General features: G+C 47.2%; 1 protein-coding gene and 2 pseudogenes across 1 annotated transcript; 2 read left to right on the top strand and 1 right to left on the bottom strand.

Annotated features, from left to right (window-relative positions):
• The window catches only part of LOC142457237 (tubulin delta chain pseudogene), a 4,533-nt pseudogene extending 1,470 nt beyond the window's left edge, over positions 1–3,063 (top strand).
• Positions 3,064–12,589: 9,526 nt separating this feature from the next.
• Positions 12,590–38,273, bottom strand: LOC142457234 (AP-2 complex subunit beta pseudogene; annotated as a pseudogene).
• On the top strand, positions 38,174–49,478 carry LOC142456741 (arpin-like). The gene is made up of 6 exons (XM_075557975.1): positions 38,174–38,363; positions 39,903–39,978; positions 42,690–42,822; positions 46,498–46,704; positions 47,303–47,466; positions 48,739–49,478. The coding sequence occupies exons 1-6, from the start codon at positions 38,272–38,274 to the stop codon at positions 48,745–48,747; spliced, it is 681 nt and encodes a 226-aa protein (XP_075414090.1). The 5' UTR covers positions 38,174–38,271; the 3' UTR covers positions 48,748–49,478.
• The last annotated feature ends 22,464 nt before the right edge of the window (positions 49,479–71,942 follow it).

Here is a 71,942-nt window from a genome sequence, read left to right as displayed (position 1 = left end):
TATTGCCTGGGGTTTCAGGTCATTCACGTGAAACAACTGTTGCCCAGGAGAAAACATACAGAGCAAGAGGGTCCTGTGAGCCCTGGGCCAGTCTTGGGAAGTCTTCATTGACTAACTAGGTAGCAGGGTCTACATTTTAATCACTCATAGTCTGGTAACTAAGAGAAAACTCCCAGTATTATGGACCCTTTTACTTGGCCATCCACGTGCAACCTGCCTACTTCTGAGCAATGTAGCAAGTTACAAAAGTTTCATAGAGACCCTAAGGAAGCGCCCTTAGGCTAACTGTATTTTATAAAGGAGGATTTTTGTTACAACGGGAATAAAAGGAAAGGTGTCTGTGAGAGGTTTTGAGAAGGTGAGGGGTTACGTTATGCTCAGCAGGTACTGAGAAGAAGTTACAGAGGCTGGCATCAAGACCCCTTCACTCAATAAACCTTAAATTCCTGCCTTTTAATAATATGGAATATGGGCAAAGCTCTTTGTCTTCTGTAATTTCTTCCTGCTGGATGCTTGGTGAAGATATGTATACTTTTCTGCAAGAAAAAAAAGGAAAACAATGAAACAAAATATACATACATATTAAAATGAGGCATCCTAGGAGCAGCAGGACCCATGGATCAATTAAGTCTTTTTTAATCCAGAAATTCCAAATGTATTTGATCAGACAATGTGTCCAGGGGTACATATTTTGAGAAAGTTTATTTTACACTTCACATTTTAAAATTTCACATGGTGGAATTAGATCAATGTGTTTCATTTTAGGCTGATTCCTCCCCACCCCCCACCCCCCGCCCCTTCTCTTCTATCTCAATAGAAGGAAATGTTTTCCAACATGGACCAGGCAGGAATTCTTTTTTCAGGATTTGTCACTTTCTCCCAGCCAGCTTGTTCTTGCACCCAGTCTCAGTAACTGCTATCTGGTCAACTCTGACTCGCCGCGACCCTGTAAGACAAGACTCTTTACGGGCATAGAAGGCTTCCTCTGTCTCCCTCGCAGTGACTGGCGATTTCAAACCTTTCTTCCTTTCTTTTTAAAAATCATTTTATTAGGGGTTCATACAACTCTTATCATAATCCATCTATATATCAGTTGTGTCAAGCACATCTGTACGTTCATTACCCTCATCATTCTCAAAACATTTGCTAAGCCCCTGGCATCAGCTCATTTTCCCCTCCCTGCCCATCCCCCCTCCCCCATGAACCCTTGATAATTTATAAATTATTATTTTGTCATGTCTTACACTGTCTGATGTCTCCCTTCACCCACTTTTCTGTTGTCCGTTCCCCAGGGAGAAGGTTATGTATACATCCGATAACAAGAGATATTCGGTCACCCAATTAGAGTTTTGTTGAAAGGATGTCATGCTGGGTGCTCTACAGGCCAGGAAGGTGTTCATCAAGCTTTACTGTTTCCTGTTCGTTTATAGGAATTAACATGCAGGTACACCCCTGTCCATCGTGTTCCTGTTCTTAGATGCTGTCCAGATGATTCTGACCCCTAGTGGCCCCTTGGGACAGAGTTGCCCCCTAGGGTTTTCTTGGCTCAAATCTTTATGGAAGCTGATTGCCGCTGGGTGGGCTCCAGCCAGCCCCCTTTTGGTTGGTAGCCAAACGCTTCACTACAGAGCCCCTCTTCTGGTAGAGAATTAAATTGTCATAGCGATTAGATCAGGGCCCCTCAGACAATTGGCACCTCCAGCTCCCTCTGCCTGCCTCTGATGGCTACCGACGGCGGTGGTTCATCCTATATCAGATCCCCTGGTCCAGCAAGAGCCCTGATGGCTGGTCCCCTTCCCCTCCCCCACTTCACCTGTTCCCGAGATGACAGCTGGCCTGGGATATTCCCTAGTGCTGCGATGTCCACACCCCCAAAGCCCCCAGGGAATTCTTGTGCTGTCACCTTGGTGCTTGCTACTCAGTGTGTCCACCCGGGAGTCCGTGAGGGTGCAGACCAAGTTCAGCTCTCCACTTACACAAGTCTCCCAGGTGACCTGCCCGGTCACCTGCTGTGAGATTGTCCTACCCCAGCTGGCCGAGGCATCAGTTCTTGAGCCACACCTGGTGGCCAGGGACAGTCTGGAGGCGAGGTGAGCCGCTGCTGCCACTGTGTGGAGAGGCGCCTGGCCAGCAAATGTTTGTGGTGGCTAAGCCAGGATCAGAGAGGGACTCCTCTTTGCGCTGGTTGGCTTTGAACTTGCTGCTCTGTAAACTGTGCCTCATCTGACTGTGTGGGTGTTCTGACCCTGCCAACGACTTCCTTGGTTGATTGGGTCCCTCAGAGGGCTGTCCCTCCTGTGAGTCCCCACCCCCACTCAGCCTGAGTGCAAGCACCCTGGGGGCTGAGGGGGGGGGGAGGGTCGGGTGCCCTTGCCCGCCTTGTCTGTGTGTCCCCGTCCATCAGTGACTGTGCCAAGGCGGTAATAAACATCTGTCAGCCGGAAAAAAAATTGGGAGACTTAATGGAGAATCTTGTTCCCCACCCTGAATTCAAGATGCTGGGTGTGCGGACCATTCCTCAGATGTCTGAGAACCCACTGGCATACAGCACATTTACTTGGGCAGGCCTCCTCAAGCATTTGAGACAGATGCTCATTTCTAATGCAAACGTGGAAGAAGGTATCAACTGGCAAGTACGGCCACCTGTATCAGGACTGCCTCCTCTTGGCAAAACACCTTTCACCAGGGAGCTTCATTTGAACACTTCTATTGCTAACTTGGTCATCCTTCGTGGCAAAGATGTGCAAAGTGCAGATCTGGGGGGATTGAAAGATCCAGCCCTCTATACTTCCTGGTTAGCACCTGTTGATGCTTTTAATGTATGGAAAACTCAACGAGCCTTCAACAAGTATGAGAAGTCTGCCACATTGGTCAGCAACAGCCAGTTCGTAGTCAAGCCACTTGATCTGATTGTCGGCAAAGCGTGGAATGTGTTTGCTTCAAAAGCCTACATCCATCAATACACAAAATTTGGAATTGAAGAAGAGGACTTCTTGGACACTTTCTCTTTGTTAGAGCAGGTCATTTCCAGTCACTGTAACCTCTGATCTTGAACAAGAGTGTTTTGGGACTAAAATAATTATTGTTAATATCATTTCTGTAAGGGTTTCAACGTCTTATTTGTTAAAGTAACAGTGGAATGCTGGTTTCGTTGTGCACACTAGACCCAAAGGAAAGGAGGGACATCTTTATATTACAAAATAATGTTTTCAATGAAAACATCTTCTACTTACTTTTCATTTTTAGGGGAAAAATTGGTTCTTTTACAAAGAATATTAGAAACCCTTGCTGAGCTGTTGAGACTCGTGTCTGGAGTAGCCAAGGAAAAAGAATATTCCACTTGCCCTCATATTCCTAAATCTTCCGTCTTTTCTGAAAAAGAAAATTCATTCAATATAAAGTAAACCTCTGCTGCAAAATGTTAAGCTAAGAAATTCCAGTTGCGTACGTAAATACAAATGTATTTATCTTTGAAGTGCACGCTTTGAGCCAGCAGAGGGAGCTGTTGTCAAAAGCTACAACGAACATTTAAAAGTAAAAAGTCATAAAAATAAGTTTTGTTTTTTTTAAAGTAAGATTTTTTTCCCACTTAAGCAACTATTTAAGAAATGAATGTCAGGATTTTTATAATAAATATACATCATGTATTTCTTAGGGCTGTCCTCTCTGGTGGAAACTGAATTGGGTATCAGGAGGGCTACGTAGATTCCTCTTTTCTTCTCCATCTCACTCGATGCCTTGTTGTGCCTTTTTAACAGCGAAAGAAGCAGGGTCCAAAGTACATAATTATACATATTAAACTAAGAAGTCCCAGAAGTGGTAGGAGCCATGGGGCTCAAGATTTCAAAATAGTTTTTAATGTTCTTTTCTTTTAAAGAAACCAAGGCAAATAACATCCACTTTCCTCAAACCTTCTACAATGTACTGTATACCTTCAAGTTTAGCCTACTGTCCATCCTCTGGTACACCCAGACATCCTAAGACAAGCTCCTCTTTTTGTGTTTTTGTTTTTGTAATCATTTTTATTGAGGGCTCATACAACTCTTATCGGAATCCATCCATCCATTGTGTCAAGCACATTTGTACATTTGTTGCCATCATCATTCTCAAAACATTTCCTTTCTACTTGTGCCCTTGGTATCAGCTCATTTCCCCTCCCTCCCCCACCATCCCTCCTTCAGGAAACCTTGATAATTTAGAAATTACTTTTTTCATGTTTTACACTGTCCAATATCTCCCTTCAGCCACTTTTCTGTAGCCTGTCCCCCCAAAGCTACTTTCTTTAACCTTCTTACATCCTCATTGTTTGCAGGTATTGCAAACCCTGACAAATACAGTTCACCTTTCCTCAATCCTTCTCCAACTTACTGCATACTCTCAAGCTTCGCTTTGCCCTCTTTCATCTTCTGGCACAGACGTAAAATTCACGTTCTTCTTCCTTCTTCAGCTTACCGAATCTTTTCCCCTAGCTGGCATTGGAACTTCACTTCTTGGCATCTATGATTTTTGCAGTTAACATAACTTTTAAACCTGCCCAATTGCGTATTGGGCAGAATAGTGGAGAACAGAGTGTAAGGGTTGGGAACAATGGGATGAATCGGCAAGACAGCAAAGTTGATGATGCTTTAAGATCTTGAACTAGTCTGTAGTTGCTACTGGTTTAATGACTGGCAGAATTGGTAAGTTGTAGGGAGAGTGAGTGGGCCTTAATAGGCCCTCCTTCAGGGGTTTTGACATTATAGGTTTCAGGCTTTTAAGTGTCAAAAGTGATAGGGGACTGAGGCACATTAGGAAATGTCAAGGTGTCATTTAACCTGATGTAAACAGGTTAGTGACGCAAAGTAACAGCATTTAAATGATATACCTCACCCGTGGGTTAACCAGAGCAGGTAGTAAAGGAGGGAATTGACAGGGAGGTACCAGGACACTAGAGCTATTTTGGGAGGAAGTGAAGGCAGGTAGCATTGTAAGAGAAGTAATAGGTTGGGAGGCTGTGAGGCTTCTGTCAATTGTATAGATATTCCTGTTTTGAATTGAGTACGGGGATGGGCAATATGGAATGGGTAGAAGCTTGTGTGAGAACTGCACATTATACCAGTGATATGAAAGTGTTCGTGTAATGAGTGACTCTGATACTACACTTGTGACTGCTGGAATAGTGGCTGGTGCTAAAGAAGTGTGTCCTACGTGTGTAAGTAATGTAGACTATGCAGAGAGGAAAGAAATGGGCTTACCAGAGATGACAGTAGTTACCCTGGGCATGAGGTGGGTGGTCTCCGTGGGCCTCAGACCCTGGACCCAGTTCTTGATTGCTGAGCCTACGAGCCCTGATGGTGAGGCATTTTGAGGAGGTTGCTCCAGAGACATTATGGAAGAGGTGATCCTTCCCACTTTCTGGCAGAAAAGGCAATCAGCATCCTAGAGTCCCCTTTTGATTGTATTCTAGGACAGGTTCTGGCGGAAATCAGGGTCCAAGTGGCTTACCCACTTGTGGTTGAGTGTTAACTGGTTCAGATATACCCATTGTGCTTTGAAGGGTAAAGGCCAGCAAATGTATAAGCTCTTTCCTCACCTTGGGAGATGTGAGATAAGATGTGGATGAGGTAATGTAGTGCCACCTAGTGTTGAAAGAGTAAACCTGGTGAATTTATGAAAAGTCTTTGAGAGGCTATATGACAGTGGTTCTTAACCTGTGGGTCACGACCCCTTTGGGGATCAAACGACCCTTTCAAAGGGGCTGCCTGATTCATAACAGTAGAAAAATTACAGTGATGAAGTAGCAATGAAAATAATTTTATGCAAAAAAAAAAGAAAATAATTTTATGCTTGGGGGGGTCACCACAACATGAGGAACTGTATTAAAGGGTTACGGCATTAAAAAGGTTGAGAACCACTGCTATATAAAAACTGTGCTGAATTTTCTCATGGGTTCTAGATATGAATTTCTATTGCTTCTCTGTAATGCCATATATTAGTTACATAATCTGTTGTCCATTTGAGAGGATTAAGAGCCAGGGGGTGGGGTGTAGCCTGTCAATCAGGTCACAGCTTAATGACCTTATTTGGAGGTGCTAAGGAGATAAATAGCTCACTGGAGGCAGGACATAGTATGACTCCCTGAAAGACATTCCACCTGAGAAGACATATGGAGCTAAACTAATGCCCTGAGCTTGAGGAGCCATGTAGAGACCCCTGCCAGTGCTGAGATGCTTACACACCACTGGATCCATAAGACTTTGCACCCACACTGGCCTGTGATATTTCTGCATTTGGCATCATTGCATGTGTTGTGTGAGTCTGAAGAGGAATTTATACACTGGAATCAGATATATGGCTAATATCGGACTTATGGATTTGATCTGGACTAGACTGGGACATTTTCTCAATATTCAATTACTCTTGCATGTAAAGCTCTTTCTTATTCACATATGAGTCTCCCTGGATTTGTTTTTCTAGTCTACCCAGACAAACCATGCTGCTACCCAGACACTCTTCCTGTCTTTTTTGTTTAATCATTTTACTGGGGGCTCATACAATTCTTTTTTTTTTAACAATTTATTGGGGCTCATACAATTCTTATCACAGTTCATACATATACATACATCAATTGTATAAAGCACATCTGTACAGTCTTTGCCCTAATCATTTTTTTCTCCTCTTTTTTTTTTTACATTTTATTAGGGACTCATACAACTCTTATCACAATCCATACATATACATACATCAATTGTATAAAGCACATCCATACATTCCCTGCCCCAATCATTCTCAAAGCATTTGCTCTCCACTTAAGCCCCTTGCATCAGGTCCTCTTTTTTTTTCCCCTTCCCTCCCCTTTCCCCCCTCCCTCATGTGCCCTTGGTAATTTATACATCGTTATTGTGTCATATCTTGCCCTATCCGGAGTCTCCCTTCCCCCCTTCTCTGCTGTCCCTCTCCCAGGGAAGAGGTCACATGTGGATCCTTGTAATCAGTTCCCCCCTTCCAACCCACTCACCCTCCACTCTCCCAGCATCGTCCCTCACACCCTTGGTCCTGAAGGTATCATCCACCCTGGATTCCCTGTACCTCCAGCCCTCATATGTACCAGTGTACAGCCTCTGTCCTATCCAGCCCTGCAAGCTAGAATTCGGATCATGGTAGTTGGGGGGAGGAAGCATCCAGGATCTGGGGGAAAGCTGTGTTCTTCATCGGTACTACCTCGCACCCTAATTAACCCATCTCCTCTCCTAAACCCCTCTATGAGGGGATCTCCATTGGCCGACACTTGGGCCTTGGGTCTCCACTCTGCACTTCCCCCTTCATTTAATATGGTGTATATATATACATATACATATACACATATATACACACACTTATATCGTTGTTGTTTTTTTTGCATGATGCCTTATACCTGGTCCCTTGGCACCTCGTGATAGCACTGGCCGGTGTGCTTCTTCCATGTGGGCTTTTTTGCTTCTGAGCTAGATGGCCGCTTGTTCACCTTCAAGCCTTTAAGACCCCAGACACTATCTCTTTTGATAGCTGGGCACCATCAGCTTTCTTCACCACATTTGCTTATGCACCCATTTGTCTTCAGCGATCCTATCATGGAGGTGTGCAGTCAATGATATGATTTTTTGTTCTTTGATGCCTGGTAACTGATCCCTTCAGGACCACTCGATCACACAGGCTGGTGTGTTCTTCCATGTGGACTTTGTTGCTTCTGAGCTAGATGGCCGCTTGTTTATCTTCAAGCCTTTAAGACCCCAGTCACTATCTCTTTTGATAGCCGGGCACCATCAGCTTTCTTCACCACATTTACTTGTTCACCCACTTTGCTAGCTTCCAAAAAGAAAAAACCAATAGCCCACTTGAAAGGTGGGCAAAGTACTTGAACAGAAGTTTCACAGGCGCAGAAATCCGAATGGCCAACAAACATATGAGAAAATGTTCCCGATCTTTAGCCATAAGAGAAATGCAAATTAAAACAACAATGAGGTACCACCTGACACCCTCAAAGGTAGCCCAATTCAAAAAATCAGAAAGCAACAAGTGTTGGAGGGGCTGAGGGGAGACAGGAACTCTCATCCACTGCTGGTGGGACTGTAAGTACGTACAGCCACTATGGAAATCAATCTAGCGATACCTAAAACAGATGGAAATAGAGTTACCATATGACCCAGCAATCCCCCTACTGGGCATATACCCAGAAGAGGCAAGAAACAAACCAAGACCAGACATCTGTGCTCCAGTGTTCATTGCGGCACAGTTCAGAATTGCAAGGAGTTGGAAGCAACCCAAATTTCCATCAACTGACGATTGGATTAAAAAACTGTGGTATATACATACAATGGAGTACTAGGCATCACTAAAAAGCAGTGATGAACGTATGAGGCACATAGCGGCATGGGAAGAACTAGAGGAAATCATGCTAAGCGAGGTAAGTCAGGCACAAAAGGACAAGTACAACATGAGCCCGCTGAGGTAAGAATTAAAACATTTTTAAAAAAGCAAAAGTGGCATAGGGAAAAAAACTACTGTATACAAACATTTTTTTCCCGCCATATATACAAACATTTTAGGGGTGAAGACTGTGTAGTATGGAAGAGACCAGACCAAAACCAGGGATGTACATGGTAGACAATGGTGGAGGAAGCGGGGAAAGGAAAACAAAAGGATGAATACAAGGAAGAAAAGGGTAGTGGGGTCATGGGGCATTAATCCACCCAAGGGGAGGGTATTGTTTATATCTCATACAATTCTTATCACAGTCCATACATACATCCATTGTCAAGAACATATGTACATTGGTTGCCATCATCATTCTCAAAACATTTGCCTTCTACTTGAGCCTTAATATCTGCTGCTCATTTTCCCCCTCCCTCCCCACTTCTCCCCTACCTCGTGCACCCTTCATCATTCATATATTACTATTTTGTCATATATTACACTGTCTGACATCTCCCCCTGCCCTCTTCTCTGCTGTCCCTCCCCCAGGGAGGAGGCTATATGTAGATTCCTGTAATCAGTTCCCCCTTTCTACCCCACAGTCTCTCCACCCTCCAGGCATCACTACTCTCATCACTGTTTCTGGAGGAGTCATCTGTCCTGGATTCCCTGTGTTTCCAGTTGCTCTCTGTACCAATGTACACCTTCTGTTCTAGCCAGTTTTGCAAGGTAGAATTGGGATCATGAGAGTGGGGAGGAGGAAGTATTTAAGAACTAGAGGAAATTTATATGTTTCATCATTGCTACCCTGCACCCTGCCTGGTTCATCTCCTCCCCCCAACCCCTCAGCAAGGGGTGTCCAGTTGGCTACCATTGGGCTTTGGGTCTCCACTCTGCACTCACCCACATTTTCAATGAATGGTGTTTTGTTCCTTGATGCTTGATACCTCATCCCTTCGACAGCTCATGGTCACACAGGCTGTTGTGTTCTTCCATGTGGGCTTTGTTGCTTCTGAGCTATATGGCCGCTTGTTTATCTTCGAGCCTTTAAGACACCAGACACTATCTCTTTTGATAGCCTGGCACCATCAGCTTTCTTCACCACATTTGCTTATGCACACGTTTGGCTTCATTGATCATATCAGGGAGCTGGGCACCCACTGATATGGTTTTTAGCTCTTTGATATCTGATAACTGGTCCCTTCTGCACCTTGGGGTCAGACAGGCTGGTTTGCTTCTTCCATGTAGGCTTTGATGGTTCTCAGCTAGGTGGCCGCTTGTTTATCTTCAAGCTTTAGGAGCCAGAGTAGTTATATGAATAATATGAATATCTTTCCAGGTAAGATTATAAGACTGAGTGATATTTTAAACTTTCTGGCATAAATGTCTACGTCAGAGGCAAAAGTTTCCAGACATCTTCCTAGAAAAAAATAAACCATAAATTTGAGAAAAGAATATGCATTTTTACCAGCCCTTCTGCTCCCATGACTTCTCGGAGAGGAAGGAAGGAGGCAGGGTTTGAGGATGGACTCTGGATTCAAAGAAGCTGCTTCTGTGCAGGGAAGAGTTGAACAAAAACTGGTGAGAGGAAGGAATGATGCCAGCAGCAGGGGAGAGATGTCAGATTGCTCAGAAGATGGTGCTGATGGGAGGGCACTCTGACACAGAAGGAGTGAGGGGAGAAACTTGTGGTGTGGGGAGGGAGAAATGACTGCAGAAGTTGTATAGATAACAGGGTAGGGGGTATGGGATTACAGAATGTCAGAAGGTGGTGGAGGAGATGGAGGTGGAGGAGATGGGATTACAGAATGTCAGAAGGTGGTGGAGGAGAAGGTGGTGGAGGTGGGAGTGGGAGGGGTTTAGAACAAAGGAAGAAGACGTTCTTGAGGAGGGGGTGAAACAGCACTAAAGGAAGAGGCTGACTGAGGCTTAACGTGATCTGAAAAACTAGAAGGGCAATTTTACCCTGGGCTTGCAGGAATTGAGGAGGAAGGCAATCCTGATAGAGATGGGGATGAGAGCGGAGACTATAGAATGCTTGCAAGTATGGTTGTTGAAAAAAAGAATTTGATTTGCAGTAATCATTAGAATTTTTAAGTCAGGAGTGCCATCTAGTGGACATTTCAAATTGTGAGGATTAATTTGTAGTCGCTAGATTTTCTATAATCAGTTGGATACCCAGCAGTTCCAGGTTGCATTCACAGTACATCCTATAATCAAAGGCTGAATGAGTGAAAAATTGAGCTCGTGAGAGGAGCCACTGGCTGAGAAGGACATCTGACTGCAGATGACCCTGGAGTGGGGAGCTTTGGATTTTACACTCACAGATCCTTTCGAATTGGAATGTCTCTAACCGCAGACATACAAGACTGCTGTGATGGGTCCGGGAAGAGGCCACCAGAGAATCAGTATTAGAGAGGCTAATGTCTCAACAGTCCTGGCCACAAATACCTCTCTAGAGTTTCAGCACCATTATGTTGGAACGGGAATAAAGGAAAAGCAGAGCCAGATAATAGATTTTAATTAACAGGTTTTAGTAGAGTTAACGAACTGCCAGGGTGTTTAGATTGGAATGAGAGTAAAGAGGGCAGGTTAAAGGAAGTTTGGAAGACAGTAGAGAGAGAATATCTGACAGGAAGAAGGGAGAGCTAGAGAGAGGAAGAGACTGAGGGACTTGCGGCCACAGGAGAAGGTGCAGAAAGTCAGAGAGAGAGAGAACAAAGGAATCCCATGTTAATAATCTTTGGGGGCAGAAATAAATCATTATGTCTAAAAGGAGTCTACTATTCCCCACATTGCCTGTGGCACCAGGGGAATGGTGAAGAGAGGGGGCAAGGTCTCTGTGAGACTATTTTGAGAAGACGAGGTGTCACAGTATGGAGCTACCTCATGGGGGTGGAGAAAGGGTTAGAGACGCTGGCTATGGCTGAGAGCTGCCCCTTCGCTCAGATGGACCTTATAATTTTCTAAAAGCATTCAGTAAAATAACTTGAGGGATTAAAATCAATGAGTAATTTAATCAATGAATTTTTTCAGATGATAAATTTTATTTGGGTCAGTAATGGAAAGGATGAGAGTGTTACCGGATATGTATAGTATATTGTAAGCCTGTCTGATTATGCAGAATCTAAACCATAATGAAACTAAACCAAGAAAATAATCATGAAATAATTATGAAAAGTAATTTGATTATTTCCAAGCTGTATAACAAGGAGTATCTTAAAAGGAAAACACATAAATTCTTTGTAAGACCTCCAAAGTGAAAAATGCTACCATGTAATTTACAAAATTTCCAGTGATATATGCACTCAACCTCACTGCAGATCTATAAAATCTAAGTATCCCATTGTGTTGGACAGCAGAAGGAAACACTGCTTAATCCTACACTGTCCTTTAAACCAAAGGAGGAGGAGAGGGAAGAGGAGAAGAGAGAAGACTGTCATGGAGATAAAGTGACACATGGCTGGGAAAATTGGGCTCCAATATCAGCACTGTGAGGAGGGTACAGGGCCAGGCAGTATTTCCTTCTACTGCATGCAGGCTCTCAAGGAGTCAGGACTGACTCCAAGGCACCTAACACCACCACACTGTCTTAACAATATTTGCTATATTGGAGCCCAGTGTTGCAACAGCCACTGCATCAATCGATCTCCTGAGGACTTCGCAAAGGAAATGTCTTTCCTTTCCATGGTCCTTTCAGTCAGCACAGCCTGTTTTCAGATTAAGAGCCTGCCGTCTGAGGACACTGACACCGATGACCATGCAAGAAACAGAGAAAAGTCGCATCCTGAAAATGTCAGAGACCCACAGCAGAAGGTGGCTGTGCTGGACGGGGGCAGGGACTGGGGCAATTTGTTTGCAGACTTGAATTGACTTGCTGAATACAACTTTGTAAAACAGGAAACTTTCACTTCCTGTTAACTACTTTCAGTTCTGGGCCATTAAACTCATTCCACAAAATGGGAGAGAACATGCTTTCTGACTCCAATCATACAATCATACTCTGTCATTGAGTCTATTCCAACTCACAGGGACTTTATATAGGGTTTTCTGGACTGTAGATCTTTATGGACAGGTAATGTAATAGTTCTCCTTAGAAACTGGAGTTTCGATGGCCAGTGCTCTAATCACAGTGCCACCAGGATTTCTGTATCCTCACTGTATTAAAAAACAGAATAAAAACCAACCAGGTGTTGTTTTAGTTTGTGTAGAGGTGATTCTGGCTCAGAGTAAAACTGCTTCTCTTGTGTTAAAAGAGAAGAGCAGGGCTTATTCATTTGATTCAGCAGGGACCCCATATCGACCGATGAAATAAAACTTAAAGTACAAAATGAAACTTTTTTTTTCAGGAACACTTCCTTACTTTACTTTTCCCTCTTTTCTGCTTTTGAAAGGAGTGGTTGGTTTCAAAATATCAAATGACACTCAAAAGCAGATGTAGACAACACCAATCATTGGCATAGCATGGAGAAGGCCACAAGTAAGGACCAGATAGCAGCAGCAGGTGACAAATGGGAAGCGATTGAAGCAGTGGTTATACAGGTTCACACGAAGCTCAAAATATGCGGCAGGTGATGCCCTACTGTTAGTACAGGTTACATCAGTCACTACTTTAGTGGGTACCCTCAGTGTGTTTGTGTTTAGATTCTGTACATCAAAGCAATTTCCTCCAGTGAAGAGCTCATGGCTTACACGAAACACAGGGTTGCTGGAGGGCACTGGACCCGTCCATTAGTTTCTTAAGATGCTGTCATAAATCTGATAGATGTACTGAGAGACTTCAGAAGCTCTGCACTTCAGTGACAATATATAATTGGGTTTCCTGACTGGATAAAAAGTTTGGCCAAAATCCATTTCCCATGAGCTTCAGCGATTGGTACAGTATGTTCTGCTCTTCCATATTTTGCTTGGCAACAATATAAACATTGCTGTTTTGCAATTTTCCGGAAACAGTGTTGGCATTTAAATGACATTTCTTCATCTGAAACTGAAGTTCATTTTCATTAGGAATATCCTTCCATGTTGCAAAGAAGATCTGGCATTCCATTTTGCCATCTTCTACAAAAAGCATATTGAATGGAATGAGGTAGCTGAAGTAGAAAACATCTGTGTTAGTCTGGGTAGACTAGAGAAACAAATCCATGGACACACATATGGGTATAAGAAAGAGATTTATGTATGAGCAATTGGACATTGAGAAAACATCCCAGCCCAGTCAAGATCAAGTCCATAAGTCCAATATTAGCCCATATGTCCAAAACCAATCTATAAAGTCCTCTTCAGACTCACGAAACACATGCAATGGCACCGAATGTAGAAGATCACAGGCGAGTGGGTAGAAAGTCTTTGGATCCAGTGGCATTGGAAACATCTCAGTGCTGGGAGGTCTCTGCATGGCTTCTCCAGCACCTAGGGCTGCATCAGGGTGGGTCCATGTGTTGTGGCAGCTGCTTGTCTCCCAGGGTGTGAGCAGAGTCTCCCACCTCCAAGGAGGAAATAGTGGAATTCCCAGAATCCTTAGGGGAAGGCTATGCCCACACAGAAGCCTCATTGGTTATGACCTGATTGACAGGCTGGACTCCACCCCTACACGCTTAATCCTTAAATTGACTGTTATATAACTACCACGACATCCATATTATTTTTCACAACCACCTGCAGAAGTTCCATCTTCATGACTGGGTCTAAGGTGTTGAGAAGAAGGGAGATGTCAATGCTCTGGTTTGGCATCAGTGGTGTATAGATGGTCAGAGGTGTGCTGGGCATGGCACCAAAGTTATTCTTGTTTAACTGGATGGCAAAGTCTGTCATGTGCTGCAAACCTGTGTGGGTGAAGTTCATTTCCATATAGATGTCGCCTTGATGGTAAGTGAATGTTCCTGAAATCTCCAAGCCTTTAAACTTTGCTGCAGTCACATATTCTCCTGTTTCTGTGGAAAATTCAAAAAGGTCATTCAGCAGTAGTAGGTGGTCAGCAGTAGTAGGTGGAAGAGCAAATTTTGCAGGCACTGAAGATGGGATGCAGGACTGCCCAGTCAGACTATCTAGTTCCCCTGCCAAGAGATCCACTGCTCCCATTTGCATGGAAGACACCTGTGGCTCATTGACTGGGAGACTAAGATCAAGATTCAAAAGATCTCCTTGAGGAATCAAAAGGTTGCCTGAGTAAAGAAGCTGAGGTTGTTCCAAGTTGGTTGCAGTGATCGTGCCAACAGGGTTGTCACCAGAATCAGTGCTTCCATATTGAATGGGTGTTTGTTATGGATCCTAAGACTTCCTTCTACAAACGCATTGGGAAGCTGATGGTACACAGAGGCTACAGAGTCAGTGTGACAGATTAGTTCATCTAACAAGGTTGGCTCAATAAGGTCTGTTTCCTTGGAGATCAGTGGTTTCTCAGACAAGACTACTTCTTTGGCAGTGACGGAATCTGTTGACAGAAGGTACCAGTGAATGTAGCCCCAGTTGCAAAGTTCAGGGTTACCAGAGTCCTCGGTTGCCGAACTTTCTAGAATTCGTTGATTTCCTTTTCATGCACAGAAAACATCGTTCTAATACTATTTTCTCTTTTTACATGTCCAACACACACCAAACATACATCTTACCTAAACAAATCCACAGGTGTAGTGAAGTAAAAATCTATACATCTATGGAATTGTATGTTCTTGTCCCCTGAAAATGTATCACGATGCTTTTCTCACATTAATAAATGGTCCATGAGATATTAATTTTAAAACTTTACTCTTTCCTGTAATTACAAGGCATTTGAATTACCAATGATATTGGAGGTTTTCAGAATTATAGGGAGAAAAAATCAGAAGCAAAGTTCCAAGTCACATCATATCACTTGGAGACTGGGAGACTGGTGACAAGAAGCAGAAAGTTAGTGGAAGTAGCACTGTGCCATGGATCAGAAATACCCACTGAACTCAGAGACGTGGTGACATGATGATTCGGGGTGGTAGTAACATAATCTGTTGTCAATTTGAGAGAATTAAGAGTGAGGGAGTGGAGTTTAGCCTGTCAAGCATGATGCAGTTTGATGACCACATTTTGGAGGCAGGAAACAGGCCACTCCCAGAGAGACATTCTTGTTGACAAGCCACATGGAGACTGACTGATGGAAGTCAAAGCCTCAGAGGTGAAGGAACAACGTGGAGAACCCTGCCAGCACTGAGATGCCTCCTCCACCACTGGATCCACAAGACTTTCCCCCCACCAGCCTGTGGTCTTCCTACATTCAGCATCATTGCATGTGTTGCGTGAGTCTGAAGAGAAATTTATAGACTGGTACTGGACATATGGGCTAATATCAGACACACGGATTTGGACTGGACTGGGCTGCTTTCTTAATGTAAAATTGCTCTTGTACATAAAGCTCTTTCTGATACACATATAAGTGTCTCTGGATTTGTTTCTCTAGTCCACCTGGACTAACACATTTTGGTACAAAATGAGAAAGAATTAGGAAATTAGCTCTACTACTGTCTGCAACTCAATGGGACAGTTGGAACAAATTAAATCCATGTTGATAGAGGGAAGTGGAAGACTGTCGGCTGTTGATCAACTCTGTAAATGTACCATATTTAATTGAGATTTAGTTTGTTAAAAGGCATTTCCCATTGCCTCATTTGCATGTGAAAGTTGGACACTGAATAAGGAAGACCGAAAGAGAACCACTGCGTTTGAATTGTGGTGCTGGAGAAGGTCATGAAAATACCCTGGCCTAACAGTACAAACCAGTGTGTGTTGGAAGGAGTGAGGCCAGAGTGCTTCTGTGAGGCAAGGATGGCAAGACTTTGTCTTGCACACTCTGGACAGATTGTCAGGAGATAATTCCTGGAGAAGGGCATCGGGCTTGGTAAAGTGCGGGGGCAGCAAAAAAGAGGAAGGCCTCAGAGAGATGTATTGATACGGTGGCTGCAACGATGAGCTTAGACATAGGAACAATTGTGAGGTTGGCGCAGGACAATGTAATGTTTCATTCTGTTGTGCATAGGGTTGCTATGGGCTGGAACCATCTTGATGGCACCTAACAATAAGGATAAACCAGCTCTACAGTAAATTCATTAGTAAATTCTATTGTAAATTGACACCTGTTAATTCTTGAAGATCTGGGCCTGTGAGAAAGTCTGTTCTAGGGGCTCTCCCTTACCCCACCCCTGCCAGTAGCATACTCTGGGGTGCTGTAGGAGTGGGGCCCCACCAGAATCATGCTTCTTGGGGGACCCCTGGCACCCCCCCCACACTGGGAGCATGCTTGGGGGCGGCTGTAGAAGTTGGACACCACCAGAAGTATGATTCTGGGGTCTCCCTCTAGCACCTCCTGAAAAAAGCATGCTCAGCAGGGTGGGGTAGGAGTGGAACCCCACCAGAAACAAGCTCTGGGGAGCTCCCCCTGGCACCCCCATCAAAAGCAGTCTGTAGGGAGGTGTAGGAGTGGTATCCTGACAGAAGCATGTTTCTGAAGGGATACCCCCCTTCTCCCCCTCCCATCCCACCCCCACCCCACCAAGCAGGCTCTGGGGGTATGTAGGAGTGGCACCCAGGCAGAAGCGTGCTTCTGAGAGGGGCTCCTCCTGCCCCCAACCCCTACCAGAAGCAGGCTCTGGGGGGTGGTGGCAGGGGTACACCACCAAAGCATGCTTCTGGGGGGCTCTCCCTGGCAGCCCCTCATGAGAGATATGTCTCTGGTGGGCCATGTGGGAATGGGAACCCATCAGAAGCCTGCTTTTGTGGAGCTTCCCCTGGCACCTTCCCCAGAAACATAGTTGGGGCAGGTATAAGAGTCGGTCCCAGTCAGAAGCAGGCTCTGAAGAAGGTATAAATGGAACCGCACCAGGAGAATGCTTCTGAGGGCTCTCGTTGCCCCACACACACCAGAAACATCCTCTAGGGGGATTGTAGGAGTGGAATCCTGCCAGAAGCATGTATCTGGGGGGCTCCCCCCCAGCACCCACCGCCAGAAGCAGGATCTGGAGAAGGGATGTTGGGGTGGGACCCTGCTAAAAGCCTGCTACTGAGGAGCACCCCTAGGACCCCTCACCAGAAGCATGTTCTGGGGAGGGGGTGTAGGAGTAGGACCCCATCAGGATGCTTTTGTGGGGCTCCCTCTGAATCTGCCTGCAGAAGCATCCTACAGAGAGGGTTGTAGCAGTGGGACCCCAAGAGAAGCATGCTTCTGGAGAAACCCCCTTGCATGCTTGGGGGGCTCCTTGAATCTCTCTCTTAAAGTATTCTCCCCCTTGCACTCCACCAGAAGCATTATGTGGGGGGGCTGAAAGAGTGGGGCCCTGCCAGAAGCATGCTTCTGGAGCTCCCCCTGACCCCCCCTACAAGAATTATGCTGTGGGGTGGGGGAGGGGTATAGGAGTGGGATCCCACTAGAACCATTCCTCTAGGGGGCTCACCCTAGCACCCCTCCTCAGCAGCAGCCTCCCTCCGGGGTTGTATAGGATGGGACCTGAGCCTGCTACAGAGGAGCACTCCCTGGAACCTCCCTCCCCTCCAGAAGCAGGCTTTGGGAAGGGGCGTGGGTGTAGGTGTGGGACTTTACCAGAAGCATACTTCTTGGGGATCCCCCTGCACTCCACACCAGAAGTAAACTCTTGGGGGGGGGAGTGGGAACCTGCCAGAAACGTGCTACCTAGCAGGCTCGGTTTGGGTATAGGAGAGGGACTCCACTAGAAGCATGCTCTGGGGGGGGGGGGTGTAGGTGTGAGACCCCTCCAGAAGCATACTTCTGGTGGGCTCCTCCTGGCACGCCCTGCAAAAAAGTAGGCCCCACTCCCACACTCCGGATGGAGGCATGCTTTTTGCTGGAGCTGGTGGGGAGCAACCCTACAGGAAACAAAGATTTCTCCTGAGTTGCCTCCCTCAAATATATGCCAAACTTAGGTGCTTGCTACGTATGGTAAATGACTACACTTGGAGGCCAAGGAAAGTAGTAGGTCAGGGGTTATTCTCCCTGGGGGTTATCAGCCATCCAGAGCAAGCAGACAACACTGTTTATCCCACAATAAGTAGGGCGGAGAGAAGTTCATCGGTGGGGCTTCAAGCTGAGTGCCCTGTTCCTTGGGAAGGTCTGAGACTAGGACCAGCAATGGCCCTAACAGGGCCTTCCCTGAGCCACGGGGAGGTGAGTGCCCAGAGTAAAGGGCTCAGCACAAGGGCAGACTGGCCAGGATAAGCCGTGGACTCAGCCTGCGGAAGGGACCGGTGGATACCTTCTTAGCTGGAGCTTGGAACACTCACGGCTGGCAAAGTTGAGTTCAATGGCTCCAGTGAGGCACCCTCTCCTGGGGCCACACCCAATTCAGATAACTCTCTCCTGCCCTCTCCTCTTCCATCTCCATGTGGACCACCAAGTGGGGCTGAAGTGAGCATACTACCATGAACTATGTCTGACTCCTTCACTTTACTCTCTCTTCTATCTCTCATGACCTCAATGACTTTACTACAGTAATGTTTACTTATTATCTCTGTACAATTGGGCCTACCAGACCTGCGATGATTCGTTAGGGGCTGGCTATCCTGACACAACTTCGAAGTATGCTTCTGGCAGAGTCCCACTCCTAGACCCACACCCAAACCCACCCCACAGAGGCATGGCTTTCGACAGGATGCCAGGGGGAGTCTCCCAGAAGCATACTGCTGGTGTACACTCCTACACCCCCACACCAGATGCAAACTTCCAGAGTGGGGACTGCCAGGGGGAGCCCCTCAGAAGCATGCTCCTGGTGGGATCCCATTCCTATACCACCACCACCCCAGATGCATGTATCTGGAGGGGTGCTAGCAGGGGAAGCCCCCAGCAGCCTGTTTCTGGCGGGGTCTCACTCTTACACCCACCCCAGAGGCATGCTTCTGGTGGAGGCTGCCAGGGTAGCTCCACATAAGCTTTCTTTTGGCAGGGTCCCAGTCCTATACCCCCCTCCTCAAAGGAATGCTTCTGGTGGGGTCCCAACTCCTATATCGCCCCCAGTGGCTTGTTTCGGGATTGTGGGGCCTCCCAGAGGAGCCCTCCACTAGCAATCTTCTGGCAGGGTCCCTCTCTTCCATGTCCCCTAGCCATGCTTTTGGCAGGTGGTTGCCTGGGAGACACCCTCAAAAGCATGCTTCGCACGGTGCCCTACTCCTTCACCCCCGAGAGGCATGATTCTAGTGAAAGCTGCAAATGGGAGGCCCCCAGAGCATGCTCCTTGCGGGTCCCATTCCTACACCAACAGTGGGAGCCATCAGAAATAGACTTCTGGTGGGGTCCCACTCTTGCACTATTCCCCAGAGGTATGCTTCAAGAGGCTTCTGACAGGGTCCCAGTCTACAAAATCCCAGAGGATGCTTTGGCAGGAGGCAGCTAGGAGGAGCTCCCCAGAAACAGGCTCTTGGCAGCATCCCACTCTTATATGCCCCCAGAAGCATGTTTGGGGAGGGACCAGGGGGAGCTTCCCAGAAGCATGCTTCTGGCTGCAGTCTGACACTAGCCCCTCTCCCCTCTAGGCATGCTCTGGCAAGGGTATTCCAGAGGGTGTGTCCAAGAAGCATGATTTTGCATGCTCCCACTCCTACCTACCCCCACCCAGTGGCATGCTTCTGCTATAACCAACCCAAAAAGCAAGCTTCTGTTGGGGGGCTGCCAGTGGGTGTTCCCAAGATGCATGCTTCTAGCCCTCAAGCCCACCCAACTAGACTTCAAGGCTTCCAACTGGCTCTCAGGCCTCAAACTAATCCTCAAAGCCCCAAACTAGCCCTGAAACCCTCAAGCTAGCCCACAAGCCCTTGAGTGGCTGGTAGACCAGAACCACTGGCCTTCCTGGTCATCAGGGTGTAGCCATTGCCCCACCAAGTTGCCTTCCTTCGTCATTAGGGAGATGTTTGTAAATCACACACATAGGGTGGCTACAATAAAAAGACAATGGAGGTGTTTGAGAGGAAGTGGAGAAATTGGCACCCTTATTCAGTGCAGATGGAAATACAAGATGCTGCAGCCACTTTGGAAAACAACTTGGCAGTTCCTCAAATAGCTAAGTATACTGCTAACATATAGCCAAGCAAGTCCACTCCAAGGTATACAAAGGGGTTAAAAAAACTCAAAGGAAAAAACCCATTATTCATTATTTTTTAATTCCATTGATTCATTTTTTGAAGTCCCCTCTTATAATCAAAACTAAAACCCTGATAGCAACCCTATATGCAACTGGTGAATGGAAAAACAAACTAGTATATCCATACAATGGAATGTTATTCAGCAATGAAAATGATTTATGCTACAACTTGGATGAACCTTGAAATTATTATCCTCAGTGAGATTAAATCATTAAGTAGAAGATAACAGTCACAAAAGTCACCCCATCTGATTCCATTTAAGTGTAATGCCCAGAATAGGGAATTCTAAAAAGAGAGTAAATGAGGGGCTGGCAGACACTGGGGGAGGGGAGATGAAGCATGATCACTTGCTAATGAATATAGCTTTCCTCTGGATTGATGAAAATGATCTAAATTGATAGTGGTGATGCACAACTTTGTAAATATAGTGAAAACCCATTTAATTGTACAGTGCAGTTAGGTGAGTGTGATGTGTGACATCTTACTAAACTTGTTTTTTTAAAACCGAAGAAAAAGCAGTAAACACAGAAAGTAGGAACAATGTTATTACATTGTGGGGATTGCAATTAATGCCACGAATCACAGAGTTTATGAGCTGTTGAACAAAAAAATCACTTTGCTCTGTAAACTTTCACCCAAATCACAAAAAGCTTTTTAAAAACAAGAAAATTCACACAAAGAATACAAGTGGAATGTGAATAGTTATACTCAACACTCATCTACCTTGATGTAATTTATTGGATAAAATGTAACCTACCTAATAAAAATCCCATGAAAAAGGTAAATTGTTTCTTGTCTAGCCGACAAAAGGCTATTAACTCTGTAAGAGGATGAACTGGTCGGGAACTTGGCTGAAACCTGCGTCTTGGTTATCTGTCAGCAGCTCTGAAACCTAATCCCTAAAAAATAAAAACGAAGTGAGTAAGGGCGAGTAACACTATTTGTGGTTGTCTCAGACACACTTTTGGAACATTCAAATACACAGATCATTTGAGTCCTAACGCGGCAGTACTTTTTAAGTTCTCATCTTCCCACTTAGCCTTCAACGCCAACACTGAAGCCAAGTACTAACTTTTCCCGACCCAACCACAGCCAAAGGGTTAAGAATCCGTCTCCTCCTCCAAGCCAAACGGTACAACCAGGTTGACAACCAACGCAATTAGGAGTTCCGAGTGAGACACACCCCCAACTGTCGCTTATACCTGGTATGCCACACAATGACGCCGGGGCTCCAGAAGAGGTGGGCGGGAATGCGGGAATGCGGGAATGCGGGAATGCGGGCCTGGGCCGTGGAACAAAGGGTCTGGTAGCGGCCTCGGTGCAGGAAGGAGGTTAAGGAGAGTGAGAGGAGACTGAGCCGGCCAGAGGTGCCCCGGGCGCCCTGTGGGCCGAGAGCCAGGGAAAGGGCCCCCGGGTCGGCGACGCCAGGCGGCGCTCACAAAACACCGTTAGAAGCGGACCAGCTGCGGCTTTCCGAGGTGAAAACCAGAATGGACCGAATCACCTTCGCGGGGCGTGCCTCTCTCGAAACCAGCATCTGGCCCACAGTAGCTCCAACCTCCCCCACGGGAACTCCCGCCCACCGGGAACTCCCGCCCACCGGGAACTCCCGCCCACCGGGAACTCCCGCCCACCGGGAGCTCCCGCCCACCGGGAGCTCCCGCCCATAGGGAGCTTCCGGTTGGTGCGCGGCAGCAAGTGGGCCCCGGAAACCCGGCTCCGGCGTCTGGGGTCCGGTCCGCCCGAGGGTCCGGCTAGGCGCGGTGCGGGGAAGACTCCCAGTGGGCGATGCGCTTAACCAGGGAGGAAGACCTAGCGATTCAGGGCCCGACTAGGACTCGACCCGGCTCCGAACCCTTCCCGGACCGACCGTTTGCCTCGGAATCCCGAGCACCTTAAGAAGCCGGACACGTCGGAAAAGCAGTCGTTAGCAAGCCTAGGGTTGTATGGAGATGCCAGCTAATTTGTCTGCCCTCTGTGTGGGAGCATCTGATTGTTCTGACTGTTCACTTGTCACCCCTCGTGCTGCAGTGAATTATATGGAGCACCTCCGCGAACAAATGGCCTGATATTTCTCTTTAGAAAATAATAAAGAACGATGGAAGTAAGGGGTCGGTCTTAATGGGATTTTATTAAAGGGTGTGCGCGATCCCAAATTGGTAACGTTTTTTTATTTCTTTTAATGACCTAATGTTGGGTGATAGCAGCGAAATGAGCATGTCCACACAAATAGCCTGAAAAGGAGAATCGCCTATTGAGTTTTGCTCGACGATAAGTATGTACTGTTAAGGACAGAACAAGGAAATTCCTGCATTTGGTGCCTTTTCCAAATAATTGCTTTCCGAGCAGAAAAGGGGGCTAAAACCACAAGAGCAGGGACTCTGAGGTAAGGGGCTGTACCAACTTGGAGCCTCCGGAGTAGGGGTGGCAAATGACTTAGATACCCTTAGATTCACTAGTATTGTAAAAGGCGCATATCCTCTAGCACCATGGCAGTTCAGAGCCCAACCAATTCAAGACAGGAGAGGGGTATAGCAGTTACATATTCTAGTGTCAACTTGAGACTATTAAGAGTGGAGGGGTGGAGTTTAGCCTGTCAATCGGGTCACAGCTTGATGACCTCATTTGGAGGCACTATGGAGACAAAAAGCTTATCAGATGGTAGATGCACTCTCCCCTTGACATCCCTGATGACAAGCCACATGGAGCTATGCTGATGGATCCACAGCCCTGGAGCTAGAGGAGCCACATGGAGACTCACACCAACACTGAGATGCTTCCACCACCACTGAATCCACAAGACTTTCCACCCACTAGCCTGCGATCTTGCTGCATTCAGCATCATTGCATGTGTTGTGTGAGTTTGAAGAGGAATGTATAGACTGGAATCAGACATATGGACTAATATCAGACTTGTGGACTTGATCTGGACGGGCCTGGAATGTTTTCTTAATATACAATTACTCTTTAATATAAAACTCTCTCTTACACACATATGAGTCTCCCTGGATTTGTTTCTCTCACTAGTCTACCCAGAGTAACACAAGGGACAAGGGATGTCACTCAAACTGGGCGGGGGTAGGAGGCTGGGGGAACATTCCTATTCCCAGAAAAACCCTGACTTTCTCCCCTAAGCATATATTTCACATCAAGATATAAAAGCCCTTGCTTTGTATCATAACTGAGTCTTCTCCATTCTGTGGAGAACACCTATCGTTCCTTCTTTAGAATGTACTTTAACTTGTAAGTAAGTGCTTGATGAGTGAGTTTGTGTGGTATTTGATGCCATGGCCAACTCTGATTCCTCCCAGAAAGGGGAGTGGCAAGCCAGGTAAGTCCATCATGGACAGCATCTTTGGTATCAAATTAGACTGCTCGATAAATCTCCCTCCCTACAATTGTGACATACCACAGTCCTATAGGAGTGAAACTAGGAGGAGTCAAGAATTGAGTCCTCCTGTCTCTGGTCAAGACTGTGAAGAACCATGGGAATAACACAAGATCATGCTGAGGTTGATCTGGGCTGCTATGACTCCCAAAAGACAGCTGGAGACACCTGTTCAAGAAAAAAGAAGCCACTCTCAGAAAGCTAAGCCTTCTAGTGTTTTTGTAGAATAAATGCATTCCTTGGGCAGGGATTGTTTTTGCAGTTCCACTTTGCCTAATCCTGGCTGTGACCAGAATTTCTTCATGATGTTTGCTTCCTGTAAGACAGGGGTTCTTATCACAAGCCTCCTTATAAGTTAAAATGAATATTTATTTGGAGTTGTAACTGGTGGCTGCAACTGGTCTTCACTGGAGCAGTGAGAGAGAATAATTATCTCCCCCTCACTAGGACTGTGATTTCGGGTCAAAATCTTGGTGACTGAAAGCTATGCCATCAATCCCCCAAGGAGAGGCTCTCAGCCTCTTCCACCTTTATCCCCACTCGCAAGTCTCTGTAATCCCAAGATTCCTAGGGCAGATCTGTGTCTCAGCACCCAGCAGTAGTAGGAATACAGAACCTCCATTTGGACCCCAAGTAATTTTGCTATACAACAAGTCCACAAGTGGTACTGTTCTTAAATGCCCTCAGCTATTCGAGGACTGGGGGGACAGATCACACCACGTGGTAATCATCCACCCAGGGCTCCTCAAACTTTTTTAACGGGGCCAGTTCACTGTCACTCAGACTGTTGGAGGGCTGGACTATAGTTTTAAAAAAAACTATGTACAAATTCCTATGCACACTGCAGGTGTCAGCTGCTAAGCAGGACAGGCAGCGGTGACAAAAAACACCCAGCAGGCCAGATAAATGTCCTCGGTGGGCCGCCTGTGGCCCATGGGCTGTAGTTTGAGGGCCCCGATCCACACTTTACTATTAACAGTTCCCTGAGGAATTCGTTTGGCAATATACCACATTCACAACCCAAACTCCACAGAACTGCACCATTGGACCCTTCTCTTTAATAAATAGCACCATAAGGACGATGAATGTATATTATTACACTGTCACCCCTTGTGCTTTATCCCCTTTACAACACCTCCAGAGCAGTTCCTGAACTCCAACCAGGTGACGTTCTAGTGTGGAATCAAAATGTAACTCAAGTGGATGGGCCAAGCATAGCCAGGCCCCTTGCATACATTTGTGGAAAAATAACATTTGGGACTAAAACCTGCCATCTGGCTGGGCCTTTACATGTAATTGTTATTCTTCCCAGATGTTTGCATATCACTGCTTTGATGGGCATTGAGCAATACACAAAAATTTAAAATCCGGACTTTAGACCCTTATATCCAGTCTATGTGGGCAGACCAGGCCAGTGGGACCCTCACCAATACTTCCAAAGATGTCAAGGCCAAGGAGGGGATAGCAGCAAGCTGGGGACCAATATAGGTAGGGCCTGAGATATACAGGGGTCCAAGTAACCTGCAAAAATGGGCAGGGCAGATTAACTCTGCCATTATAAACACCCCTCCCTACACATGGTTTGCATGTGGATGGATCAGTGCTTCCAGTGGTGGGGATTCACTTGGTTAGCCCAATCTTCAGTCAAGGGAATGTATTCTCTGGGCTGAGGGACTTCCCCCACAAGTTCTGTGTTCGTCTGGGTTGACTAGAGAAACAAATCCAGAGACACTCATATGTATATAGGAAAGAGCTTTATATACAAGAGCAATTGAATATTGAGAAAACAGACCAGCCCAATCAAGATCAAGTTCCTAAGTCTGATATTACCCCATATGTCAATACTAATAGTAGTCCATCAATTCCTCTTTAGATTCCTGAAGCCATGCAATGATGCTGAATGCAGGAAGGTCACAGGCCAGTAGGTGGATAGCTTTGTGGACCCAGTGATGGTGGAAGCATCCGCGCTGGCAGGGGGCTCCATGTGGCTGCTCCAGCTCAAGGTGCTAGCATAGTTCCATGTGTCTTGCCAGCTGCAATGCCTCCCAGGGAGTGAACAGAGAAAGTGTGTGTCTCCTCCTACAAGGAGGAGTAGCAGAGCTCCCAGAATCCTCAGGAGAAGGCCATGCCCACACAGAGCCTCATTGGCTATGACCTGATTGACAGGCTATACTCCACCCCTTCACTCTTAATCCTTTCAAATTGACAAACACTCATATAACTACCACAGGTTCTATTCATATATCCCAAGATTCCAGTCCTTTCTACCTCCACTCATTCCTCTGTTTCATCCCATGCTACATCCCCGAGAAACTACCTTACCTTACCTCCAAGGAGAGGACGAGGAATAGCTATGGAAGGAGTCACAACTGTAATTTCAGCCCCGGGCTTAGCTGGAAGAGTGGCCTACAAGGCAAACATTATCCAAACCACCTCCTGCATGTGGACAAGACCTGCGAGCCGTCAAATGTCCGTGGACTCTTGGGCTCATCAGACACTAGACTGACAAACCCCCCCGAGGCTGCCTATTAACCACGGTGGAGTCTGTGCTCTTGCCAATGCCGCAGGTTGCTTTCACAGAGGTCAGCCGGTAGTGTTGAGAGCAAGCAACCTATTTCACCAGGCCAAGTGGTGGAGAGAAAACCAGACAGAGTTCACTGAAGATATCTGGAGAAATAGAAAGAGCTTTCTTCCATCTGTAACGTGGTTCCTCTTCTGGGATGTCTTGATATGATCATATTTTGTTTACAGTTTGGACCATATACCATCTGTTAATTTATTAAAGGAATGTGTTTCCTCTTGCTTTCAAGCCATCTATACCCAGGTTCTTTGAGACCCAGATGGACACGCCCTCACAGGGATTGAGTGACTCATTCAAGAGAAATGGATCCATTGTCCAAAAGGACATTTAAAGATGGGTCCTGAAGTATAATGCTGTCTGTGATATTCCTGATTCCAGCAGTATCACCAGAGTAAACAGGTTTCAGTGGAGCTAAGAAGCCTACGAAGAAGGAATCAGCTGTCCACTTCAGAGGAATCGGTCACTGCACACCTGTGAACAGCATTGAAAAATTGTCAGACACCCAAGGCCAAATGGATAGAAGCAAAACTTTGTCAGAAACAGTGCTGGAGGACAGAACTTAGGTCAGAAAGCCCTCAGAATATGACCGTCGATGAGCTGCCTGCTCAAAGGAGGGTCAACCAGAATGACATGAATGGAGTAAAGTCTGTGAGAATAAAACCACTGGGGCCTTCGTTTATTGACGGGGCACAACTCAAAATGAGAAGAAACAGCTGTAAAAATCTAATAATTGGAACTTGGAATATAAGCAATCTGAATCTAGGAAAATTGGAAGTCATCAAAGTGAAATGGAACATGAATATGGATTTCCTAGGTGTTAGGGAGCTGCCATGGACTGGTATTGGCCATTTTTAATCAGAAAATCATATGGTTTACTACGCCGGGAATGACATGGTCAAGAGGAATGGTGTTGGGTCCATCACCAAAAAGGGCATTTCAAGATCTATCTTGAAGTACAATGCTGTCTGTGATAGGATTACATCTGTCCCCACTTCAAGGAAATCCAATCAATATGACTATTATTCAAATGTATGCACCAACCAGCAAAGCTAGTGATGAAAAAAATTGAAGAATTCTGCCATAGTTTTAGTCTGAAATTGATCAAACATGCAATCAAGATGTATTGATAATTACTGGCAATTGGAATGCAAATGTTGGAAACACAGGAAGGAACAGCAGTTGTAAAATAAGGTCTTGGCGATAGAAATAAAGCTGGAGATCTCATGACAGACATTGCAAGACCAGTGACTTATTCGTCACAAATCCCTTTTTCAACAACTATCTACATGGACTTCTTCATATAGAATACACAGAACTCAAATTAACTACATCTGTGACAGGATGTGATGGAGAAGCTCTGTATGAGCAGGTAAAACCAGGCCAAGGGATGACTGTGTGTGGTAGTTACATAATCTTGTGTCAACTTGAGGATATTAAGAGTGAAGGGGTGTAGTCTAGCCTGTCAATTAGCCTGATGATGCTTCCTTGTGGGTGTGGCCTTCTTATGAGGATTCTGGGAACTTCCTCTCTTTCTCCTGGGAGGCCGGCCACATTCTCTCTCTGCTTCACCTTCCTGTTGAAGAGCCAGCACTGAGACACTTTCACTGTCATTGGACCCACAAGACTTTTCACCCACCGGCCTATGATCTTCCTGCATTTGGCATCATTTCATCATGTACTGTGTGAGTCTGAAGAGGAATATATGGACTAGTATCAGACATATGGGCTAATATCAGACTTATGAACTTGATCAGGACTGGGCTGGGATGTTTTCTCAATATCCAATTGCTTTTTCCTATAAAACTCTCTTTTATACACATATGAGTACATCTGGATTTATTTCTCTAGTCAATCCGGTCTAACACATTGTGGAACACACGCCATCCATTGCTTACATGGGAAGTTCAGGATAAAACTAAAGACTGGAGCAAGTCCACCAGAGTCTAAATAAGATCTTGAGTCTATCTCATCTGAATTTTGAGAACATCTAAAAAACATTGACCACTAATGACAGAAGATCTGATGAGCTGTGGAAGCAAAACAAGAATATTTAGTGACCATTAAAAAGACAGGAAAGAGATAAAAGCTCAAACTGATGTCAGACAAAACTCTGAAACTTGAATTTAACGGAAGAGTAGCTCAATCAAATGGAAGAAACCGTGAAGTAAAGAGCTGGATGGGAAATTTCAAAGGGCAGCTTGAGAAGACAGTCAAATATTATCATGAAATGGACAAACCAAAAAGGAAGAACACGTGCATATCTTAAACTAAAAGAACTCAAGGGAGAAAAAAAATCAAGTCTTGAGTTGCAATACTGAAAGATTCCATGGTAAAAGATGAGGCAGGAAGCATCAAAATAAGATGGAAAGCATATTCAAAATCATTGTACCAAAAAGAACTAGTTAACAATCCACCATTTCAAGAGCAAGAACCAATGGGGCTGAAGGAAGAAGTTCAAGCTGCACTGAAAGCATTAACCGAAAATAAGGCTCCAAAAATGGATGGAACGCTCGTTGAAATGTTTCAACAAGCTGACAAAACACGGAAAACACTTACTGGTCTATGCCAGGAAATTTGGATGACAGCTACTTGGTCAACTCATTGGAAGAGGTACGTATTCGCACTCATTCCAATGGAAGGTGACTGAACAGAATGCTCACATTATAGAACAATATTACTGATATCACATGTAAGTAAAATTATTTTGAAGATCATTCAACAATTGTTGCAGCAGTACATTGATAAGGAGCTACTAGTTCAGGCTGGATTCAGAAGAGATCTTGAAACAAGGGGTATATCATTGGGACATATCAGGGGATATGGCAAATGGATCTTGGCTGAAAGGAGAGAAAACCGAAAAGATGTTTACTTGTGTTTTATTGACTGTGCCAAGGCATTCAACTGTGTGGATCATAACAAACTATGGATAGTCTTGAAATAAATGGGAATTCCAGAACATTTCATTTTGCTTATGGAAAATTTATACATGGATTGAGAGGCAGTTGTGTGACTAGAACAAGGGAATACTGTATGGTTTAAAATCGGGAAAGGTGTGCTTCAGGGTTGTATCCTCTCTCCATGCTGATTCAATCTGTATGCTGAGCAAATAATCAGAGAAGGTGGATCATGAAGAAGGATGTGGCATTAGGATTAGGAAAGGCTCACTAACAACCTGAGATATGCAGATGGCACACACTGGCTTGCTGAAATGAGGAGGACTGGAAGCACTTGCTGGTGAAGATCAACGGCTACAGTTCTCAGTGTGGATTACAACTCAATGTAAAGAAAACCAAAATCTCCACAACTGGACCTGTAGGTAACAGCGTGACAAATGAAGGAAAAATGTCAGTTATCGGGGATTTTGTCTTGCTTGGACACACAATCAATACATATGGAAGCAGCAGTCAAGAGATCCAACGACACATTGCATTAGGTAAATTGGCTGCACAAGACCTCTTTCAAGTATTGAAAAGCAAGGATGTTACTTTTTTAAAATTTTTAATTTAAGGATGTTACTTTGAGGACTAAAGTGTTCCTTATCCAAGCCAGGGTGTTTTCAATTGCCTCATACACACTTAATGCAAGTTGTACATTGAATAAGGAAGACCAAAGAAGAATTGATGCATTTGATTTATGGTGCTGGTGAAGAATATTGAAGGTACCATGGACTAGCAGGTGCATAAGCAAATGTGGTGAAGGAAGCTGATGGTGCCCAGCTATCAAAAGATATAGCATCTGGGGTCTTAAAGGCTTGAAGGTAAACAAGCGACCATCTAGCTCAGGTATGGATCAGATATCAGGCATCAAAGAACAAAACATCATATCATTGTGAATGAGGCAGAGTGCAGATTGGGACCCAAGACCCATCTGTAGGCAACTGGACATCCCCTTACAGAAGGGTCTCAGGGAGGAAATGAGCTAGTCAGGGTGCAGTGTAGCAATGATGAAACATACATCTTTCCTCTAGTTCTTTAATGATTACACACACACACACACACACACACACACACACTATCATGATCCCAATTCTACCTTACAAATCCAGCTATTCACTGGTACAGATAAGAACTGGAAACACATGGAATGCAGAACAGATAATCCCTTCAGGACCAGTGGTGAGAGTGGCGATACCAGGAAGGTGGAGGGAGGATGGGGTGGAAAGGGAGAACTGATTACAAGGATCTACATATAACTTCCTCCCTGGGGGATGGACAACAGAAAAGTGGGTGAAGGGAGATGTCAGAGGATGTAAGACATGACAAAATAATAATAATTTACAAGTTATCAAGGGTTCATGAGGGAGGAGGGAGTGGGAAGGGAGTGGGGAGGAAGGAGCTGATACCAAGGGCTCAAGTAGAAAACAAATGTTTTTAGAATAAGGATGGCTAGAGATGTATAAATGTGCTTGACACAATGGATGGATGGATGGATGGATTGTGATGAGTTGTACAAGCCCCCGATAAAATGATTTTTAATTAATTTAAAAAATTAAAACAAAAAAGGTAAAACAAAATAAAACGTACCACAGACTGCCAAAAGAACCAACAAATGTGTCTTGGATGAAGTCAGAATCCTCCTTAGAGGCAAGGATGGTGAGACTTAGGTTCATATACTCTGGACATGTCAGGGGAGGGCAGTCTCTGGAGAAGGGCATCATGCTTGGTAAAGCCAAGGGACAGCAAAAAGGAGGAAGGCTCTGGCCAAGATGGGCTGACCCAGTGGCTGCAACAATGGTCTCAGAGAACAGTTGTGAGGCTGGCCCAGGACTGAGCAGTGTGTCCCGTTGTTGTTCATAGAGTCGCTGTGGGTTGGAACGCACTGGACGCTGCGGCAGAGGCTAGGACAGGATAAGTGGCCAAAGGCTCTAGACACGTGAAGCTGAGAGGCTCTGACGTGGCATTAAGACATGTCTGCTACAAAGGCATAGGATAGATTTTCTTTCAAAACGAGGCTTACTCCCTTTGCATTTATTGATGCAATATGATGGGTGGGTGTAGTCCTCACTCTGGCATCTTGTTTTATGTTATGCTTTCTCTATTGAGTGCCTCCTTTGTTTTGTGGCTCCCTGCTCTCTGGTGCGTGTGTATGTAAGCATGTATCTATATTTTCCTTCCGGCTATTTCCCCACAAGTGAGCATGCGATTTCTCCTGGAACCACCAGGCTTTGTCAGGACAAGATGTGTCAGATATGGTAAGATGTGATCTCATGCATAAAGCCTACGACTCCACACACCAATGCACTCCCTCTTTGTTTCACTGCTACGCACACGTGCACAGCTTTAGTGAGACAATTCCTGAGAGAGCTTCGATTTGATCAGGGTCATTGAGAGCCAAAAGCTGCATGAAGAATTTCTCATGTCTGAGGCCAGGAGGAGTGTTCTGCATACCAGCTCCATGGCCCCCGTGGTCTCAAGCCTGGCTCCTTTCCACTGCCCACATAGCCCAGTGTAAGGGAGGCACTCGCTCTAGGGCATATTTCCAGCTCTAGCTTCACTCCTTTGGGGCACAGCATCAGATGAGTCAGCACAGAGTGTGGCCAAGTATTCCTGGAATTCTTACCACTGTAGCACAGCTGGCAACAAGCTAACCATGTATGGACATGACACAAAAATGCCCTTATATCCCACTAACCCAAATGAAACCTTCTTGTGTCAGCTGCTGCCGGGTTGGTTTTGATGTGTGTCAGAGAAGAACTAAGCTCCATAGGGGGAATAGATGGCCAGGCCTTTCTTCTGAGGGGCTCTAGATGGAGTGAAACCTCCAACCTTTGGCAGTAAAGACCATTAATCATTTGCACCACCCAGGGACTGCATATGACATGTTCCTCTTCTTAATGTCCCTTCACCCAAATCTCACTCTAATGTCACTTGATGTGTTACACAGGGTTCTCTAGAGAAACAAAACCAGATTGCTAGTAATTTTATATATATATTTATAAAGATAGATAGATAACACAAGAAATGAACAGTGAAATTATAAAGCAGTACAAATGGCTCAGTGCAACTCACTCCCGTGAGAGAGTTGTGAGACACTGGCAGTCCTTCAAGTCTTGAGGGCCACCAGTTCGTCCTCTGTAGAGAGAGCTGGGCTATATATCCCCAGGCAACAAACAGCAAGGCAGGTCCCCAACTGTCACTAACCATCAGTCCTCAGCTCCAGAGATGTGCATTCCAATCATGTGGTCTTAAAGGGACCTCAATTTAAAGCGACACAGTCCACCGGCTCATCATCCCACAGGTAGTGTAGCCTGTAAATTGAGACACAGAACAAGCACAGCTGGTCAGATGATCAAAGAGCAAGAGACAATAAAAGCGAGACTCACCAAGCCATTTATCTCTCTGCCCTTCAATTAATCTCACTTGTGTTTATCGGCCAGGCTGGCACAATAAACTAACTATCTCGCTTGACATGAAGCAAAGGAGACCTCTTGGCAAAGAAAAGAGAGTGGTCTCAACTTCAGCAAAACTACTTACCATTGAAAATGTCACAAAGCATACATACTCGTGTGAACACACTGTCAGTTCCCCCATGGCACAGAGGGGTCCAAAGCTTACGTTTTTGTAGCCGAAATTCCATTTGTGCCAACAATAATTTCAAAAACAAAAATAAGTTGCTGTTGTTTTATTATTGGGGGCTCATGCAATGCTTATAACAATCCATACATCCATCCTTTGTGTCAAGCACATTTGTATACCTGTTGCCATCTTCATTCTCAAAACATTTGCTTTCTTAAAAATAAGTCTCAAGGGAAATGTGATGACTCCATATTCAGAACAAGAGGACTCCGTTGTTGAATATGAATGCCGAATGCTACTCTCAGGACATACCTGCATGCTGTGTTTCCAGACAGATGTTACACCTCAGGGCGTTTGGCTTAAAGTTAAATTGTGCCATTGAGCCGATTCCAGTGTAGAGTGGCCCTACAGGACAGAGTGGAACTGCCCCCAGAGGGTTTCCAAGGCTGCCACTTACCAGGAACAGATTGTCCCATCTTCCCTCACAGAGCAGCTGGGGGGTTTGAACCACTGACCTTTCAGTTAGTCATCAAGCGCTTAGTCATGGCTCTGCCAGGTGTCCTACGAGAACATAAACTGCAAAGTTAAATGCAAAAAAAATCTAACAAAGTTCTATTTTAAATGCTTCCTGGTTCATTTAGATTTCTCTGCCTTGGTGGTGCCTGGTCCACCTAGTGAGCTGACGCAGCAAAGTTGCAGAACCTGCGACCCAGAGGAGATTGGTCTTCCCAAGTGTAGTGCTTTCCAGCATTGGTGGCGAGTTGGTCTGCAAACAAGGTCACCCCTTCAAATCCACCCAGCTCTCTGCAGGAGCGAGATGAGGCTTTCTACTCCTGTAAAGTTACCTTCTCAGAAGCCCATCCTGCGCTATGGAGTCACCGTGGGTCAGAATGAACTCGGTGGCAGTGAGTTTTTGGTTTGTCCTACAGAACTTCCTGCAGTGATGGGCAGCTTCTGAATCTGCACTGTCCAATACGGTAACGACTGGCTGTTTGTTGGTACGTACTGAGCCTTCCAAACGTGGCCAGTAAGACTGAAGGATGGAATTTAAGTCTTCTTTCAGTTTAATTAAACAGTCTTAACTGGCTGCTTAAATTTGGAGCCACGGTGTAGGGGAAGATGACACAGAAGGAAGGTAGGAGGAGGGCAAGATAGCCAGGGAATCAGCCTGGGAGTGTTTGGGGGCAGGAGGGCCCAGGAAGGACTAGCTGTGCCCTGAGGGCTCCTGCAGGACTCTTCTGTTTCCTCCTTCTCTGCCTTTTACTGAGAAGGCAGAGAGGTCAGCCAGGGGTTGGGCTAACTTACCCAGGAGGTACAGTAGCTGGGTCTCCCTTGAGAAAGAAAAACCCGAGAACAAATGGTTGCATTCGAAGATGGTGTTGGCAGAGAATAGTGACCACACCAGGAACTGCCAGAAGGACGGACGGATCTGTCTGAAAGAAGCACAGCCAGAGTGCCCCTTGGAAGTGCGGATGGCAAGACTTCGTCTCACGGACTTTGGACATGTTCTCAGGAGAGACCAGACTCTGGAGAAGGACATTGCGCTTGGTAAAGTAGAAGAGAAGCCAAAAAAAAAAAAAGAGGAAGATCGTCAGTGAGCTGGATGGACACACAGGGGCTGCAACAGTGGGGCCAAGCCTAGAAATGACGGGCCAATTGTGAGGATGGCACAGGGCCTGGCAGAGCTTCAGTCTGTGGTACATAGCGGTTCTAAGAGCCGGAATTGACCCCAGGGCACTTAACTTCTATGTTACATACACATTGGCCTACACATAGAAGAAAATTATATGAATTATATACATATATTACAGACATATAATTTTCATAGATCTCCACATAACAAATATGTACAACATACACTAAAAGATTTAAAAGTTATATTTAATCACTATTGGCATCAAGATGAATAGTATATATCAAAATAATTTCTTTGACCTGAAAGTTCCTTTTTCTTTCTGCTGACATATGCGTATGCATATGTATGTTGTTGGACTTTCGGCGGAACGAAGCACTGCCAGGTTCTGTGCCAGTCTCACAACTGTCATTATGTGTGAGCCCATTGTCGCAGCCACGGCGTCAACCCATCTCATTGAGGCGCTTCCTCTTTTTCGCTGAGCCTCCACTCTATCGAGCCTGATGTCCTTCTCCAGAGATCGGCCTCTCCTGAACGTGTCTGTATTAGGTTGGGTTTGCAGGAGAAGTAAAACCAGTGATGCTCATTTACATATAAAAGGGAACTTGATATCCAGAAGGCGCCCCAGCCCAGTCCAACTCAAGTCCATGGGTCTGATGCTAGCCAAGCCCTCTGCAGACTCACAGAGCTGCAGCAGTGAAGTGGGAAGCAGGGAGCTCACAGGCCAGTGGGTGCTGAGTCATATGGATCCAAGGTCAGGGGATATGTCACAGGACGCTGACAGTTCTCCAGGTCAGCAGCTCACATGGGGTCACTCTTGGAGGCAGACTCAGTGAAGTCCCAGCCAGGAGGAAGCGAAGAGCCAGAGAGAAGAGAGAGAAGAGCCTCACTCTCTTTCTTACCCCCTCAAAGCAGCAGCATCAGGCTGTGACCTGATTAATAGCTTCAAGTTAACAAAAAATTAAATGGCTACAAATATCCAAAACATGGGAACAAAGTCTCACCATCCCCAATGCTAAGGACATGCTGGTGCTCATCCAACAGAGGTTTGTTTATTCTTCTGGGAGTTCGTAGTATCATTCTTCACCAGCGCCAGAGCTCAAAGGCATCAATTCTTCTTTGATCTGCATTATTCATTGTCCAGCTTCCAAAGGCATCCAAGGCAACGGAAAAGAGCATGGCATGGGTCTGACAGGTCGCCAGATTAGGGATCAGGGGGTTGACTCCACCAAACGCCTACCCTAAGCGAAAATTAGCTGGTCATGCCACAATAAAGGGGTGGGAAAGGAATCAGGCTCACATTAGACGTCCGAGGGGACAATTCAAAGCGGACCTTGCTCAGATCCTGGGACATAATACATCACACGCGTAGTCCTGAATATAGCATGCTCCTGAAACGGAGCATGCGCAGACTACACTCACCTACTTAGGTGCAGGCGCAGGTCAGCCTTCACAGGTCAACCTCACAGGTGCCCATGAACTTAGCCATCAGGCATGGTAATACCCACAACCACGCCCCCTCAAGGAATGTAGGAGGGGATAGCAGCAGGGCCAGCTGTGTGTCTCTTGGTGGTTCTGCTCTGCTGGCACCACGCTCTGGTTCCACTCGCTGCTTCTGACACTGGTTTCACGTGGGTTTTAGCGCTCTCCGGAAGTGGCCTTCTTCAGTGGGGAAATCTTGCACAACCTCCTCTCAGCTTTGCATGCTTTCCAGAGATAGTGGGTACCCTTTGAGACTGTAATACCTGAAACTCCCCTTTCCCTCCTAAAAGTAACTCGGATTATGAAAGTGCTTCTGCCCCATGAATTCTTTCAGCGTTGAGAAGAGCCAAGGTAAACCAACCCAGAAATCTAACAGGGCAGACGCACCTTAATCTTCAACATGGCATTTTTGCTTTTTCATGCTTTGAGGAGCAGATTTCCCCAATGCAATACGTGATTGGGTTTCCTGACTTTCGCAGACCTCGATTGTGAATCCCAGGAAAATGCAATCCTGGACAACTTCAGTCTCTTCTCCATTTATCATGATGTTGTTTATTGGTCCAGGAAGGAATCTTCTTTTCTTTACAACAACAACCACAACTCCAGTTGGTGCTGACTCATAGCAACCCGACAGGGCAGGGTAGAGCAGTCCCTGTGGGCTTCTGAGACTGTAACTCTGTACAGGAGTAGAAAGCCCCATCTTTCTCCTGCGGAGTGGCTGATGGTTTCAAACTACTGACCTTGCAGTTAGCAGACGAACTTGTAACCATTAGGCCACCCAGGGCTCCTTGTTTTCTTTAAATTGAAACATCATTCATATTGAAGGCTGTCCTCTCTGATCTTCATCAAGTCCTTTTTGCTTTCAACAAGATTGTGTCACCTTCAAATCACAGCTTGCTAGTGAGTCTTCCTCCAATCCCGATGCCATAGTCTTCTGCACATGGTCTAGCTTCACATGCTATCTCTTCAGCAAACAGAGTGAGTATGGTGAAATGTACACCCCTGGCATACACCTTTCCTGGTTTTCTTTTTAATTGAACTTTTCAGTGTGAAGTAGGTGAAGGTTTACAGAGCAAATCATCTGTTGTATATTCACTATCTCATCAAACCTCCCAATGTCTTGACCTTTCTTTGGTGAATTGAAATCACACGGTCTCCCCTTGTTCTGGTCCAACAACTGTCCCTGGCTACAGGTTCCACATGAGCACAATAGATGTTCTGGAATGACAGTGCTTTACAATGTTACCCATGTCCCAATGTTCTGATCTACGCAAATGCCTCCACATTGTCAATAAGACACCAAGATCTTTGTCTAACTACAAGGATATTTATTTGGGGGGAGGGGGAGGATGGCTGTTGTCTGGGGCCCACGGAAACCCTGAGGTGAGAGGGGGAGGGCACACAGCGCTCTCACACTGTCTGGCTACCTCCCTTTGAAAGAGCCCTTCGGCCAGAACAAGGTCTCCCTGAATAGCCCCACACACTCCTGGGCTCACTCCCAGGACAGGTTTGAAAAAAGATTCTGCCTTCTCTCTGCCTCAACCTGAGGGCCACTGTGCCAGCACAGGAAGGGATGGGCAGTGGTAAACTCATCCAACCCCCTTTTACAGAAGAAGGAGCGTGGGCGCAGAGAGGTTGAGGAGTCCGTCCAAGCGCACACAGCTGCATCCAATCCTTGCTCAGGTTCCCAGGCTCAGAGTTATTTGTCCCAGAGCTCTGGAGCCCCTTCCTCAGCCACTGTGGGACCACGAGAGGGCACAGGTCGGCATAGCGTCATTCCTGAGGGCTGTCCCCCTCTTCCCCATTCCTGCTCCCCCCAAACCCATCCTCCTACATATCTCCTTTGTGCGCGTGTTGGGACAAGGGCCTCCCTCCCCTCGCAGGGAAGGAGGGAAAGTACCCTGAGCCCGCGGACGCAGGTCCCTAACCCGCGATGGGCGTCGCGCAGGAAGCCCGCTCCCAGCGCGCCGGGCCGGCGGGAATGGGGCTAGGCTCCTTTAAATCCCGCCCGAGCGCGCCCGAGCGGAGCCGCGCCCTTCCCGGACCCGCAGCCCCGGCCCGGCGCGTCTCCGCCACTCTCCGCCCCGCGCCTCTGCTCCCGGGAGCCGGCTCGCGCCTCGGGCCTCCCGGCGCGGCCATGAGCCGCATCTACCAGGACGGCGCCCTCCGGCACAAGGCGGTGCGGAGCGCGCGGCTGCCCGCCGCCTGGGACCCCGGCGCCCACCAGGGGTAGGCCCCGCCGCCGCCTCTGGGAGCCACCCCAACTCCGCCACCCCAACTCCCCAGGCTGCGGGTGGCACGGAGGAAGGGAAGATTGGGGTGCCCAGATTGCCCTCTCGGGCCCGCGCCCCGCAGCCCGAGCTGCACCCCCTGAGACAAAGATGCGCAGGGCCACAGGCCGGCTTGCCCGCGGGCTCGGACCTGTCCCGACCTCTGTCCCTCCTCCAGCGCGGGCCTTTGCACGGGTGCCCACCCCCTCTAGAAAGGACCGCGCCCTTGGGGTGCTGGTGGGAGTTGGCGAGTCCAGGGCAGAGTTGGGTGCAGGAGAGCCCGCCCCGGCGGATATCCAGATCCTAAAAGCAAAGGAGCCCTTCCAGTCAAACTGACACGCCACTCACACCCCTGCCGGGAGCCGATCCAGCGCACAGCGACCTGGGATCACGGAGTAGAACCGCCCCGTGCGTCCTGACGCTGTCAGTCTTCAGGAAGCAGGCTGCCCAGCCTTTTCCTTTGGAACAGCCGGTGGGCCCCTGTTTTCTTTTAGCAGCCAAGTGCCTTAACCATTGTGCCACCAAGACTGCCTGAAACCCAAATGCTACCTCCTGTTTTGTATGTGGTGGTTGTGACAAAATAAGAGTTGTTTTCCAATCGTGATTTCCTCCCCCCACCCCACACACCTTGTCAGCCTCTCTCCCATTTCTGCATTCCCAAAGAGGGAGCCTCCGGTTCTGATTTTATGCAGAGTGGAACCAGAAAACCTCGGGTTCAGCTGATCTCACGGGCCACCCTGCCATCTCAGTCTGGTCAGGAAAATCCTAAGTCCCCGCATCCCCGTTTCTCCAGCTCCACCAACCACTTCCGTGTTAGGTTGTTGAGGAGCACTGCTGGCGTAGTATGCTGCTAACCCAAGGTCAGAGTTCAAAACCACCGACTGCTCGGGGGAAAGTTGAGGCTTTCCACTCCTGAAGACATTGACAGTCTGGGAAACCCACAGGGGGCAGTTCTGTCCTGTTCGAGAGGGTCACTAGGGGTCAAACTTGATGGCCCTGAGTCATTAGGTCGTCCCCTATGTGATGTGAATGACAACAGAAATATATGCACGGCTTTAAAGTCAATGAGAAGGGATGATCATAGATAGCCCTTTAGAAACACCCCCCCCCCCGCCCAAAATTGTTTTTCGGTTAATAAAAAGGCAACATCCTTTATATGTAGTAAACGTTTTGATAGTTTACAAAAACCCTTCGTGCCCACGGTCTTTGTCACCTGAGGAGCAGTGGGGAGTGCTGAATGTGTTCTCTGCCTATTGTATGTAAGACTGAGTTCTGGGCTCTGCAGGGGGGCCCATTGCTTGGTCTCAACAGCACTGCCCTCTGGTAGTGCCCTCACTTGCACACCCACTCTGGGATAATAAAATCCACCCCTCCCACCGCCCCCCATCCCCCCACCCCCACAGGTCAGGATCTTGCTTCGCGGATCTTGGGCCATCACACTGGAAGGGGGCTATTTTCTGGCAGAGCTGACCCATCCCTTCTCTTCCTCTTGTCTCAGGGGCAACGGGGTCCTGCTGGAGGGAGAGCTGGTGGATGTGTCACGGCACAGCATCTTGGATACCCACGGCAGGAAGGTGCGCTGCTTCTGGGGTGGCAGCTCGGCGCTGGCTTTAGTCCTTCCAGAAGTCACTCCCTGCTCCAGGCTCTGCCAGTGCCGAGGACTGGGGAGGGATGCAGCTTCTTCACTGAGTGGTGCACGGGTTGTTGGGAGATGTGTCCCAATACCAACACCAACCAAATGTGGCTGAAGATGGGAAGGGATCCATTCAGGCCATGCTGGGCAGTGTGTGGCCAGGAGGAAAGGCCCGGGTCGTAGCTCAGAAAACAGACCAGGCCCTGGACCCAGATAGTGTGATTGGGCTGAGATTGGGAGCCTGAAAGCAGGAAGGGGTGAGGTGGATGCTTCAGGACTCAGCTTGTGGATGCCCTGAGGAGGGCCTGCAGGGGTGACTTATGAAAGGAATGGGGCCAGGAGCCTTGCTGGGCATGGAGTAGAGGAGGGGAGGAAGGCAGGATGGGTGGCTGGCTCTTTGTTCTTAGAGTCTAGGGCCCAGATCCCTTCCCTCTGGCCTGGTACTTCCCACTGCCTCAAAGTAGCAGGCAAGGTCAGAGAGGGCAACCAACGACCTCACCCCTCCTGGGTACCAGCTCTGATCCTGGGCAGTTGTGCGCATGCCAGCCCTTGGGAGTGGGTTATCATAAATGTACCGCTACGTTTGTTGTTTGCAGCTCTATAGAAGCAGGGCGGCTCTTGGCACCGACTCATCTTTTTTCATTGCTGTTTGTGACTGGGCATCTAAGAATGTTGGGCGTTTACAAAGCAGGTCACCTGTGTGGACCTGGATCTCCACTGGGTGCACATTGGTGGCAGGGACTATGGGAGAGGGCTGCTGTTTTCTGGGCTTTTATTTCCACGCTTCATGTGACCTCTCCGTTGTTGACAGTTAGTGACTTCCCATCTCCTTGGAGCCCCTGCCACTGTTGCTCTCCACATGTCCAAGGTGACATCTTACACAGCCATCTCTTTGCTGTCGCTCATTGCTGCGCCAAAGGATCCCTGCCTGTCTGCCAAATAGAATCCCAACCCAGAGCGCCAACTGAACGGCTGCCTCCAGCGGATGCTGCTTGTTCTGAGTGTCCGCGCCACCCCATGGCATGACCCGGATATGTTGACAAGGTGACTCGTTGATAGTAGCACCCTGTCAAGGTGGCCAATGGTGCTACCCAGAGCCTTTCTCTCTACCCCATGAGAACGCCCCCCCCTCCCAGCCCCCCACTACTTTGATGCCAAGAAATGCTTTGCTTCGCCCTTCCTGGCCATTGCCAATCTGGAGTCCTGAGCCAACCTTCTCAGGAGAGTCCATGTGCACGCCCATGCTGAGGCCGAACTTCTGCTAGGGCTGACTTGTGCCCAGGCAGGCAGGGTGCTCTCCTCAGCCCGCTCCAAACTTGCTTCCTCCAAGTTTCTTGGTGAAGCTAGAGCTAAAAAAGCAATGTCCAGTCAGGTCGAGCTCCTCCCTTGGCCATTCCTGACCTCCCTCATCCATATCCACTCACCTCGGCTAGATCCTCAGGAACGCCAGTCCGTCGTGATGGGCTCTCCGACCTACCCCTTCTGACTGCCCCTCGCTCCAAAGCTCATTCCTGCCCTGTTGCCAACTTGTTTCCTGAGAGACCCTCTGGGGTCTTTGCTGCTCCGAAGGATTCCTTCTTATTTACCAGATAAGCTCCCAATGCCAACTGGGGATCTGCCTCCAACTGATCACGCTTGCCTTCCTAGCCTCGGCTTCCCCAGGTCTTGGCCAAGTGGCTCAAGGCGCTCCACTGTAGGTGGGACTCTAGATTTCTGTGTACCTGTCTTGTGTTTAATATCTATTCTAGTCCCTTACCTCTGCACTTGCAGGTCTCTCTGCTCTCTGAGACTTCACCTTCCTCAGCTCTCCCAGGAAGTGGGCATCTCTTCATCAGTCTGCTGGCATCATGCGTTGGCCTTTTCTTGTTAGACTAGCCGGCAAATAGCAGCTAGGGTTCGCTTCCCGCTTAACACCGTGCTTGCTCCTCCCCAGGATCCCATTGAAGCCTTGCAGCATTCCTAAGGGTAGCCATCACTTCACCCCTGGCTCGCAGAGGATCCTGGAGCTTGGGAGGCTGGGAGTGATTTGTTCCAGGTCATGAATCTGTTGGAAGAGGCAGAGGGGCCACTGGGCCCAAGGTCTTTCTCAGTACCTTTCCCATGACACGTTGGCTGTATCCACTTCTGCTTTATGGTGTTCGGGGTGCTTCATGCTTTGTGCTTGGCTCATGGATTTTTGCATGTACTTTCTATCCTGGTCATGTGCAGGCCTTGTGCCCACCCTACTATGGACCTCTAAACCTCAACTCGCAGCCATCTAGTAGATTCTGACTCATACCAGGCCTGTAGGACAGAGTAAAACTGCCCCCTGTGAGTTTCAGAGAGTGTAACTGCTTCCAGGAGTAGAAAGCCTCCACTTTCTCCTATAGAGTGGCTGGTGATTTCGAACCGCTGACCTTGTGGTCAGCAGCCCAACATGCAACCCACTACACCACCAGGGCTCATTGTGTGCTCTACTGAACACATGAATGAATAAATGAATGAATATTTGAATGGGGGACATCAGCCCAGCTTGAATATTTTTTAGAGCTGAGGTGGGACTTGAGGGTTAAGGTGAGGTTGAGGAGGGCCACGCCCAGAGCCCAGGGGAGTTGTGTGTTGAGGTGAGCACAGTGATGGCAGCCTCCTCATTCTCTCTCTGCCGGACCACAGGAACGCTACTACGTGTTGTATGTCCAGCCCAGCAGCATCCACCGCCGCAAATTTGACCCCAAGGGAAATGAACTTGAACCCAACTTCAGCGCTACAAAGAAGGTGAACACGGGCTTCCTCATGTCATCATACAGTAGGTATCCTTCCACCCTTCTCCCTCAGGGCCCTCCCACAGGGCGTTCTTCCTTGGCCCCTGAACCTCTCAGCCCCTAGATAATATCTTCCCAGGATGGTTAGCCTTGAAGCTACCTTGGGACCAGGGTCCTGTCTAGCTTTCTATTTCCCTTCCATCTTCTCCTACAGGCTACAAGACCACCCATGACCTGGCTCTGGACTCTTAACTGGTTGTGTCCATCTGTTTAGGTCATGCTTCTTAGTGGTTTGATAAACACTAAGTAAACAGTCTCCATTTTGTGATCTGATGTGAGTGGTCAATCCATTGGAAGAGGCATTTATTCCCTTGTGGGAATGGCCTGCATCCAACAGCTGTAGATGTTTTGGCAAAGCCTACCCTTTCTTGATCCTGTATCTGATTTGTCATCCTCTGACCTCCTGGTCTGGGGACTTGAGCCAGCAGCCTTTCATCTGACTTGCCGATTTTGGGATTTGTTAGCTTCCATTTTGAATCATGGCATTGGCAAACATATTGACTATACCATGGACTTCCAGAAGAACAAATCAAATTGTCTTGAAAGAAGTAAAACCAGGATGCTCTGTAGAAGGGACGATGTCTAGACTTTTATCTTGTGTACTTTGGACATGTTATGAGGAGACAATAGCCCCAAGAGGAGAGTATCGTACTTGGTAAAGTGGTGTCAGTGAAAAAGAAGACCCTCAGTGAGATGAATTAACACAGTGGCAGCAACAATGGGCTCAACCTTAGCAGCTATTGTGAGGCTGGTCCAGGACGGGGCCGCGTTCCGTTCTATGGTACATAAGGTCACTGTGAGTCGGAGCCGGCTCGAGAACACCTAACAATAACAACAACCCCCAAAACCCTGCGAGCCAGCAGCCTGCTGCCTGACCTGCTGCTTTGGGGTTCTTCCGCCCTTGTAACCATGTAAGTCAGGAGAAGCTTCCAGTAAGAGGGGATCCGTAGAGCATCTGGAGACCACTAAAGTTTGTTCCTGCTTCAGCAGATCCTCCCTACCTCTCCCCAAAGCAGTAAGACTCAGGATCTGGAGAGATCCCTGCCTGGCCTCCATTGTTTCAGGAGGAAGGCAGAATTCTGTAGTGAGTTTGGAGACTGACTCGTTGTGTGATCTTAGAGCAGTAACTTAACTTCTCTGAGCACAGGTTTTCTCATCTGTAACATGGGAATCTTAAAGATGGAGTAACCCTCACTGAGATTTACTGGTCAGGAAGATACTGTGCTGACACATGCTTTACAGGCCTCATTTCGTTTACAGCTGCTGTCAGTCCTGTCAAACAGGCACATTTTCTCCCTCCTTTTCAGGCGCAGGGCAATGAAGTAATTTTCTCTAAGCTCAGATTCATGAGTACCCACAGGCCTGCTGTGCAGTCTGTGAGGGGTGACTGAGGCAAGGCATCTAGAGCACTCAGTCACAAAAGACGCTCTGTGGGAGTAGCAGAGGGAGGAGGAGAGTCGGGCATAGGAGGAGGAATGGAAGGGGTAGCTGGCTAACTCCATGAACAACTGCCCCCTTTGCCATGAGACCAGAACTGGAGCGTGCACAGCGACCATTACCGAACAGCTGATTCCTCAAAGACACTACAGGAATCCTGATCTAAACAGGGATTATATGGATCAGAAGTTCAAATTCTCAGGGACTCCAGACTTTCTGGAGCCATGGAGGCTAGATGAACCCCTGAGCCCAGGGCCCTGAGATCATCTTGAAACCTGAAACCAAACATAGGTATCCCCGAAAGTTTTTTAGTGAAGACTGTTTTGAGCAGTCTGATCAGTCAAGATCAATCTAGATCAGTGGTTCACAACCTTCCTACTGCCATGACCCTTTCATACAGTTCCTCATGTTGAGGTGACCTCCAGCCATGTTTTCATTGCTACTTCATAATTATGGAAAAATGTAATTTTGCTACTGTTATAATTGGGATACCCCTGTGAAAGGGTCATTCGACCCCCAGGGGGTCGCGACCCACAAGTTGAGAACTGCTGATCTATAGGGTATTAAATTGACAACAGCTACTCTTGTGGATTAGACAAGAAGCATGGGGGCGGGCAGTGAGTTTATGGTGATGCAGAAGGGACACTTGGGGAAAAGGAGGCCGGGCATGGCGCCACAACTTGAAGAATGTAATCAATGTCACTGAATTGCTGGTTGGGGTTCCAGTTCATACGAGCAATGACTGATGACTGGTGGCAGATAAGTTCTCGTAGTAATATCGTCTTAGTTTCGTGAGGTACCTTCAGCAAAAGGCATACTTCTATGTCAGGAAAAACCATTTTGAGGTCAGGGCTAATATAAGATTTTTAGCAAAACTTAGATGAACATCTTCTAAAATCACCGAAGCTTCGTAACATAGATAGGCTGTCCTACGTAAAACAATAGTTTTTAGAAGCACCAAGAATTTTGAGGAATGCTGGAAAAATTTACGAAATGAACCCCAAGAGGGAAGACAGTCAACCCGGTGAATGAAGAAACAGCGTCCGAAGAGCAGACACTGGTCGAAGACTATAGGATGACCATTGTTAAGGTAGCTCTTGGAGTTGAGCTCTCACTGGCTCGGCGTTTTCAGTGGTAAGTGATCAAGCTTTGGGTTGAACGGTTTCTAAAAGCACTGCATGAAGATGGGCTGGCTCGAAGGGCTGATCTTTCCAACAAAGCTGAAGCTCCTGAGGACGAGCCTTGCCGCTGCCAGTCCAGTCCCGAGCGAGCGGCGTGCGCCAATCGAAACGGTGGCTTCTGAGGGAGCTGCGGGGCCAGTGAAATGAAGGCAGAGAGATCAGCTGAGAAGTTCTAGTGCCGAAATTTTTGGATTCCAAAGAGGTCATATTGGTAGATTTTCTCAGACCTGGTGATTGCGGAACTTATTTTGAGGAGGATTTCAGAAAATTGAAAACCACAGTGGTGAGGAAAAGGCCAAGGAAGTTGGACCAAGGGGTAATTTTACCCATCAGCTGTGCAGCTGCTCCGTCTTTGAGGGTAGCAGAATGGCTTGTGAAAATCTCATTGGGGTGCCTTACCCCATCTACCCATGGCCCTACCCCTGGTCTGGCCCCTTCAGGCGTCCTTTTGTTTCCCAAACTCAAAAGGATATTTCAAAGAAGAATGATTTGAGACCCCAAGAAGGCCAAAGCTGCCATTTTGCCCTGGTGTAAATCAGAGAATGCAGAATGTCTGGGAGATGGAAGCGCCACCTTCCGAAGAGGGTGGACCTAAGTGTGGACGACATACTGAGAAAACGGTAGCTTCGCGATTTGATGTTTCTCTTGAAGAACATTTTCTATGACTTTCTAGCCATGCTTTTTGACTTACCCTCATATTCTCAGGAACAGAAATCAAAAGAAACGTAAAGGGGAAAAAAAGAAGAAAGAAAAGATAAACATAAGCCCTTTGTAAGAACTTCAGGAGTCTTGGTGACATAGTGGATTATGCCTTGGGCTACTTAACCACAAGTCCAGCAGTTCAAACCCACCAGTCACTCCGAAGGAGAAAACTGAGGCTTTCTGCTCTTGTAAGATTCACAGCCCCAGGAAGCCACAGGAGCAGGTCTCCCCTGTCCTGCAGGGTAGCTTTGAGCCAAGCTTAATTCGATGGCAGTGAGTGTGTGTTTTTGTTTCTGTAAGTGAATCGATAATAACCCATCCAATGCTGTCTATCTGCAGAGGTAGAAGCCAAGGGGGACACGGACAGGCTCACCCCCGAGGCGCTGAAGGAGCTGGTCAATAAGCCAGAGCTGCTGGCACTGACGGCGAGCCTCACCCCAGACCAGACCGTGGCCTTCTGGATGCCCGAGGCACAGATGGAAGTGATGGAGCTCGAGCTGGGGGCCGGGTTACGGCTGAAAACGCGGGGAGATGGCCCCTTCCTGGGTGAGCAGTACAGCCTTCCTGCTGACATAACTTCTTGTGTGGGAGTTGAGGACTCCTGGTCCCCTTCCTGAGCCTTTCCTCGGAGCTCATGGCCACTGGCTAGTCCAGTCTCGGTGGGCCCCAAGTCACTTGATATTTATTTTAAAATTCCTGGACACATGCCTTTGGGGTCTTGGCCTGGATGCCCTGGATTCCAGAGTGTTGTCCAAGCCCATGGTTCTTGTGAGCAGCCTTATAGCCTAGTAATCTAGTGCAGTGGTTCTCAACCTGTGGGTCGTGACCCCTTTGGGGTTCAAATGACCCTTTCACAGGGGTTGTCCAATTTATAACAGTAGCAAAATGACAGATATGAAGTAGCAATGAAAATAATTTTCTGGTTAGGGGGGTCCCCACAACATGAACTGTACAAAAGGGTCGCGGCATTAGGAAGGCTGAGAACCACTCAGAGACTCCCTCACCACACCCTGGCTGAGACAGTACAGAGGACAAAGGCTGAATCGAGTCCCACAGGACCCCCCACCCCAGACGAAGCCCTCCCCTTCCCCGCAGTGTTTCCCACGCAAGGCAGAAGGCCATTCAGCTTCTCTTCTTCTTTCAGAGTCATTAGCCAAACTGGAGGCAGGAACCGTGACCAGATGTAATTTTGCTGGGGATGGAAAGACAGGCACTTCCTGGACAGACAACATCATGGCCCAGAAGTCTTCAGAAGGGGCCACTGCGGAGGCCCGCGAGCAGGGAGACGGCGCAGAGGACGAGGAGTGGGTAGGTCCGGGAGACGGCTGTGGACCTGGCCTTGGAGTGCTCCTCTCTTCGGGTAGTGTTGTGGGACGAGGGGAGGACAGCAGCTCGTTTATCGGTCGTGAAAACCTCCTCATGGAATTCTGAGGGGTGAGCCCAAGCCTGACAGCCACGGTGAGGGGGACCTGGACGGGCAGTGTCCCCGTTCCGCTGCTTGTGGCGTTGCTGAGTCACAATGGACTCCAGGGCACCCTACATCCACGCACCAGAAACATTCCTACAAGGTTCCGGGGGCACACCCTCCGTCTCAGTATCTGGTGCTGCCCGAACAGAAGCCCCATCCGCGAATGGCTTCAAGAGCAGATGTGAATGTGCTCCCCTTTGGAGGCTCTGCATCCAAACCGGGCCTGGCAGGTAGACCCTTCTGTGAATCTCTTAGTGCGCAGCGTCCATTGACCGCTGTCCGTGTCCCTTGGCATGTCTTTGCATGAGTGCCGCTGTGGCTACTTTCGTAACTCAGAAGTGATTGGGTTTAGGATCCACCCTACGTTGGATTTTCTCATTAACATAAGAACAGGAAAGGCAGGTTGCAGCCCCAAAAATAGATGTCGCAGGGGAGACAGTTTGACCTGGAACCTTTCCGAGCTGGGTCTGTCTGCATGTATGCCCCAAAGATGTAAGGAAACCAGGAGGATTGGAAGAAAGGGGTACTGAGGAGAGCCTGCAAAGGCCAGTAAATCTCTCAAGCATTTCCACTGCAAGTGATTGCATTAGCCGGGCCGGGTCAGGCCGGGCCGTGGTGCAGGCGCATGAGTGATTGGCTTCTTGTTTGAAGTAGCTGGGAAGTGACTGGGTTGCTCCTCACTAGTTTTTCCCCCTGGGTCAGCCTCCTGGTTTAGCATCAGGCTGCAGGCTCTTCACAGTTGGGTTGTTTTCCTAAACTGTATTTCACTCAAAGATTTGAATCGCTATCAAAGGCCCCAATTTGAACAGTAAAAACAAAAATGTTTCCCAACAGGAAAATGAGCCATTTATCTAGGTGATAAAGATGCTTTTTATCTATCTATCTATCTATTTATTTATTTGGGGGTGACAGAGAAAGCAAGGCCAGATAGAATCGAGAGTCTGGATTCTCTTTTGTCTTGGGACGGGGGATCTGGACTGCAAAATCACTGAGAGCTGCCGGCCTGGCTCCAGGGCGAGCCTAAGGAAGAGAAGCTGTTTACCCAAAGACTCACTAACATGCTTTTACTAAGAGCTCTCTCTTTGTGTCTCTGCCCCCTTGGGTTTCCCCAGGATGCCTGAAGTTCATGGAGGACAGCAGGCCTCCAGGGCCCCACCAGAACCTGCTGTGGCGCTGTTGAGAGGTTCTTCCACCCACTTCCACTCTGGAGCTGAAGACAAAGAGCAATCCACCTGAATCAGCCTTACCTGATCCTTCCTACCCCCATCTTGGAACACCCTTTGGATAAGCTCCTCTCGTGGGTGTGGGGGCATACAGTGGCTCAGGGAAGGACCCTCCCTGGGTGAGAATCTAGTCTTCTTAGACCTTTTCCATCCTGGCCCATGATCTGGAACTTATTTTGAGAGACAGGTGGTAGACAAGTCTGGGGCAGTCTGAGATGAACTGGCTTGGTCTTGGTGCAGAGTTGGGGAGCATCCATTGGTCAGAATGGAGGGGGAAGTTTCCAGGGGGCACTTTTCTCTGTGCCTGCGATTCTTCCTGCTTTCTTTCCACACACCCACACCGTCCCAAGCCCCACACTCTGCATTGCAGCCTCTGCTCTCCTGCTCCCAGCCTCCTTGTCCCTGTCCCTGTTCCTTCCACTGATCCTGTGCCCCCTCCGAGTTTCCTGTCTGCTGCTTCCTTCCTGGGCTGGTTCCTGGTGAATGCTGTTCTCTGCGAGGCCAACAGTGTGCACTCTCACTCCCCATCTCTCAGACTCACTCTGCCAGGCTGCGTTTTTGAAAACACTTCTGTTGTTGTTTTGTACCTTGGGAACTTTTTAATAAACAAGTAAATTTTCAGAAAAGAATTCTTCCAGCGTGCTGAGTTCTTGTCGCGTAAACAGTGTTCCAGCTGAGTAGCGTCCCGATTGGAAGGACTCCCATTTCTCGTTGTTCTTGAACTTTGCCTTGCTGGCTAGTGTACCCAAATGCAGATCCGAGGAGCGAGAGGGAGTTAAGTGTACATGTCCTAAGGAGGAGTAAGGACTGGGGGGCACGTAGATGGACCTTGCTTGACTTGAGGAAAGACAGGGGGTGGCGGTGAGCTCACAACGATGGTGAATTAAGATGACAAGGAGTCGGGGTTCCCTAGTGGGTTATGCTTTGGGCTGCTAACTCCAAGGTCAGTAGTTACAAAACTGCTCCTCAGGAGAAAGATGAAGGCTTTCTACTCCCGTACAGCGTTACAGCCTGGAAGCTCCACCCTGCCCCATAGGTCACTGTGCGTCGGACTGGGCTGGGTAATGGTGAGTGCTTGATGTGAGGATCCATAGTCTCGGACGTTGGAATCAAATTGATAGCAGTGGTTGGGTTGGACTTGGTTAATATATCAAGAAGGAGCCCTAGTGGCACTGCCGGCTGCTAACAGCAAAGTCAGTGGTTCAAACCCACCAGCCGCTCCAAGGGAGAATGATAAGACTGTCTGCTCCCATAGGGATTCAGTTTCGGAAGCTCAATGTGTCAAGGAGTCCCTGTGTGGCACAAACAGATCACACACTTGGCTGCTAACTGAAAGGTTGAACATTCAAGTCTACTGCAAGGCTACTTGGAAGACTGGCCTGGAAATTTACTTCTGAAGAATTAGTCATTGAAAACCTTATGGAACGTAGTCTGAATTGACACACCTGTGATTTCCTTGAATCAGCATCAATTAGATTCCACCTGGGCGACCATGCCAGATGCTTTCTGTGATAATAGCTCCAGCCGCCCTCTGTGAGTGCCCCCGTGTGCTGGCACTGTGCTGGGAACTGGCACGATCTTATTTGTAATTTCCACAGCAATTCCAGGAGTACCTATGATTATTAGCTCAATTTTTCTCATATGAAACTGAAGCTCAGCAGCTTCATAACCAATATGAAGGGCTTCAAAAAAGCTGGGGGGGAAATGGAATGGAAAGCGAATACACTTTTCCCACAAACTTTCTGAAGGCCCTGCATATGTAGGAGAGGACTTCAAACCCAGGCCATTTGGCGGCAATGCCAATATTAATGATCACACCTTTCGGCTTCTGTGTGTATATTACAGAGGAAGAACGAGGCTTCAGAGAGATTGAGCAGCCGAGCCAAAGTCACTCAGCTACTAAGCAACAGAGCCAGAACTCAAATCTAGAGTTGTGTGAATGTGGCGGTTACATAATCTGTCAACTTGCTAAGGGGTGGAGTTCAGCCTGTGTGATGGAGATAAATAGCTCACTGGAGGCAGGAGAAACTCACTCTCTGTATTCCTGATGACAAGACACATGGAGTTAGGCTAGAGCCCTGGAGCTGGAGGAGGCACGTGGAGACCCCTGCTAGTGCTGAGATGCTTCCACCGCCACTGGATCCATAAGACTTGCCACCCACTGGCCTATGAGTCCTGCATTAGGCATCATTGGTTGTGTTTTGTGAATCTGAAGAGGAATTTATAGATTGGTATTGGACATATGGGCTAATATTGGACTTATGGACTTGATTTGGACTGGGCTGGGATGTTTTCTTAATGTGCGATTGCTCTTTGATATAAAGCTCTCTCTTACACACAAATGAGTGTCTATGAATTTGTTTCTTTAGTCTACCTGGACTAACACAGTGAGGCAAGACTTCTGCTCCTTCCCTGTGCTCTCCTACTGAAGAGTGGAGGGCACAGAGTTCTATGAAACAGGGTTGTCATCCCAGACTGCAGGGGGCTTGCTCAGAACCTTGACAGCTAATCTTTCCCAGCTGGGCCCACCTCTGTTGTTATCAATAGGTGAATAATTAATATTGTATGTCCAGGGTTCACTGTCATAGTTCAAACATTTGTTTGTCCTCCAACCTATTTATGACTCGGCTCAACTTAATGGCCATGAGGCTTAGGATTCATACGTTAGCTGGCCGCCTGGAAGTCAAGAGATCAAAATGATGCGTTCTGCTGCGTAACTTTGCTCCCCCGAGACATCTTTAGAGTGTTGAAAAGCAAAGATGTTACTTCGAGGACTAAGGTGCGCCTGACCCAAGCTGTGGCATTTCTAAATGCTTCATGGGCATGTGAGAGTTGGACACTGAATAAGGAAGATCGAAAAATAATCTACATGTTTGAATTGTGCTGGAAAGGAATACCGAAGATACCGCAGTCTATCAAAAGGACAAACGTCTGTCTTGGAAGAAGTACGGCCAGAGTGCTCCTTAGAGGCGAGGATGGCGAAACTTTGCCGTGCATCCTTTGGACATGTTGTCAGAAGAGACAAGTCCCTGGAGACGGACACGATGCTTGGCGAAGTGGAGGGGCAGCGAAAGCGAGCAAGGCCTTCCAGGAGTCGGACTGACACGGTGGCTACCACAATGGGCTCAAGCATGGGAAGAAGGCTGAGGATGACAGAGGACAGGGCAGTGCGTCATTCTGGTAGGGACAGGGTCAGCACAGGTCGGGCCTCGGGGACAACTTGAAGTCATAGGTCATTGAGAAGTAAGCCTCTCCTCTCTTTGCCTCGCAGTCTCTCACCTCAATGGTTGTCGTAGCCACCTCACTGGTGTCTTAGAGCTGCCCCGAGGCTGGGACCTTGATTGTGGGAGTGGTCAGGGAGAGGGTTGAGTGAGAGGAGGACTGGGAAGCCTGAGCAGAGGCACTAGTGGGGGCATCCTGTTGCTCAAAGCACTGTGGCCAAAGGGTATGGCAAGTTCTGTGGGCAGGTGACCATCCCACCTACCGAGGACTAGCCTTGGGAGTCTGTGGCAACACCGCACGCGACCGAGAAGAAACAGCGACTGTGGCAGGAGCGTGGAGAATGAATAGAGTTGGATGTGTTGGAGGTGGGCAGGGCACCTTAAGCATGTTCAAGATTGGGCCTTAACAAATGATCCCATAGAGCAGAGGCGGGGAATGTCAGGCCCACGGTCCAGATAAAGCCCATCACGCTTCACCAAAAGAAAGCAACTCCAGCCATCACATTAGGGATGAGCTCATACAATGTTTGACTAGTGTGGCTTGCAAACCAGGTTATGAATATCCAACTGGCCCTTGACAGACAAAGGTTTGCCATCCTTACTGTAGAAGGTGGTATGTTTCACGTGACTGCAGGGAACCTGGCGAGGGCTCCAGTGGTTGGTTCTACAGCTCTGGCAGTAGAGGTGGGAAGAAGAAATGATTTGAATCAACAGGACTTGGGGAGCAAGATGCCCAGATTCTGGGTGAATGGAGGTACTGGAGGGTGGGGGTGGGGAAAGCCATAGTTCCTGTAATTCTAGGAAGTATTGGGAGTCGAAACCAGCACTCCCTGGGAAGGGAAAGCTTGGGGGTAAGAAGTAGGGTTCTAGGCTTAGCAGGTATGGCCACTGAGGCAGAGCCCTATCCTGGCACTAGGAAGTGGGGAGCTGCTATGGCTCAGGCTGTGTGGGTGTCCAGGAAACTTTCTGACTCTGGTAGAAGAGCCAGTGCTACCAAACTCAGCCTCAGGCTCCCACGAAGATGGTGAGGTCATGACCTTTGACTTCTCACCTTGTTTAGCACTGGCTCAGGTATCAGGCAGGCCCAGCTAATGGGTGGAGCATTAGTAGATGCACATCTCGGTCAGGGAAACAGGCAGGGGATAAAATCCTGTTCCAGGGCACCCCAGATGACGGATTCAACTGTGCTCCCCCTTACCCTCACCCCCGCCCCAGATGGATGTTAAAAATCCCAACTCTGGTTGTAGGAGACAAAAGAGAACATACACACCCAGATCTCAAATATTTACAGATAACCTTTGTTTAGCATTGAAGAGGACAAAGACAAAGCCCCGCCCATCACCTGGACGAAGGAGGCCATCAGCATGAGGTCATAATGGAATTGGCATCTTGAATAGCACATAGGAGTTGTTTGGGGCACAAGAGACCCACCAATTTCAAATACAATTTAAGAAGAGCATTTAAGTCTTAAAGAGGACAAAGGCACATCATCCAGATGAGGGAGCCCTTAGTACAAGATCGTAATGGCATTCAAGGGTTTGCTGAGATAATGAGCTATAAAAAGGACATCAGAGGCCAAAGGAAATGGTCTGACAGGCATTCTGTTGACAGATCAATGCCTCCTAATTGGGGTAACAGACACGAGCCTGAGACGGTTGGGGCACATTCAATAAGTTGGGAAGATTAGACTAGGGCCTTCCTACCAAGGCAGTTGGGGCATGACAGACAGAAACCCCCAACAAGGTCATCTTGAAGGACAAACCTAGGCAGGACCCTAAGGGAGGGTAGCCCTCCCTGGCTGGCTGGAGAGGGTGTGGAAGTAGGCTATGTTCTAATGAACCCTGCCTGCGGGCAAGACCATCATGGTTAATGGTCAAAAGGAATTCAATGGGAGCTTAATTCCTGTGGGGACTCTGTAAATGGATTTGGGGCCTTCACTGTCATCCAGAACCTCCAGCAAAAGGGTTGCTTGAATTCAAGCTCTAAGACGGAGGGCAAAGGAAACTGTCACAAAAGCTCAATTGGTAGCTGATCAGTGCATCACCATTGCGGCTGGGACTTTAGAAGCAGGACTGGGTCCATGATTGGGACACTTACATTATGTCAGACAGAAGAGCTTACAAAGATTGGCTTAGGGCCCACAGATCAAGGCAGTCAGGATGTTACTCATGGCCATACTACCTTAGTACCCCAAAGTTCCAACAAGGACAAGACTCCCCAAACTCACTGCCGTTGAGTGGGCTCTGACTCATAGTGTTCCTATAGGACAGGGTAGACCTGCCCCAGTGGGTTCAAACTGCTGATCTTGGGGTTAGCAGCCCAAAGCATGACCATTATACCACCAGAGTTCCTTATCCATCAAGGACACACCCAGGCAGTTCCCTAAAAACTAGACCCGACCCTCCTAGGACTGGTTAGGGGAGTGGCTGGAATCTGCCTTCTAGTGTACTCTGCCTGAGGGCAAGGCTGTTCCCATTGCCAGGAAACCATCAGAAGAAATTCAGTGGACATTTAATCCATGTGGAGATTCAAAATGAATTTGGGACGATCCCTCTCTGTGGACTCAGTGCTCAGAATTTAAACTGGAACACCGCTTTGCCATGAGCACACCACAGTTCCATTTGGCTACCAGTTCTCTCTGAATGAGACAGGATGGGTCTCGAATGTGGTTTAACCTCTCTTGAGATATAATGCAGATTAAAGGAGCAGAGATTGGTGGGAGTAGATACCCTAGAAGCAGAAGCTTGTTGACTAGGATGTTCCTCCAGAATCAAAACCGAAAAACCAAACACCCTGCCATTCAGTCAATCCTGATTCCTAGCCAACAGAGTCCTGCCCCACCCCACCCCACCCCCTGTGGGTTTCTGAGGAAGTGAGATGTCAGAAGTGACAGCCTCATCTTTTTCTCAAGGAGTGCCTGGTAGATGCTAACTGCTGACTTTGCTTTTTTAACATTATTATTATTATTCACAAACATATTTTTGTTTTTATTGTTTATTATTTTTGTTTAATTTTTAAAATGTTTTATTAGGGGCTCATACAACTCTTATCACAACCCATACATATATCAATTGTGTAAAGCATATCTGTACATTCATTGCCCTCATTATTTTCAAGCCCTTGGCATCAGGTCCTCTTTTTTTTCCCCTCTTTCCCCGCTACCCCCTCCCTAATGAGCCATTGATAATTTATAAATTATTATTTTGTCATATCTTGCCCTGTCCGACGTCTCCCTTCACCCCCTTTTCTGTTGTCTGTCCCCCAGTGAGGAGGTCACATGTAAATTCTTGTAATCGGTTCCCTCTTTCCAACCCCTTTCCCTCTACCCTCCCAGTATTGCCACTCACACCCCTGGTCCTGAAGGTATCATCCGCCCTGGATTCCCTGTGCCTCCAGCTCCTATCTGCACCAGTGTACAATCTGTGCTCTCTCCAGACTTGCAAGGTATAATACGGATCATGGTAGTGGGGCGGAGGGTGGGTGGGGGAGAAGCATTTAGGAACTAGAGGAAAGCTATATTCTTCATCAGTGCTGCATCACACCCTGACTGACTCATCTCCTCCCCTAGCCCCCTCTGCGAGGGGATCTCCAGTGGCCGACAAATGGGCTTTGGTTCTCCACTCTGCACTTCCCCCTTCATTCACTATGGTAAGATTTTTTTCACAAACATAACTTTAATAACACATACATTTACACTGCATGCATGGGTAAATAAGGGGTTGAAATATTCTATTTCAGTACATTTAAATTGTTTCCAATCTTTTGCTTTTGTAAAAGGAACTGGGTCTCAAAATGTCATTCAACTAATATTTGGGATGTAAAACACAAACAAACCCTGAAACCCTGGCCTCTCAAGGCCCATTCACTGGTTAGCTTGAGGGTGATGGGGAAGGCAAATTCAGTCCTAGCCAACAATCCTTCAGTCTCTTAAAGAAAAATGGACCGCCTTCCAAGTACTGTCCAAGATGGTCTCTGAGGAATAAAAAGGGAAGGAATGTGATTTCTGAAACCCCATGGACAGGGGTCGGGGGATACTCTGGGTCTTCCATGGCGTGTTTTCACAGGCTGATTTCAGGGTGATGTCTCACAGTGCCCGTCCCCTTCAACTTCACTGTTCTTTCTCAGCTTCGCTTGGATCCCTTCCACCACAAGGGGGCGCTGCGAAAAGATCAGGAAACCTAACCACAGCACCTCCCTCCAAGAACCCCCGCTGTGCTAAATGAGGTGACAAAGCCTCCTATCCCGTGCACGGTTTAAAATCAGGACAGGTGTGTGTCAGGGTTATAGCCTCTCACCTTACGAATTCAATCTGCACGCCGAGCAAATCGAGAAGCCGGATTACGTGAAGAAGCATGCTGCATGAGGATGGGAGGCAGGCTTATGAACAACCTGCGACATGCAGGTGACACAGCCTTGCTCTGAAAGTGAGGAAGACGTGAACCACTTGATGATGAAGATCGAGGATCACAGCCTTCAGCATGGGGGACATCTCAATGTCAAGAAGACCCAAATCCTCACAATTGGACCAATAGGTAGCATCAGAATAAATGGAGAAAAGGTTGAAGTCGTCAAAGATGTTGTCTTGCTTGGACTCGTAATCAATGCTTTAAAAAACAGCAGTCAGGAGATCAAAAGATATGTTGCATTGGGGAAATCTGCTACTCTTTAGAGTATTGAAAGACAAGCATGGTACTTTAAGGACAAGGGATGCCCAACCCAAACCATGGTATTTTCAGTGGCTTCCTCTGCATGTGAACGTTTGACACTGAAGAAGGAAGACTGAAGAAGAATCCGTGCACATGCACTATGGTGCTGGCGAAGCACAGTGAACTACCAGGGAACGCCCAAAGGACAAACGGGTCTGTTTGGGAAGAAGGACAGCCAGAGAGCTCCTGAGAGACGAGGAGGGTGAGACTTTGTCTGAGACGCTTTGGACATGTCATCAGGAGAGACCAGTGCTGGAGAAGGACATCATGCTTGGTCAAATGGAGGAGCAACAAAGAAGAAGATGGCTCTCGACAAGATGGACTGACACCGTGGCCGCAACAATGAGCTCAGAAAATCGGGAGGACGCACAGGACCAGGCAGCGTTTGGTTCTGTTGTTTTAGGAGCCTTATGGGTGAGAACTGGCTTGATAGCACCTAACAAAAACGAGCCTCCCGTTGTCACAAGACTGTTTTTAAGGCAGTCCCCTCAGGGGCCGCAGGCAAGGGACAAGGGCAAAGCGCCTCCATCCTGGCAGTCACTGATTTCTGTAGCTCTCATCACAAGCTGCCCGACTTCTTCTCCTCCTTCTCCTCCATTGCTTTCATCCTCCCACTTCCACAGGGCTTGCCACGGGCAGGCTCCTACCCGGCTCATTACCTATGATATTTTCCCTCTTGTGCCAACAGGCCTCATATGCTGCCTTTTGAAACAAGACCTGCCATCGGGCCCAAGCTGATCCATAGTGCCTCTCTAATTCCTTGCCTGGAACTCTTTACGGGAGCACGGAGGCTCATGGTTCTACCTCTGAGCTGGTGGGGGCTTCCGCATGCGGACCTTGCAGTCAGCAGCCCAACTGGTGAGCATGCCACCACCAGGACTCATCGCCAGAACAGGGGGCTGTCTCTCCCCTTAGGGGAGACCAAGACAGAAGCCTGTGGGCTTCATTGTTGATGTGCTAAAGGAGGAGGCAGGAGGCCTAAGATTTGTTTAGAGTTTCAAGAGATGGCCAAACGCAGATATCATTTAAAGAGGATGTTTATTCAGCCTTACACAGGACAAACAAGACAAAAAACACATTGTGTAGATGAGGGAGACCATTAGCATGATGTCCTAATGGTGTCCTAGGACTTAGTCACGAATGGGACCGGGACTGGAACAAGTACATTGTGTTGGATGAGCTTACAAGCTTGGTCCAAGGCCTGCCTACCAAGGTGGTCAGGGTCTGATGAACATGGGACCCTGGAGAAAGTGGTCTCCTCAAGAACGCACACAGGTGAGCCCCTGGGGAGACTGCTGCTCACTGGGCTGGCAGGAGAGGGGTGGAGGGAACCCAATTTCCAATGCACGTTGCCCGATGGCAAGACTATGCACCTGGTCAGGGGTCAGAAACGCTTCAGCAGAGGGTTAGTGCATTTCAGCGGTGTGCACTTGGGCTTGGGCTTTCACTGTCAGCTAAGTGAAGGCTACCCGTTGGTTTGGACTCAGCATGACCCTCTGCACAACATGGTGACCCCGCCACACACACACACACACACACACACACACACACACACACACACACGGCCTGTGCCATCCTCACAATTGTCGCCATGTCTGAGCCCGTCCTTTCAGCCACTGTGTTCAAGCCATCTTGTTGAGGATCTTCTTTCTTTACTGTCCCTTAACTTTCCCGAGCATGACGTCCTTTTCCAGGGACTGGCCTCTCCTGGGAATGTTAGGTTTGGGGGGAGGGGGGGTATACCTCGGTTCTTGGTTCACTACGCTGATAGAATGCACGCGGCAGAAGCAGGTTTTGTAATCCAAGCGATTTCTATGAGGAAAGGGGAAGTTTCAGGTATTCACAGGAAATCCCAAAAGAGCGCCCTGAGACAGAGGCCTGAGAGGGAGCTCGGGTGCCAGGTCGCAGGTGGCACACACGTGCCTCCACCCCGGCTGGCAAGAGAAGGGTCAAAGAGGAGTCAAGAGGCTCAGCCTCCCCGTGCCAGACTCTCACCTTCTCGGCTGGGGTTGAAGACATTGGCCGACCTCACTGGCTGAGTTTAAGCACACCTAGGTGTGGTCATGCATTTGGACCTACTCTGTGCACCCAGGTGGGCCTCCCACCTGGGCCCAGGGGCCATGGGTCTGAGCATGCTCAATTTGGATCTTAGCATAGGGTCGAATGGGTGCCTGATTTCTTTCCAACCCCTTTGCCGTGACCCTACGCAGGCATCTGGGGAGACACCCCTTGAGTCCCTATTCGGGCCTCCTAACGATAACCCGTCCAAAGTACCGCTGCCATGGAGGAGATGCCGACTTACGGTGAGCGACCCTGAGCAACACGGTAGCTAGGCTTCTGCAGATGGCAAGCAGATTTAAGCTGTTAAAACGGATGTAAAGAAAAGCATTCAGAAGAGTTTTTCTAAAGACAGGGACCCGTGGGCAGCCCAGACCCCAGGTTGGGTGTGAGAACCCACCCAGGGGGATGGAGAAAGAGAGGCCTGACCATCTGATTGCCAAAGGTCACAACCTTGGAAACCCTCTGGGGTGTAGCTCTACTTCCCCACAGATGGAGTTGCTGTGGGTGGCAATGATTCCACGGCAACTGCCTCCTCGTTTCTTTCTTTCCTCTTTTATAAAAACTGCCCTTTTCTGACTCGAATGAAGGTTTACAGGGATCAGTTTTCCGTTCAACAATTCATACCCAGTTCATTCATGCCATTGATTGTAATCCTCACAATATGGCTTCATTTATGCCACTTCCTCCCTGTTTCCTGTTTCCATTCTCTCTTTTCTAACTCTGACCTTTGCCCTTGGGGAAATGCTGCTCTTTTGATCTCAGATGCCTGATGGTTCTAAGGTGAATGTACCTCCTGTTATTGTTGTTCCTTATCTTACGACAAATATCCATCTCACAAAGCTAATGTTTTTACTTAAAAAAAACTATTTTGAATGTCCAAATTGTGTATAAAATTCCTTTTTTCTTCCTTATTTTTATGATTATGCAGGTCACAGAAACTAACATCATCAGTTGTAAGATTCAGCTTAATGGTAACAAGTTAGGTTGAGATCTGCAAGGTCAGCAGTTCAAAACTACCAGCCTCTACAAGGGAAAAGGATGGGGTTTTCTACTCCCATATAGAGGTACAGTCCCTTGACCCTGCTTGATGCTCACCCTCATGAAGAGATCACTGAAGAGATGGGTGCTGTAAGAAAGTGAGGTGAAGAGAGCAGATGGTGCCTGCCTATCAGAAAAAAACAGTATCTGGGGTCTTAAAGGTTTGTTTTCACACAAGCAGCCATCTAAGTGAGGTGTCAATTAAGTCCACATGGAAGAAGCATACCAGTCTGTGTGATCCAAGGATTGTAAATAATATAATCCAAATATAAAGGAGGGAACGGCATCAGAGCTTAAATTGTAAACACCTGGTTTGCTGAAGGCTAGGGCTGACAGTGGAAGCCCAAAATCCATTTACAGGGTGGCCACCTTCTGGTCATAACGGAGGCACATGAGTAGCTGTTATCAGACAGAGCGCCTTGTGAAGTCTATTAGGGCAGACATAGTTAGATCAAAATGGAATGTCTTATCATTGGATCTCCATGGTTTAAAGATGTTTCAGTTAAAAAAGGAAAGGAGAAAGACATGTGGATTAAGGCCCTGGTGAATCCCCTTGGAACGTGGACCAGAGATGCAAGTGGCTTTGCTGTCCCGCAGGGCGTGTTGGACAGTGGATTGTTGAAGATGCAGTTAGGATACCATCTTACCCCCTGTCATCTGATCTCCCTTACAATCCATTTAAACTTGTTCTAGTTTCTAATCGTTTCTGCTTTCTTTTCTATTGAGGCTTGTTATACTTTGTTAGTGGTGTTAGTTCTTTTAAACAACATTTTTCTGCACATGAGATCCAGGATAGGTAAATCGATAGAGAGAGTGGCTGGAGAAACGACTCCATGGGGGTATGGCAGGTCAAGTTGGGGGGGAATGAGAACAAGGATGAAGAAAATGTTCTAAAATGGATTGTGGTGATGATTGTACAAATCTTTTGGATGCGATCGAACTATTGCATTGTATGATATGTGAATTATATGCCAATAAAACTGTTAAAAATAAAATCCAAACTTAAAAAAAGAGAGACACAGTGTTAGAAACTCACGGGGGGCAGTTCTGCCCTATTCTACAGACAGTGAGAGTGAAAACAAAAGCCACGTAGCCAATTAAATAATGAACAAAGGTTTGCTGTCATTTAGAAGTTTGGGGTGGGGGGTTGGGGCTGGATGGACAGGCACCTCCCCCTACCCATCCCTCCTGTGTGTGGTTGGAAAACTTTGTTTTTTGGGTTTGTTTTTTTTTCGGAATAAAAATAGATTCTACTAAAAAAAAAAAGAAAAGAAGTTTGGTTCATGTTTATCAAAAGAATTCTTGAAAGAGCTCTTTGTATATTTATCTATCTAGCTTACATTTTCACTATATATCATTCTTGTGAAATGTGAAAAGGAAAATGCATATAAAATAAATTGGAAAGTATTCCCCAAATGGCTTTACACAGGGAGACTAATTCTTCTGAATCCCTGTTCTTTTTTGTTTTTAAATGTATCTTATTTATTGTGAATTAGGCAGGACGTTTGAATTTCAGACCATCTACATTCGACAGTTCAAAGTATTGATCAACACCCACCCTGAATTCAATCTCACCACCACCCTGCCCCCTGCCCCCCACGCCCCCCATTTTTCTTCTCTCTTTTGTGGACCTCTATCCTCCTGGTCATCCAAGTGGTGCTTGTCAAATGTCTGGCCCATTGATTCATCTTCCTGTCCTGCCCTCCCTCTGTTGGGAGCCTCCAAAGTCGGTGCCCTTTGTCTTGGTCCTAGCCTATCCTCGCAGCAGCGGCCTCATACAATATTTGTTCCTTTGTGATTGACTAACTTCACTCAGCATAATGTTCCCCAGGCCCATCCATGTCAGGAGGGGCTTCGTGATTCACCGTTTTATTTAGTTAATTAATGTTTTAGCGGTGCACAGTATTACACTGGGTCTTGGCCCCATGGTTTCTCTATCCATTAGTCTACCCGTGGGTACCGGCTCCTTGTGGTTGTGAGAGTGCTGCCTGCGATGAGCATAGGAGTGTGTATGTCTCTTCGTGTTAGGTTTCTTAGTACCTAGCAGAGGTATTGCAGGATCATGTGCGATCACTATTCCCAGTTAGTTGTCTCAGGCAGCGCCATATTGCTTTTCACATGGTTGTACATGGAATCCCTCTTCACCCAGCGTTCTTAGCAGCTCCGCTTCTCCTCCCAGTGTCGTGTGTGCCATGCAGAGTGCTGGTGATGGCGAGTCTCTAGGAAGTCCCTCTTGCCTCTGGGGTTTTCTTCCCCACTGCTCACCTCCACGCTGCAGGTCTTTGAGTTGCACCTCCTCAGGCCTTAAAAATAAAATAAAGTCAATCTGTTGTTTTCCTTAAAAGGTGTGTGCTGGGGGTGGTTCGTTGCCATGGAGTGAGCTCTGGCTCACGGACACCCCAGGGGTGCTGAGAACTGTGGGGAGCAGACGCCAAGCTTGTCTTCTGAGTCATGGCCTCTCAGTGGGTTTGAACTGCCAATCTTCCTGTTAGTAGCCCAGCTCGGAACCACTTATGCCACCTGGAGACTCTTAATCACTCTTCCAGGAGGTGTTGCTAGATGGTTTTCAGGCAGGCTTTGCACATGGAAACACAATGACAACTGCACTGTGACTACTGCCTGACCACCAGCTATGGTGGGCGTCTTGATTGTAGGACTCATTCCGATATTGAGTAGACATAAGTCTTAGGAATGGTGGATCACTGTAGACCATGATAGTTTTCCTCTCACCCCTCCTCTTCTAAATCCTGCAAGATAGATGCTTCGAGTCAAACAAAAAGGAAGCTGTGTACTTAGAAAGATTCCTTGACACTTTCTATTCTATTAATCCTGCTACCTAAATAGGATTTGTATCTCAGAAACAATGCTAGAAAAGAAATCTTTGAATATAAAACATTGATTCGAAATTTTTATTAAGTAATTTTATTGGGGGCTCTTACAGATCTTATCACAATCCATACATCCACCCATTGTGTCAAGCACATTTGTACATATGTTGCCATCATTTTCAAACCATTTTCTTTCTACTTGAGCCCTTGAGATCAGCTCATTTGCCCCTCCTGCCCCCAACTCCCTCCCTCTTGAACCTTTGATAAATTATTATTATTATTTTCATATCTCACATTGCCCACTGTCTCCCTTCACTTACTTTTCTGTTTCTGTCCCCTGGTGGTGGGCATGGTGGTGTTTATATGTCAGTCATTGTGATCCATTCCCCCTTTTTCTCCTCACCTTCCGCTTACCTTCCTGGTATCTCTAGTTTCTTTATTGGTCTTGAGGGGTTTATCTGTCCTGGATTCCCTGTGTTGCAAACTCTTATTTGTAGCAGTGTACATGTTCTGGTCTAGTCAGATTTCAAAGGTAAAATTGAGGTCATGGTACTCGGAGGGAGGAAGCATTAAAGAACTATAGGAAAGTTGTATATTTCATCAGTGCTATACTGCACCCAGACTGGCTTGTCTCTTCCTTATTACCCTTCTGTAAGGGGATGGCCAATTGTCTACAGATGGGCTTTGCGTCTCCATCCTGCACTCCTCCTCCCCTCATTCACATTGGTATGATTTTTTTGTTCTGGGTCTTTGATGCCTGATACCTGATCCCATCAACGCTTCATGATCACACAGGCTGGTGTGCTTCTTCCATGTGGACTTTGTTGCTTCTCAGCTAGATGGCCACTTGTTTACCTCCAAGCCTTTACGACCCCAGATGCTATATCTTTTGATAACTGGGCACCATTAGCTTTCTTTACCACATTTGCTTATGCACCCGCTTTGTCTTCAGTGATCATGTCTGGAAGGTGAGCATCACAGAATGCCCGATAATTAGAACAAAGTGTTCTTGCATTGAGGAAGTCCTTGAGTTAAGTAGGGAATTTGGATATATAAAACTCAAGTTGACTTTTCATGACTAAATCCTAATCATTGGATCAACTCTGTGGTAGGTGTGTATATACGCTCTCACACACACTATGACAGCTCTGGGAAACAGGGAGTGTCTTCTCACTGCCATAGAATTCATTCTGACTCATAGTGACCCTGTAGCACAGGGTGGGACCACCCCACTGAGTTTCTGAGACTGTGGCTCTTTATGGGAGTAGATGGCCCCTTTTTCCAAGGAAGGAGTGGTGGTTTCAAATGGCTGACCTTGCGGTTGCAGCTGAACACATAACCACTACACCACCAGGGGTCCTCATGAGTACTCTTCGTGTACAAGAAAGGACCAGCCACCCTTGAAAGACAGGAGGAGGTGGAGGCTAGTTTGGTCCCCTCCCATGGAACTTACAGACAATAGTCAAGATTATGGGGCTTATGAGGGAGGTTAACAGGTGTCTTAGGCTGGATTCTCTAGAAAAGCAAAACTAGTGATACCTATATATGTATATTTACAGAGAGGTTTATGTGCATGCAGTGGTTTACAGGGCTGTAAAGGTAAGCAAGTTCCAAGTCTATTGGTCAGATGTTAGACTGGAGGCTTCTCCTGATTCATGCAGCTGATGGGGTTGGTGAACCCAAGACTGACAGGTCAGATGGCAGGTTTCTGGCTGTAAAGGTAATTGAATCTAAGGTGAGTAAGTAAAATGGCAAACTACTGATGACTCATAGGATTGGCAGGTAATGCAGCAGGCTACTGGCTCAAGTTCCAAGAGCTGGAGGTTAGATCACAAGCCAAATGCAGGATCCAGACCTAGAAAAAAACTAACACGTTTTCCCACAGTGTTCTCTCATACTGGAAGTCAGCCATGCCCCTGAGGAGATCTCATCTTGGGCGGTTACTAAATCTTAATGCCAAACTACTAAGAATCTTGATCCAGCCAAGTTGACACTATCACAACAGGTTAAGATTGAGGATCAGAAATGCTCAAGAGACAGTTCTTCAATCAGGACAACTTCATCTTAGCCACGCTCATAGACACACCTCTCTCTGGCTCAGGGCCTCTCAGCTCCTTTGCTTCTGTCCTGTTTGCACAAGTGCTATAAGAGTATCTTAGTTCTGCCAATGTGCCCAAGGGCATCCTACTAGCCAATAAGCCTCTGCTTGAAGGCAATCAGCTAGAGCTCTGTGGGTGGGCAAACGTACTTTCACAGATAAATGCCTGGAAGCATGTCACCATTCTACCAGAAAAATCCCTGCCCAGGGCACTCAGCTTTCTCTTTCTTTGGGCTGGGAAGCTGACTGCTCCTTCTCCTGCCAGTTCTGCTGCCTCTGTTGCTATAGTTTCTCCGCTCCTGCTTCTCTCGATCTTTCACCATCTCTGGTGCTTCCTGGATCAAGGAGGTTCAGTGCAGAGATCTTGGGTCACTTTCCTGTCCTGACTCTTCTTTCTTGGTAGTGATGAGAATCCCTCTTCCACCTCTGGCTCATTTTAAATCCTAGTGATATGACAAAACAGACCAAGCCCCATGTCAGAGTTCCTTACACCCTATTTATGTGGTCCCACACTAAAAGGGTACCATATTCCTTATAAGTGAGCTACTCAGGCTTCTTGGTGGGCCACTACCTCCTCAAATTTATATAGTTCTACCCAATCATTTAAAAGAACCCTGGTCCCCCAGATCCTGGATGCTTCCTCCCCCCCAACTACCATGATCCGAATTCTGCCTTGCAAATCTGGATAGAGCAGAGGATGTACACTGGTGCAGATAGGAGCTGGAGGCACAGGGAATCCAGGGTGGATGATATCTTCAGAGGTGTGAGGGGTGATAATGGGAGAATAGAGGGTGAGTGGGTTGGAAAGGGGGAACCAATTACAAGGATCTACATGTGACCTCCTCCCTGGGGGACGGACAACAGAAAAGGGGGTGAAGGGAGACGCCGGATAGGGCAATATATGACAAAATAATAACCTATAAATTATTAAGGGCTCATGAGGGAAGGGGGAGTGGGGAGGGAGGGGGAAAAAAGAGGACCTGATGCAAAGGGCTTAAGTGGAGAGCAAATGCTTTGGAGATGATTAGGGCAAAGAATGTACAGATGTGCTTTATACAATTGATGTATGTATATGTATGGATTGTGATAAGAGTTGTATGAGCCCCTAATAAAATGTTTAAAAACAAAACAAAAAAAGAACCCTGGTGGTGAAGGGTGGGGTGGAGTGGTTGCGGGAGGGGTTACAAATTAGTTTGCTAGCCATAAGGCCAGCAGTTCAAACCCACCAGCTGCTCTACAGCAGAAAGATGAGGCTTTTTGGTCCCCAAGAGATTTACTGCTTCAGAAAGTCTAAATAGAGTCCAAACTTACTCAATAGCAGTGGGTTTGGGCTTCTAACCCACTCCTTTGGTGGGAGCTACAAAGACTGGACAGAATGAGAAGGACCATATCAAGTAACTCACTGCACTGCAAGGAAAGATAAGAAAAACATATATCTAGAGAAATAATGGTGAAATTTAAGAATATCAAAGGCAAACAGGGAAAAAAAAGAGTAAGGTTACAAGAAAAAGAGCCAGTTGTACCAAAGGGAAAAGTGCAGCTTCCCGTTAACCTTTTTACAGCAGGACTGGGTGCAAAGAGAAGAGAATGTGTTTTCAACTACTGAAGGAAATGAAAGCAGAAACCTAGACTTCTGTATTTAACCAAACTGCCATTCAGGGTATGAGAGCACTATTTTTGAAAGATCATTAAACAGACCATTCCTAGAAGATTTGCCACACCCAAGCCCTTCTCCGACTTGACTTAAAAGAAAGAAAAAGAAAAGAGAAGAAATATCCAAAATAAAAGAAAACATTGCCATACAATCAATATAATGTGGATGACTGCCTCATCAAAGTTCTCTGTTGTTTGAAAGAACATTTTGTTCTAACAACGTGGTATTCTGTGATGCTCAACCTCCCAACACGATTGCTGAAGACAAAATGGGTGCTTAAGCAAATGCAGTGAAAAAAGCAGATGGTGTCTGGCTATCAAAAGATATAGCATCAGAAGTCTTAAAGGCTTGAAGTTAAACAAGTGGCCATCTAGCTGAGAAGCAACAAAGTCCACACGGAAGAAGCACACCAGCCTGTGTGATCACGAGGTGTCAATGGAATCAGGTAATAGGCACCAGAAGACCCCAAACAAACAAACAAAAAACCCCTCATATTGTTGAGAATGAGGTGGGCTGGAACAGAGACCCCAAACCCTTCTGTAAACAATAGGACATCCCTGCACAGAAGGGTCACAAAGGACGAGTCGTCCAGGGTACAGTAAAGCACTGATGAAACACACAATATTCTTCTGGTTCTTTAAGGCTTCCTCACTCCCCACTATCATGACCCCAGTCCTACCTTTCAGTCTGGCAAGACTGGAGCATGTACACTGGTACAGGTAAGAGCTCACCACACACGGAATCCAGGTCAGATAAACCCTCAGGAACAGAATTGGGAGTAGCGATACCAGAATTGGGGTGAGAAAGGGGGAACGGATCACAATGATCGATGGTTAATCCCCCCATCCCCAGGGGACTGAACAACAGAAACATGGGTGAAAGGAGAACAGCAGTTGGTATAAGACATGAAAACAGCAATAATGTATACAAGGGGTCATGAGGGTGGGAGAAGGGGAGGGAGGGGAAAAAAGGAGCTGATACCAAGGGCTCCAATAGAAAATAAATGTTTAGAAAATGATGATGTCAACATATGTACAAATGTGCTTGACACATGGATGAATGTATGGATTATGATAAGAGATGTAAGAACCTCCCAATAAAAATATTTAATAATGAAAGAAAATATCAACAAAAAGAAATTGATGTAATCATTCCAATATTAGCTATTTTAGATAAGTAATGATCTTCATCTTCGCCTTTAAGTCAGAGTATTATTAGTGTTAGAGAGGGTCACTGTATTATGATAAGTAACAGAACTCTCGTCATAGCAATTTCAAACTTATGTGCGCCTAACACAGTACCCCACCAGCATGAATATAGATACAGAAAGACCTGCCTCCTTGACCAGGCACCAAAAGAGCCAGAAGATTCCTGACCAAATGCGGAGGAATGTAGAAGGAATATAGAACAGAATTCCAAATTTTCATGGACTGCAGGCGTTCTGGAGCCATCAGGGCTGGATGAGTTCCTAAATGATTTTCCCGAGATGAACTTGAAACGGTAAACCAAAAACATCTCCTGAACTCCTCTTAAAGCCAAATAATAGCTTAGCTCAGCTAATTAAAAGAAAAAGTCACCCTTGAGTTTGATGTGCTTCTTGCAGAACTATGTATGTAGGATCAAATTGACAACAGGAACTTTAGAGGCAGTGAGTCTGCAGCGGGGAAGAAACGACTCAGAAGAGAAGAGTAACATCGTTACACAACCTGGAGACCGGCATCAACGAACGTTACTGCATTTACACGCAGAGAGTGTTCAAGGTGTCTATGGTTTGCTATGTATATTCTCAACAACGAAATAACACTTAAAAAAGAATAAGAAAAATAAATCAAAGTGGGAAACAGCAACCCTGTTCTCTGGATAGATCAAATAGGAAAACAAACAAAATCAGTACAGAGGCAGGCCATCTGGAAACACAATGAACGAATTGGCCTAATGAGGATAAAGGGCTCTGTACCCAACAGTGAGAAGAAAAGTATTTCTTTTTCTGAACCGTATGTGAAGTGGCAACAAAAATGATCCAGAAAGCCTGCCCACTCCGTTCGGTGCCTAGGATGATACAAAGTTCAATACAGTTCAAAGTTAACAGGGAAAAGAGCTTCCTGGGCCCCAGCTGCTCCTTTTCAGGCACCTTGGCCTCTTCCATCCTGGCAGGGCCAGCCCAGGGCTCGGGGCGCTTCACCTCCCTCGCCAGCCGGTCACTGGCTGAGGCCTTGGGGAGGCAGCCGGGCAGGACCCCGCATGAGAGGCGTATGGGCGTGCTCAGCTGCATGGGGCTCTGTCCCCACCGGTGCTCCGCAGCCCTGGGTGGCCCGAGCACAGAACAATGCGGCTGACGGTGGAGAATCCGGGGGACAGTCATCCTCAGCTTTCCCAGGTAGATTTAGTAGTCGGGTGAGTTCAGGGGCCCGCGAGGGAAGGCAGTGGACTAGCTAGGGAGCATCCCTGCTGCCCAAGCAGCCACCTGAGAGGTCAGCGGTCAGAGTCACCCACCGGCCAGCCCCCTCGTGGGCCCAGACTCCACTGGCCCTCTGAGGCTGTTTTGGGCCCTGGGCTGACTGGGTCTCAGCCCTCTACAACCTAACGGCTGAGAAAGCCTACAAGACCAGAGGCTCTGTCCCCTGCCCCGCAGTTGGAGGATAGGCGGTGTGCTGTCTGTAGTCCAGCAGCTTCGCACAGATTAGGGTGGCTGGTCAGAGTGGCAGACAGGGGAGCGAGGGAAGGGGAGGAAAAAGAAAAATAGGTAAATGAAAAATCCCCACACGTAGCCATAAATCACTCAGATTAACGACATCAACAGGGAAATTTAAAATAAGTAGGGCAGAATAATAGCAAGCATTATCAAATTTCATGGCGTGCTTCAAGTTGCTTACATATTTGTCTGAAATAGTTGTATCAAATGCCCTTATAAATATCAAGACACGCCCAGGTTGGAAGTGAAAGGCTGGTTGGAGTATCTGTTAGCATCGAGGTGAGAGGCAAGGAAGCCCATAGAGTTTAATCTGACTCTATGGTGGGAGAAGTGGCCACGAGCCAGGGACTATTTGGTGGCTCCAGGCATGGTGTTTTGTTTAGTTGGTTGGTTTTTCCAGTTACTTATGAATAAGCAACCAAACTATGGACAGCAACACATAGGGAACATGGAGGTGGAGGAAGGCATGCCTCCATAGTTTGGGATTTATACCTTCAGATATACAAGCCCTAAAGGTCTGCGGTCATAAAGAATTCATCTAGGAGAACACTCACACTGATACAAGGGAAACACTTGTGGGAAAATCCCACTATATTTTCATTCTATTTTCCCCACAAACTTTTTGAAACTCCCTCACACATGTAAGGATTTGAATAGTACAATAAGATTGAGCTAAATTCCGGCTTTTGTTCATTCAGTAAGTATTTAAAACTCGTTGCCATCGAGTCGATGTCAGCTTATATCCGCCCTGTGGGGCAGGGTAGAACTGTGAGTTTTTGAGATTGTACCTCTTTAAGGGAGTAAGGAAGCTTTGTCTGGGTCTCGGGGAGGAGACGAGCCAGTCAGGGTGCAGTATAGCACCGATAAAACATACAGCTTTCCTCTAGTTCTTTAATGCTTCTTCCCCCGACTATCATGATCCTGATTCTACCTTACAAATCTGGCTAGAGCAGAGTATGTACACTGGAACAGATAAGAGCTGGAAACACAGGGAATCCAGGGCAGATAAACCCCTCAGGACCAATATTGAGAGTAGCCATACCAGGAGGGGGAGGGGGAGGGGGAGGGAAGGGTAGAAAGGGGGAACCAATCACAATGATCTACATATAACTCCCTCCCAGAGGGATGGACAACAGGAAAGTGGGTGAAGGGAGACATCAGTCAGTATGAGACATGAAAAAATAATAATCATTTATAAATTATCAAGGGTTCATGAGGAAGGGAGGAAGGAGAAGGGAGGCGGGAAATGAGGAGCTGATACCAAGGGCTGAAGTAGAAAGCAAATGTTTTGAGAATGATGATGGCAACAAATGTACAAATGTGCTTGACACAATGGATGTTTGTATGGATTGTGATAAGAGTTGTACGAGCCCCCAATAAAAAATTTTTTTCAATAAAAGATTTTTTTTTTTAAGAAAGAAAGCCTTGTCTTTCTCCTGGGGAAGAAACTGGTGGTTCAAACTGCTGACCTTGCAGTTAGGACCCCAACATGGAACCCCAACATGGAACTCCTGATAACTGTTTGCTGAACATCTCTCACATGCCATCCACAGTCCCAGGTACTGGAGAGAGAGCAGTAGGGGAAAAGCATGCATTTTAATGGTAAGTTCTAGCTCATTCCGCAAGACAAGAGTTTCTAGAGTTTAAATACTAGCAAGAGAAACCGAGAGCTGTCACTATTTGGAGTCATTCCAGCAGCATCAAGATGATTATGATCAACAAATTTAGCAATGTGGGTAGATACAGGATCATATGTTCCAAACACATAGGGGTCTATAGACCAGCAGTGACGATGAAAAAATAGAGAAAGAAAACAACTAATAACATGAATCTGGCAATGTCGCTGGGTACAAGTCCAAGATAAAGAAATTGCTACTAATTGGAAATAACAACTTGGAAAACATAATAGAAGGAGCATCTTGTTTCCAGGAGCATCTAACATTAAAGAATAACCTTCCCTTTCCTGAAAAAAAAAATCAATACTAAAGCTTAGAGGAGCAGAGCAAGGTCCACATGAAGAAGCAGCTCGGCTTAGGGGGTCAGGACCCAAGTGCTCTGCCGTGGATTGAACTGTGTTCTCCCAAACACATGGTAGACCCCTCGTTATGTTACTGAGGTGATAGGGTGTGTCTTAAAAGTGACCACTTTTGAGATACAAGAACAGGCTCCAGAGACAAGCATCCACGAATGGTGGAAGACAGGTGCCACGCGGAGATTGCCGTGGCACGCAGAGAAGAAGGCTGAAGCCAGGACTTTTCCCAAGAGTCGACAGACAGAGATAGAGCAGAGTCCCTTAGAGCTGGTGGCTCGCATTCAGACTTCTAGATTGCTGACCTGTGAGAAAACATCTATCCATTCTGTAAAGCGAGCCGCATGTGGTCACTCCGTTACAGCAGCCCTGGAGTGAAGAGAGCGCCCATGAGGGGAGGCAACCTGACCTGAGGAGCCAGAGCACGGTAGGGTGGGGGAGGGAGGGAGTCCCCGAAGAGGAATGACCTGGCCTGGGGGCACGAGAGGAGGTGTCCTGTGTGGAGGTGGACCTTTCTGCAAAGATGGCGTTTCAGAGGTATGGAAAGGCACCCATGACCGAGAGGCGTGTGTGAGGTGTGGAGCCTGACTGGGGTGAGGAGGGTATAGAGATGGGCAGGAGTGACAGCTGCAAAGAAGTTGGTTACACAAATAACCAACCACACTAAAAAACTCATTTGCCCCTCAGTTGATTCTAATTTTTGATAATACCACAGTGTGTGTGATATAATCTGTTGTCAATTTGAGAGGATTGCAAGTGAAGGGGT

This window comes from Tenrec ecaudatus, chromosome 9, assembly GCF_050624435.1.
Source record: "Tenrec ecaudatus isolate mTenEca1 chromosome 9, mTenEca1.hap1, whole genome shotgun sequence".
Classification (NCBI taxonomy): domain Eukaryota; kingdom Metazoa; phylum Chordata; class Mammalia; order Afrosoricida; family Tenrecidae; genus Tenrec; species Tenrec ecaudatus.
The sequence above is the reverse complement of the archived record's forward strand: the minus strand, read 5'-3'. Positions and strand labels throughout refer to the sequence as shown.

Coding starts and splice junctions, on each gene's coding strand:
- LOC142456741 (XM_075557975.1), top strand. CDS start 38,272: ATGAGCCGCATCTACCAGGACGGCGCCCTCCGGCACAAGGCGGTGCGG. Junction 42,823..46,497: donor CTTCCTCATGTCATCATACA/GTAGGTATCCTT, acceptor GTCTATCTGCAG/AGGTAGAAGCCAAGGGGGAC. Junction 46,705..47,302: donor GGGAGATGGCCCCTTCCTGG/GTGAGCAGTACA, acceptor TTCTTCTTTCAG/AGTCATTAGCCAAACTGGAG.